General features: G+C 38.5%; 1 protein-coding gene across 1 annotated transcript; it reads right to left on the bottom strand.

Moving 5' to 3' along the window:
• Nucleotides 1-18,013: 18,013 nt before the first annotated feature.
• LOC136677909 (troponin T, fast skeletal muscle isoforms-like) lies at nucleotides 18,014-52,175 on the bottom strand. Its single transcript, XM_066655610.1, has 11 exons — nucleotides 52,156-52,175; nucleotides 49,519-49,529; nucleotides 43,234-43,252; nucleotides 42,815-42,860; nucleotides 42,456-42,572; nucleotides 41,766-41,843; nucleotides 39,728-39,841; nucleotides 23,763-23,872; nucleotides 21,060-21,150; nucleotides 19,446-19,486; nucleotides 18,014-18,344 (listed from the first exon to the last, which is right to left on the bottom strand). Exons 1-11 carry the CDS (start codon nucleotides 52,173-52,175, stop codon nucleotides 18,308-18,310), a joined length of 684 nt encoding a protein of 227 aa, XP_066511707.1. The 3' UTR covers nucleotides 18,014-18,307.
• Nucleotides 52,176-72,089: the final 19,914 nt, after the last annotated feature.

The following is a 72,089-nucleotide window of genomic DNA, read 5'->3' as shown; positions in this document are numbered from 1 at the left end:
CATGGTTTACTCAAATGTGTTTACATTTCATATTCTACTTTCAGACATGATTCTGAGGTAGCTTGTCAAAGGAGAAGCCAATATTCATATAGGGGGCGCTGTAAATGCTTCAAGTTTATATCTCAGCATCCGTAAGGCGGATCGGACCGCCGCTTGGCATGCTGCTTCTATGGGCAAGGCTGTAGAGGGAAAATTAAGGACAACTCGATTCGAGCAAAATTGTGATTGTCATCGACCAATCAGCTGTCATCAGCTGTTTGACAACCTTAACAAGGTCCAATCATCATGGGATTTGACTAGTATGTCCCTGGGAGGCCTCCCTAAGAGCAGAAAAATTGTCATAACGATAGCCACTAGGGGGCGCTATATCAAGAAAATATTATATATCTCTGTGAAAATTAAGCATATTGACACGCAGTTTGCTTCGTTTTATACTCTGCAGAGGGCCTAACAACTTTGTAATTGCAAGTGTTGTCAAAAAATGCTTTGCTTTTTCTCAGCTTCCAAATGTTCAAAATTGAAGCTTTTCGAACTAGTCCGTGGAATTTTGTGATATTCCCAAACAGTTGACCTTGTTGGAATCTGCAGAGTCTGTAGGTAAATAATTATCAAAAAAAGTTCAACATTTGGACAAACTTTTGTTGTAATAAAACAATTAATTGAAGCGTGTGGAGCTTTAAACATTCTTTTAGCTATAACTCAAACAAATTAAGTCTAATCAAGACCAACCATGACAGACGTATGTATGGTCCTACCCTGAAGAAGTATGTACAATATGATCAAAATTTACCAAAAGGGGGCGCTACAATTGGACAAAAACTGATTTAATTGGCTTTTTTATGTTATAGCGCCATCTAGGAATGCAGTGGCACGCCAACTTAATTATGACATCTGCTCCTCAGTCTGATCAAGCATGTGAAGTTTTAAAATTTTTGGGGAAAGTGTTTTTGAGTTATAGGTGTATATTAGTGTACACATATTGCAAATATTTGACTTGTGGAATACATGCTAGATCTCTCTTATTGTGAGGGGCCTGTAAGCTACATAGTAATAAAAGTGCAACAATTTTTTCATTCATTCATTATCTGTAACCGCTTATCCAGTTCAGGGTCGCGGTGGGTCCAGAGCCTACCAGGAATCATTGGGCGCAAGGCAACAATTTTTTGATCAGTATTAAAGTTCGGATCCTTAGGATTCAGCTAATACCACATATGTCCATGTTAGGTAAATATCCACATAGGAGTACACGCTCAAATGTTTCTATATGTGCATTCATCCATCCATCCATCCATTATCTGTAACCGCTTATCCAACTTAGGGTCGCGGGGGGTCCAGAGCCTACCTGGAATCATCGGGCGCAAGGCGGGAATACACCCTGGAGGGGACGCCAGACCTTCACAGGGCAAATATGTGCATTCATGGCAGAGCTAAATATATGTGAAAGTAGTTATTTCTCACCAGCAGATGGCAGTCTAAAACTATACATTGTGCTGTTGAACTACAGTGGCTCTGAGACATTATGCAAAATGCAATGTGGAGCAAAGACCATAAGGTCCAGAAACACCTCCCTTGGCAGCAACATCCAGCAGGTGTGAAATGACTCAGCCAAGGAAAATGACACTCTTTGGCCAGATGGTGGCGCTATAGCAAAGGGAAAAGCATTGCGGTCTATATCTCCTACACCGTAAGGCCTATAGATGAAATCTTTTTTTTCCCTTATTCCTTGACTTTAGACAAACTAATTTGCTATTGGATCATTTAGCTCAGCCCACTTAGATTTTGAGCTAATTTGCATAATTTGCAAAATATACTTTTGTCAATAAGTCTTTGAATTTTTGACCAATTCCCTTGAGCTTGGTGCCAAAACGTTCACGAGTCTGACCCTAGGTAATTATAGAACGAATGTTGACATTCTGATTCAAGATGGCCGCCATATGCAAATGAACCTCTTCAGCTTATCACAGGTTTTACTTGAACATCTCTAACTCCTTCATACTTTGCTCAAATGGGTTCAAATTTCAGATTCTACTTATAGAAATGCTTTTAAAGGTAGCATGTCAGCGATGTAGGCCTATTGCTTCCAAACAGGCCTGTTAAGCGAGAACCCCGTTAATTGCCGCTTGCGGCTATATTTATTATTCTTTTTCTTTTTCTGCCATAAAACGAATCGCACAGCCCAAACCGTAAGGCCTAGAGACTTGAGACTTGGTCAATAGGTAGTAGTCGGTCTCGCTACTCAGGCGCAAAATATCAGCCCAATTGGCCTCAAGGTGGCGCTACAGCGAAGGAAAACGCTTTCATTAAAAGATTTTCCACCCCGTGTGGCGTAGAGACGAAATCTTTTTTTTCCCTGATTCCTTGGGTCCTGCCGAATCAAATAGGTACATACAACCACTAAGCTCCGCCTACTTAGTTTTTTTGCTATTTTGCATAATTTGCAAAACCTACTTTTGTGTACTCCTCCGTGGAGTTTTGTCCAATTTTCTTGAGCTTGGTGTCAAAATGTTCGCAGGAGTCTGTAGCTTAATAATTATCAATAAAAATGTGAAATTTCGATTCAAGATGGCCGCCATATGCAAATGAACCTTTTCGGCTTATTTTATGTTTTACTTAAAAATCTATAACAAATTCATGCTTTACTCAAATGTGTTTACATTTCATATTCCACTTTCAGACATGATTCTGAGGTAGCACGTCAAAGGAGAAGCCAATATTCATATAGGGGGCGCTGTAAATGCTTCAAGTTTATATCTCAGCATCCGTAAGGCGGATTGGACCGCCGCTTGGCACGCTGCTTCTATGGGCAAGGCTGTAGAGGAAAAATTAAGGACAACTCGATTCGGGCAAAATTGTGATCGTCATCGACCAATCAGCTGTCAGCAGCTGTTTGACAACCTTAATAAGGTCCAATTATCATGGGATTTGACTGGTATGTCCCTGGGAGGCCTCCCTAAGAGCAGAAAAATTGTCATAACGATAGCCACTAGGGGGCGCTATATCAATAAAATATTATATATCTCTGTGAAAATTAAGCATATTGACACGCAGTTTGCTTCTTTTTATACTCTGCAGAGGGCCTAACAACTTTGTAATTGCAAATGTTGTCAAAAAATGCTTCGTTTTTTCTCAATTTTAAATGTTCAAAATTGAAGCTTTTCGAACTAGTCCGTGGAATTTTGCGATATTCCCAAACAATTGGCCTTGTTGGAATCTGCAGAGTCTGTAGGTAAATAATTATGAAAAAAAGTTCAACATTTGGACAAACTTTTGTTGTAATAAAACAATTAATTGAAGCGTGTGGAGCTTTAAACATTCTTTTAGCTATAACTCAAACAAATTAAGTCTAATCAAGACCAACCGTGACAGACGTATGTATGGTCCTACCCTGAAGACGTATGTACAATATGATCAAAATTTACCAAAAGGGGGCGCTACAATTGGACAAAAACTGATTTAATTGGCTTTTTTATGTTATAGCGCCATCTAGGAATGCAGTGGCACACCAACTTAATTATGACATCTGCTCCTCAGTCTGATCAAGCATGTGAAGTTTTAAAATTTTTTGGGAAAGCGTTTTTGAGTTATAGGTGTATATTAGTGTACAAATATAGCATATATTTGACTTGTGGAATACATGCTATATCTCTCTTATTGTGAGGGGCCTGTAAGCTACATAGTAATAAAAGTGCAACAATTTTTTCATTCATTCATTCATTCATTATCTGTAGCCCTTATCCAGTTCAGGGTCGCAGTGGGTCCAGAGCCTACCTGGAATCATTGGGCGCAAGGCAACAATTTTTGATCAGTATTAAAGTTCGGATCCTTGGGATTCAGCTAATACCACATATGTCCATGTTAGGTAAATATCCACATAGGAGTACACACTCAAATGTTTCTATATGTGCATTCATGGCAGAGCTAAATATATGTGAAAGTAGTTATTTCTCACCAGCAGATGGCAGTCTAAAACTATACGTTGTGCTGTTGAACTACAGTGGCTCTGTAGTGCCACTATGAATGCTATGTGGAGCAAAGACCATAAGGCCCAGAAACACCTCCCTTGGCAGCAACATCCAGCAGGTGTGAAATGACTCAGCCAAGGAAAATGACACTCTTTGGCCAGATGGTGGCGCTATAGCAAAGGGAAAAGCATTGCGGTCTATATCTCCTACACCATAAGGCCTATAGATTAAATCTTTTTTTCCCCTTATTCCTTGGCTTTAGACAAACTAATTTGCTATTGGATCATTTAGCTCAGCCCACTTAGATGTTGAGCTAATTTGCATAATTTGCAAAATATACTTTTGTCAATAAGTCTTTGAATTTTTGACCAATTCCCTTGAGCTTGGTGCCAAAACGTTCACATGAGTCTGACCCTAGGTAATTATAGAACGATTGTTGACATTTTGATTCAAGATGGCTGCCATATGCAAATGAACCTCTTCAGCTTATCACAGGTTTTACTTGAACATCTCTAACTCCTTCATACTTTACTCAAATGGGTTCAAATTTCAGATTCTACTTATAGAAATGCTTTTAAAGGTAGCATGTCAGCGATGTAGGCCTATTGCTTCCAAACAGGCCTGTTAAGCGAGAACCCCGTTAATTGCCGCTTGCGGCTATATTTTTAAAATATACTTGGTTACCTTTTTAATCTTTGTAGTTATTGTATATATTGATGTTTGTTTGTTTGGGTGTTGTTTTTTATTTTATTTTATTTTATTTTTTTTGCTTCTGAGTTCTGAAAACATTTCACGCGTGGGAGGGTCTTAGAGGAAGGCGTTCACCTTGAATCTCCATTTGTCCATGATTTGGTGCTCTGAAACCTCCTCTGGGACCTAGCCACGCCCACCCTGCCAGCTTTCAAGCCTTTTCTAACATGGCGGAATGAATTTTCTCACAGGAATTAAAGATCTCTGTTGCTTCGGTGGATTTCTGTCACAGCCGTTACTTGCTCAGTTATGTCAGGCTGGGGACGGCTGCTGAGTTTATCTGTTTTAGTGTGTTTATAATCGTGCACATATCTGAATAATAGAGGAGCGGACATTTGTGACACCTGCTAGCAGAAAATAGAATTACATCTTTGAAATGCAGAGGAAATCACACGGATGAGTTCATGATTGATGAGAATGGTTTAAAAAATGTAATTTATAAAAATGACAGTTCTGAGGAAAAGTCAGAGGGAGGGTTTCTAGAACTCTATCTATCGCAAACAGCTGTTTTCTTTGGGTAGCTGCATGACTGGTGCTTGGGGCTTCTAGTCAGACATCACAGCCTCTACTCATTCTCCACTTGCCTGGGTTTATAATAAGATGAAATTAAAATATGCACTGAAAATGTATGTACAAAGTTGATTGTCAAGCCACTGTTCAAAAGCATATTATTCCCATAAAACAGTACACAAGTATTTTAATAAAGTGTATGTTAAGGCCTTTTTACAACTAGAGGGGTGCTTTGGTAAACTGAATTGTAGCATTAAAAAGTTGATACAAACATAACTGCTAAAGAGTAGCATTGCAGATGTTCATATTATTTCCCTACATCTGTGCTGTCTCTCCATTAAATTGACTTAGAAGTCTAAAAATCTCATGTTAATGAAGCATGTTAAATATTCGCGGTCATGCATAAGTGCTGGTCTCAGAAAATGTGAATACTGTGAAAAGGTTCAATATTGAAGACATTTGGTGCTACACTCTAATCAGCTAATTAACTCAAAACACCTGCAAAGACCTTTAAATGGTCTTTCAGTCTAGTTATGTAGGCTACACAATCATGGGGAAGACTGCTAACTTGACAGTTGTCCAAAAGAAAACCATTGACATCTTAAACAAGCAGGGCAAGACACAAAAGGTTATTGTAAAGAGGCTGGCTGTTCACAGACTTCTGTGTCCAAGCACATTAATAGAGAGGCGAAGGGAAAAAATGTGGTAGAAAAAAATTGTACAATCAATAGTGATAGCCATACCCTGGAAAGGGTTGTGAAACAAAACCTATGCAAAAATGTCAGGGAGATTCACAAAAACTGGACTGCAGCTGGAGTCAGTGCTTCAAGAACCACCACACAAGACATGGGTTTCATCTGTGGCATTCCTTGTATCAGTGTCTCGCCTGGGCTAAAGACAAAAAAGGACTGGACTGCTGCTGAGTTGTCCAAAGTTATGTTCTCTGATAAAAGTAAATTTTGCATTTCCTTGGAAAGTCAGAGGAGGAGAGGCACATAATCCACGTTGCTTGAGTTCCAGGGTAATCTTTCCACAATCAGTGATGGTTTGGGGTGCCATGTCATCTGCTGTGTTTTCTGAAGCTTTCATGTTCATACTCTTCAGTTGGCCAGCATTTATAAAAATCCTTTTTATATTGTTCTTAAGCAATATTCAAATTTTCTGAGATACAGAGTTGTCATTAGTTGTCAGTAATAATCATCAAATTAAAAGAAATAAACAATTGAAATATATCAGTCTGTGTGTAATGAAAGAGTATAATATACAAGTTTTACTTTTTGAATGAAATTAATTTTTTCATGATATTCTAATTTTTCTGATCAGCACCTGTAGAAGCTTTTTGTCCAGAATATTATTTTAACTAGCCAAAACATAGATAAAAATATATATTCACACACTTCTCCCCACCACATTTACATCATACATTTGGAAACAGTCAAATAATATTTTTTAATTGCACTGTTTTACATGACCATTCTAGTGAACTGGATGGAGAGAAATAGCTAATGAAGAAATAAGCATCAGCAATATCTACACATTTAGCAATTAATTATATAATTTGTATGAACTTTTTAATGCAAAAATTCAGTTTACTGGCTGCTGTGTATTGAGAAAAGTTCATTCTGCTGTGTTTGAAAATGCTTGAAAGCTGTTGGGATGGGTGTGGCTAGGCCCCAGTGGCTTGATTTTATTAATCCCACAGCCTTAGCAAAGGCAAAAACAAGTATAATTCTAAGAGCAACCCTGCCAAAACCTATTTCTATCAACAATCATTTAATTCCACTATCAAGAGGAGACTTCAAGTTATTAGTGGGACTGTGTGTTTAGTTTAGACTAATAAAACATAAATACAAACTATTATATATAATTACTGTAAGTTTAGTCCATATCTGAACACTTGTTGTCACCAAAATCCAACAGCTTCCAAAGTCCAAAAGAAAATGATCAAAAATTGTTTCTGAATTTAAAGCCAATACAAATCAGATTTTTTTTGGCACCAGAGTAAAACAATCAGACAATCTACTTACATTTTAAATTACTGAATTATCCAAACTGGTGGATTTTGCTGAATTTTGTCCATATCTGTACATATTTCAATCAGTTAAAAACCTTAATAAATAAAAGACACTTATGGGAAAACAAGGTCAATGGATGTGGGTTAAATGTAACTATAAAGCAATTCCTGTTTTGAGATACTGCTAAAGTACCTAAATTGGCTTCATGAGTATTTTTAATGTAACGTGTTTTAAGAGCAGAAGAGTTACTTGTATGTTGTGACTAAGATTGTAATCAGTTACAATGACTCAAAAGACTGAGAAAAGAGGGGTTGCTTGTGCTTGAAAAGTCACAAACGATTGTTTGATTTTGTAATATTCAACGTAATAAATACCATTACTAATTTAATTTTGGTCATCAGTCTCCACTTCCATTTTCACGTTCTCTGCTGTGTCTGACACCAGATGCCATCCATGTCTTATAGGCAATCCCTTGGGTTGCATTTTTTTCAATAGTGGTAATAAACAAATGATCATAGTACAATAAACATCACTTTCTATGGTATATTACAGTGTGAAAATAGGTACGTGTATTGCTGCAAGCCTAGGGTTGGAACTGGGGTCAATTTAGTTAGTTAAAAACTAATAGTAACTTACACATAATAAAAAAGACTTTTCTTAATAGGTACAACAATTTTTATGTAAAATCGTGTATTTTGTTTGAGGCGCTCTTAAATGTGGGGACACGCAGTTCTAAGCTCCGCATTTTTTAAGGTGGATCGGTGTGAGGGGGAAAAACGACAGTTGTTTGTATGTGTAAGTTTAACTTGTCTGTAAGTTTTTAATTTGCTGGTTGAATTACCAGAGAAACTCATTTGTAACTCGAGATGTTTAGTTTGGTAGCACTTTCAGTAATGCAGTTAGACGTCTCCAGAGTTTGGAGGCATTTCCATCTTAAGTGATCCGAAACAGCAAAACCGTGGAGCAGGACCCAGACAGCGAGCATATATCGGTCCACTGGCTGGAACACCACTGACTGTAGACCACAGCTGGTCCACCATCGGACCACTCAGATTACTGTCCTGTGTACAGGATATAACTAATTTTTAATCTCCTCAAACAGATTTTAAATTCAGAGAAATTCTGGAAAACAAACTAATATTACCAAAAAGTATGAAAGATATAATAATGAGTATGCCTGATATAAAATGATTATGCTAAAAATGTTGACACTGTGCTGAATTAAAATTATTTACTAAACTTATTTATAAAGTATAACAAAAGAACCTAATGAAGGAAAAAATGTAAATTGGACTGTGAATGGAAAAGTGCTAAAGTGCGGCATTTTGTCTAAAATTCTTTTTAATCACCAGCAGTCCGCCCAGATATATATCTGGGGCCATAAAAAAAAAATATATATATAAATATATATATATATATATATATATATATATATATATATATATATATCTCCCACAGCGCAACATGAGGCAGCAAATTGACTGCCAGTGTATTCATGAAAGACACAGAGTAGTAAGGATTGGCTTCCCCAGTCAGGTCAAGTGATGCCTTCTGGATAAATGCTTCCAAATGTTCATCAAATAGTGCAAATAGTGATCCACCAAGGTCAACCTAGCATTTAATTTTTTTTTTTGCTGTTGCATACAAGTAAATAATTAAAAACACCCAAACAAAACAAAAAAAAACCCATAGTGTTTAGTTCATGTTTATTTGCATGCATATGTGCCTGTACTATTTTTAGTATATACTGGATTAAACTTTTTACCTCAGCCTCAGATTTGATTTGGGCATCCACAAAAGTTGATTCACCGAGGAGTGCCAAGCATTGTCTGTATATTCTGGAAATGTTTTTCCACATTTTGGCCACTACATGGACTGGAGATGACAACAGTGATGCTTGTGATGATATCCTCAAGTTCTTGCAGGTTGTGTGCTGATGTAAACAGGCCAATCACATGCATACCAAAGCAATAATGCTTTGGGAGACTTATAAATATCAAAAGGTATGTTAAAATATTGAAAGCTAATTGAAATATTTAGCACTACAATTTGGCTTTGTTTCCAAGAAAAATAAGAAGGCTACACTTGACTAAATTTTAGTTTTAAATGATAATCACTCTTCGTTATACTTTGGGAACCAAAACTAGGCCTAATTCTTATCTTGGATATTAACCATACATAACAAAAATACCTAATGTTTTTTGCATAGCGATTTTGCATTTTTCATTAGGTGACTCAGGCAGCGAAGAAGAATGGTCACTGAGCAATCTTGCATAGTGGCTTTTCCTGTGACAATTCTATAGTATGTCGATAAAATGTTGTTAAGATTGCAGTTGAAAAATGTGTGTGCTATGGCTTGTAAAAGCACCACAGATCCATCACAGACCATCATTTGGGGATGCAGGGATTTTCCATAAATTTTCCTACAGCTCCATGATAGAGTTTTCAGAACAGACGGTCTTGGACACTCATCTCGGTTTCCAGACTCAATGATTTAACTGCTCAGTTTTCTAAGGTTCTCCAAGTAAAGAACTCTTGGGAGCTTGGTCTCTAAATCTTTATTTTTTTCCTTTCATCTGCTCCAATGAATCTTTGTCGCAATTCCTTTCTGCAGTGTCGAGCAACCCCACTATAAAATTGCATTGTAGCCTTCAAACAACTTTCATTTGGCACAACCACCTTACAAGTTATTGTGCAGTTACTGAATGTACAGTAACCTACACACGTGAGCAATGGTGCTTTCCTTTGTGAATTTTGTCTTTTCACACTGTGACGTATGAAACCAAAGCTGCAATGTGGGTAGACTCAATGAATGCCATTACCGATCATGTTTGTCCACTCCAGGCTTTTAAAGCTACTTCTGTTAGCGAAACAACCCCCTGTAGGCAGGACTATGACTCCATTGGCTGCCGCAATAAATGATAGACAGATAACTCTGGCTGCAGTTTGGCTACAAAATAGCATGTTTTTTTATTGAAGGATTGGCAATAAGTCGAAAATATATGTCATATTCGAAATGAACAACTTAAAACTGAATGTAAAGAGGAATTTTTACAGCAGATGAATTTCCACTTACTTAAAAAATATATTAGTATTAGTATAAAAAATACCCATATTAGATAATACATAAATGATATGACAACTTCTAAATAGCTTACTTGTTCAAGTGAATTTGTGCTTTCTGAAGATTATGACTGCTTTCTGGTACTCTAAACATTAATCACAACAATTTTAATAACAACAAATTGGCAAACATATATTTTCAACTAGATGCTTTATTCATTTGACACTTGACTATTTGAAAGTTATCACTCACAAGTGGAACTGGAGATACTGTTAGTCTTTGTTCCTCCACGGGGCTCTATGTATTGTCCAAAATGAAAGATAAAAAGATAAGTAGATGCAATAGCTAACTGGAAAACACCAAAAATGGACAGCAATTGAATATGTCACTAACTGTTTTAGGGGAACTGTCACTTATATGGACAAATTCTTGTATTTGCTCCTTATCAATCTCTGGTTGTTCTTCTTGAACCATATGCAGATGCATGGATAGATAGAGACAATTCACTATATTAGTCCCTGAGGGAAAGTTATTTATAAAATGGCACAAAAACATAGGAAAAAATATTATTTTACATTACATTATTACTAAGATGTGTATGAGAAAAAGGGTGGCATGGTGGCACAGCAGGTAGTGTCGCAGTCACACAGCTCCAGGGACCTAGAGATTGTGGGTTCGACAGTGACTGTCTGTGAGGAGTTTAGTGTGTTCTCCCTGTGTCTGCGTGGGTTTCCTCTGGGTGCTCTTGTTTCCTCCCACGGTCCAAAAGCAACCAAGTTGGTAGGTGGATTGGTGACTCAAAAGTGAATGTGTGTGTGTTGCCCTGTGAAGGACTGGCGCCCTCTCCAATGTGTGTTCCTGTCTTGTGCCCAATGATTCCAGGTAGGCTCTGGACCCACCTCGACCCTGAACTGGATAAGTGGTTACAGATAATGAATGAATATGAGAGAATGGGTTTTTAAATACATATATTACCGTATTATATCATTTTAAATAATATTATGCCAACATATTATGGTATGTAATTCTCAATGAGAAACCGTAAATCGCAAAAATCTGTGTGTATTTTCTTTAACTATCATCCATTGTGTGACAAAAAATATATTGAGTTATCAGTGCACATTAATAAACATTTAACATATCATTCATGATCTTGAATAATGTATAAAATACACAAAGTTTTGGGATACTGTGCTACCAAATATAAATGTACATGTCTGATTTACCTCCTTGATGGCAAATATGTCTGTGTTGTCTGTATCCTGCTCTCCAAATGCAAACTCAGAAATCGGTGTCTATATTAAGCACAGTGTTTAACATCAAATGTAAATATTTAATGATAATGATGGATTTTATCTGTAGTTACAGTCATTTAATACACATTCTCTAAATATGCCAGAGCTGGCCAAAAAGGTAAAAACTTTTTAATTAATTAAACAATTTCCTCTGTTGTCCCTGACTACATTTTAAAAGGCAGCCATAACTGTCTTCTAACTCTTAGAGCCTGTATATCCAACCTGGAATGTATATATTTTTCATAAAAACTATGCAGTCTTCTATGGCATAATATGACCATTGACACTTTAAATCATAAAAAACACACTTTACATGTACCTTTAAATAATGAACATGTGCATTTTTCAGTCATTTGCAATTATGCACAGTGTTTTTGGAACAGCCAGCTCCTTACACAGATTTGACCAGAAGCCATACTGGTAATAAGGATGCTGTTCAGGGCCCTCTGGGTCTGACTTTTGTAGGACTGTGATACTCTGTGTAATGTTTTCTGTAGTAATTTTAATTTGAGAAAAATATACACAGAATTGCAGAGAGCCAAATGCAATCACCCGAAAATGTTAATTTAATTCAGTTAACCTACTGTAAATGGCTTCAGGCTACATTAGGAATTGCTCACCTTGCCAAATGATTTGAACATGTAAATCCTAAAGTAAAACAAATATAAATATTAGTCACTGTCTTGTCTGTTACATACTTTTCAGTTATTGGTATCTTTCTGCCTCCCTGCCAATTTTAGTACAACACCACAAAGAATCAAGGGGAACACTTTTTCTTTTCCATAAGCCAACAAATTTACCTGAAAGAGATCTGTGTGTGGGTGAAGCCCACTTGATCTAACTCTTTTTAATATAAGCTACTGTACACATTAAATTATATTAATATCTTTAGGTTATACCAAACATGTAAAAATGTATTATTCTTATTTCAAAATTAAATTAATTTGACAAATTAGTATATGACTTACATTTTATATAACTCTACATCCAACCAAACCACCCTCCAGTGTTTCAAGTGCTTTAGTCCAGGAGACAATGTGTGTGTGTGTGTGTGTGTCTGTGTTGCCCTGTGAAGGACCGACGCCCCCTCCAGGGTGTATTCTCGCCTTGTGCCCAATGATTCCAGGTAGGCTCTGGACCCACAGCGACCCTGAACTGGATAAGCGGTTACAGATAATGAATGAACGAATGAAAGTCCTGAATTTAAAGTCACACGAGTTTTCCGTGTCGTGCATTTATTCATTTCCTCTAACGGGTTTTTGGATTTTGGGACTTTCCTTTCGCATTTCACCCGATCAAAATACAAATGCAGCCTGATCCACAAATGTGGCCAGCAGTCGAACAAGCCACCGCTAGGTGGCACTGTTGTTTTCCCCAGTGTTTCAGAACTGACATGTTCCTGTCACGAAACAACCCCCTGTAGGCGGGACTATGACTCCATTGGCTGCCGCAGTAAATGATAGACAGATAACTCTGGCTGCAGTTTGGCTAAATAACAGTGATGACCAATGAGAAGCGCATATTCTCTTTAGGAGCCGTGGGGTAACCCCCCTCCGTCTGAGGGTGTCTGTCTGAAATAAATCACCCGTTTTAACAGTCCAGTTGCAAAAATACGAAACACATCGCTTTCCGTATCATTCCAATACGCAACACCGTTTTTAGTGTCCAAATACGGAATGATTTTAAAGTATTTTATTTGAAAACCCTATTCTGCAGCGCAATTAGGGAAGTTCCGCTGAACTTTAACGTCGTTAAATTTAGGGCACCTTCAAGTGATCCCTCACTCTGTCTGTGATATGAAGCTGAATTCAGTGGCTTGGGCGGCATTTTGTTCGAACTTCCACTTTAAATATTGCACAAATGCGGCTCCATTTAAGTTGTCCCCACATGTCCTAAAACAACAGTGCCACCTAGCGGTGGCTTGTTAGCCTGCTGGCCACATTTGTGGATCAGGCTGCATTTTTTATTTGGATCGGGTGAAATGCAAAAGGAAAGTCTCAAAATCCAAAAACCCGCGAGAGGAAATGAACAAATGCACGTCATGGAAAACTCGTGAGTGACTCAATTCACAAATGTAGATTCGACAATTTACAAATACATTTTAAATTTGAGACTTCAACTTTACAAATATTTGCAATGTAAATGTATACAAATGTATTTATATTTGCATAAAAAAAATGATATTTCTATGAAAATCAAAAATATGTATTTATGAATGTAACTGTCTTTGTACAAATTGCAGATTGTGAGACACAGATTGGGATGTATTCATTTGTGACTTGTGTTTCATTTGTGGATTAAGATTTACGCATTTGTAAAGTATTTTGAGTTCTCTCCATAAGGGTCGGGGGTAATTTTCAGGGTTGATGGGGCTAAATTTAGTGCTTGAGCTAAACACACCTATGGTTAGGTCTACATCAGCAGCTTATGCCTGAATCAAAAGACATTCAATTTTAAATTAATTATTTAAAGCCTACATTTTCAGTGTGAAGCTTAATCTGCTTTAGATATATTGAAAGCTGTAAATGTGCTAATTAATGCTTCTCCCTACTTTTGAATTTGAATGTAATTTCTGTTCATTCTGGTTTTTTTTTTTTTTTTTTAATGATTTAAACACCAGGTAACATATTATTTATATGTAAAACATTCTAAAAAGTTAAATTGTATTTGACAAGTGTGAAATATAGGTTCTGTCAAAAATAATTAAATAAATGGGCTCATTCGAGTCAAGCATATGTTAAAAATATATGATAATCACCATGAGACTTTAAATGTGACATTCTAGTTGTTTTGGAAAAAAAAAAGAAATATAGCCGCAAGTGGCTATTTACATTTGTTTCACTGCAAGATGCCTAATGCATCAGCATATGACCTAAAGCCACACTTTAGGGTACATGCTGTAGTGTTTTTGTAAGTGGTCCTTGGTGTTCTGTTGTCTTTGTGGAGATGGAGTGTGAGAGGGAGGGGTTGATTTGGGCCTCTGTAAGACAGAGTGTGTGTGTGTGTGTGTGTGTTCCTGCCTTGCACCCATTAAATCCGGTTAGGCTCTGGACTGGACCCACCGTGACCCTGAATTGGTCAGTTTCAGACAATGAATGAATGAATGAATGATAGCCCTTCTACAAATTCACATGCACAATCCAGGTAAGAAGAAAGGGAGGCTTTCTGACAGTCTAAGCTAGTGTTATCCAATTCTGATCCTATTCTACCTGTTCAAACAAACTTGATTCAACTAATATTGTGAGTAGGGTGTTCCAGGACCTGGTTCTGATGACAAATCAAAGCATATGTGATCATCTGAACAAAAAGAGTACTACATAATACTCTACAACAAGGACATACTTCTATAAAGAATCATTTAAAACCATGCAAAAGAACTAGATGAAGTACAGTGAACTTCTATGTCTATTTATAGTCTTAGTTTTAAGTTGAGCCAAATTTCCTGAAAGGTTGCACCACTATCTTGGAATACATTATACCATAACTACATTATAGTGAATTTCCATCTTATTAAGTTCGCCTAACTTGTAGCTACATGCACTGACTATATTGTCATATACACCCACTATGACTGAGTGGTCATGGTAGGTTTGCTGAATATTATGATTACTTGCAAATTATTAGCACCATTTCTCCCATGTCCATTAATGGAAAGGAGCTGCTTTAAATATTTATTTGAATAATAGGCCATTTTTTATAATTTTACTTAAGGATTTACACATTTAAACTGATTATGATCCAATACTCTGCTGAGTAAAAAACAAATAATACAGTCCTATAATTCTCTAATCAAATTAAAATAATGTTTGTAGACATGAGAGACCTAATGGATTTCATAAGTTTGCAGTTCACCCCATAATCAGTTTACCAAATATATATAATTAAAATATCAGAAGTGCTATGTATTTTGTTTTTCACTGAAACCTAATATTTTAAGCTATATAACTTGTAGAGTGTATCTAGTTCTGTTGAAGAGAAACTATGCCCTTTTTTTCAAATCACAAAGGCCCACTTCCCACTTGCTGGTTTCCGCCCACTTGCTGTGTACACCCCTCCTACTGGCCTCCGGCCTGCAGAGATATGTAGTTGTGGCAGATGTCCACAATGGAATATATGCCAATGTCTCAAAAACAAATGACTTTGACATATGCCATTATCACAAAAGCAAAAAAATGTAGTGCCATTGGCATATGCCACTGTCAGCCGTAAGATGCTGATGCCATTTCATGTTATTACTGCCTCTCAAACACTGGCTGATGTCTATGAATTTGCAAGAGGGCTCTTCCTGTTCTGTTTCAGTGGAACAACTACACTGTCCCAGTATCAAGACCAAGCGTTTGGCAAAGAAGAAAACGACCACCTGATGAACCTCTGGATAATGAGGAGCCAGTACAAGGGAATCAACTTGCTGACCAGGATTATTGAACCTTCCCCTATACCACTGCACTCAATCTAGCGCTCCAGCAGGCTGATGAGCTGTGTGAAGTGGTGGAGTCCCTGCAGACTCAAATGGAAGATTTATCAGTGAGACAGCGCTTCTGTTTCAGGAGACTTGCAGCTTCTGACGAAGTCATACACTTCTTCACAAGGTAAGTTAATCATGTTGTAATAGTCTTTTTATATATAGTCAGCTGGGACATCTCTGAGATTTAAAAATTGAGCTAATGATGTGGCAGAAATAAAATGCATATGGTCAACTAAAGAGGTATTATATCCAGGTCAATCTCAATAAATTAGAATAACATGGAAAAGTTATTAACAATAATAATAATAATAATAATAATACATTCTGTTTATAAAGCACTCTTTAAGGACCCAAAGTGCAACTAATACACAATAATAATAATAAAGCAGAGCAGTAGAAAGAGGTACAAAACCGCTCACACAAAAAAGTATAACAACGGTACCGAGGCCAGTGAGCAGCACAAATTTGGTCCCAATTTTGACAGTCATTGAAAACTGTATCAATTTTAGCCAAGTGGACCTACGATTACCTGTCTGTAAAATCTCTATTTAAATTATGGCTTTTTAACAATTACATGAGTGCTTGACTTTTTCTCAGAAATTACTATCAGTAATTTACTACAGTAATTTACTACAGTAACATAGTAGATGATGAAATATACAGGTTCTTTGCTATTTTATGTTGAGAAATATAATTCTTGTTTAACTATTTCCCTGTTCAGTCTTTGTGAACCCCTTCCCATCTTTATTCAGAAAGATTTAGCCACTTGGAGATGCTCTTTTTTAAACTTAGTCATGTCACTGACCTGTTGCTAATTAACCTAATTAATTTTTTGTTGCATTACACAACTTTACCAGTCTTTAGTTGTATTTCCCCAGATTTTTAATAATGTGTTCCTTGCATCAAATAAGAATGGGTGTCCCGCCCTGGTCCTGTCATGTCTGTTTTCTAGGCCATGTGCTCTTGCACATGATTCTGTTTATTTTTGGTTCATGTCTCTGCCCTAGTCCCGCCTTTGCTTCGCCCCCTCGTTATCTGTTCCAGGTGTCCCTTGTCTGTGTTGTGTACTTAAGTTTCTTTGTCCCAGACCTTCTTTGTTGGACATTCGTTTCGCTCTCTCTCCAGTCTATCTGTCTGTCTCGTCTATTGCTCCTTCCCGCTTCACTTTGTCTTGTCTGTCACTCGTTCCCTTGCCTTGCTTCTTTAGTCTCCTGTTTAGCTCTCCCCATATGGTCTCTCTGTTCAAGTCTCTATCTTGGTCTCCTTTTGTCCAGGTATCCTGTCAAGTCATCCATGTCTGTCTATGTCTGTTTTGTTATCCGTTGTTCAATAGAAACAACACAACACGTTATAGCATGTGCATCCGCCTACGTCAGTCCATCCAGTCCTGACAATGAGCATATATTTGTTCAGAAAAGAATCTTTCAGCATTTAAAATCTTAATTTCAGGATGTCTTTTTATTATTATAAATTAAGTATAATAATTTTAATATAGGATTATCATAGACCTATGGATCAAATATATTTTAAAAATACTGCATTGCAAATCTGCTTGCACAGAGCACTATATAGAAAGCAAGGAGCACATTGAGATAAAGTTAAATAATTAGTATTAATAATAACATGCACAATATCTAGCCTTTCTAGATTGGGTTCATGTGAGGACTTACATAAATATTTATTTCTATTCAGCCTCTGTATTCTATATTGAATCATTGTCTTGTTACAATATAAATTTTGTTTATATTGTAACAAGACATTTTAACTGAGAAACCTGTAGTTCACCTGTTCAGCATTCTAAAAAATGTAATAAAGTTTTACTACTTTAACTATTTGCTCTGTCAGAATCTGTCAGAAATGTTTTATTGGTTCACATTTGCATTCAATTCCTTGGAGAATGTTTTTTTTGTTGTGCCTGTGGTAGAGGTATTTCTATGAATGCTAGAAGTTAGATGTAACAAATGTAAGAACATGTTTTATTTGATCATGACACCATACAGGAACACACAAAACTGTCCAGCCAGAATTTTATTTACAAACAAACAGAATAAGAACCTAACAGTGATCAGCTGTAAGAGTGTTGTCTTACAGCAAATACTGGGCAGAATTTTTTGTCAAAATGGTGTCTTTGTCTAGTTCTGAAGACCAGGAGCAGAACTCAAACAAGCCAAGAGAACACAGCCCTGGTACAGGAAAGTGAACCAAGGCATGGCTTGACAAATGGTATGGACTTTTCCACAACCTGTTTACTTTCTACGGCGAGTGGCAGCACCCTTTTTGGAGCTATAAGAACCAAAGACAAAACACAAAAATTTGGAAGATCATATTATGGAAAAAGTATTTTAATTAATTAATTTACATTTTTTAAGTAATTTAATTTGTGAAGTCCCTGAACAGTATATTACTGCATTTTAAGTAATTTAGAACTACGTTATACCTTTAAGAATTTTTTTTACATTTGTGAATTTTTTTCATTGTTAGCAAAAATTTACTACATTGTACAAATAATACTTACTCCAAATGTAGCAAGAACATTTATGCATCAGATCGTTAAATCGGTTTAACAAACTTTATGTTCTAAATACATTTTGATACGTATTGACATGAACCAAAATATTTAAAGTATGATAGTGTTGATGTTCCTAAAAACCTTGTATCTCCTAAGTCCTTATGTTAAATGAGAAGGAATAATATTCCTAACTATCAGTAAAACAGATTTGATTCGATTGTATAAATTTGCACCATTTTCTATTGATTCAAATAAAAATATTTTTTTAAACATTAACAAAAGGCAAAAAGTTTTTGTTCTCAGTCATATTGTTTTCAAAAATAAAATTTTATAATTAACAAGGATTTTTAATATATATGTCTTTTGAAAACTGAATATGTCTGATATTAAAATATGATGAAAAAGTTAATTAAAATTTTTCTTGACTTTGTCTAACTGTGGTAAGTGCTATATTTGTGTAAAATTATATATGTGCTTACTCCTTGTCAAGAAGGAAGCAACAATTAGATGCCACTAAAAATGGCAAATGAAAAAAAAAATAAAAAGGATTTTTTTTTTTGGTATATTTGTTATAATACCTAAATATGATAGCTCTTTAGTGTTACAACATATTTTAAAAGCACAGGACATGTAAATGCTGAGGCATCAAGGACCAACAATTATTTTAAAGATCAGATGTCAGACATTTTTTAAACCAAAATGTTACCATTCATCACATTTAGGTTTGTATTTATTTTAATGCCATATTAAATTTCAACCAAAGACAATTTTGCAAAGTAATATCCCAGTCAATTGGGATTTGTACTCAGCATACTGTGTGCAGAAACAGTGTGTGTGTATGTGTGTCTATGTATTTTTGAGGTACAGCTACTTACTGTTTCTGCAGCTCATCAATACGGTTGCGGAGTGAGATAACCTGAAAACAACATAAGCCAATTTAATCGGAATGTTATCTTTATCTGTGTGACCTCACTCACATGGGATTCTGCTCTTCTTTTGGAAGACTCAAATATTGTTACACTCACAATACCTCTGACTTTCTGACTAGAGTTACAACAGCACAGTCAACTTTTTGTGTGCTGCCTGTGAAGGGAACTGGACTAGCAGTGTGACACTCAGCAAGGCTGTGTGAAGCACAAATATATACACACATACTTACCAGATATCTATCTATCTATCTGGTTGTATTATGAACTGGAAAGAGTTTATTTGTTAGCAGGATTTGAGTGAATATGTGACTTTTTGTACGGTAAATTTGTCTCACATCAGTTCATTTAGAATTTAGGTTAGAAAAACTATGGAATTTACCTCCCTTAGGTGGCTATATAACTAAATTTGTTTTGCTATTATAATTGTCATCTGTTGGATCTTAAGCAGGTGACTGGTTTGGTCTCATGCACTCATACTATGCTTTGCTGCCAAATCTTGCTGCTAGATGTTGCTTTCTAGACTGTCACTAGATGTGACCTTCATTACTCACAATTTACTGAGCTCCTCCACTCCCTGACATAGGGTATTAATCTGGGGAGAATCAGAGTAGAGCTGCATTTATATCTTCACTAAACTGCCACACAAAACACTGCAAATGTACACGTGTCAGCAGCAGTAATAAAAATTAATACATTTTACACAAGTAAGAAAGTCCAAAGGAAACATCCATTTTATAAAGGACTCTTTGAATTTTTGTGTTGATATAATGACAAATAAAGCATTTCTTAATGTATTTTTTCTTAAATAGTATGTTCTGGGAAACAATTACACTATTTTAGGTGTGTAGAATTGATTTGCTTATTAACTGAACAGTAGTCATAACTAAATGCTCTTATACCCTGAAATATAATTAATTTAAAATAATTTATTTTCAATAAACAGCTGTAGTATATAAATACTGTTTAATACAGTATCAAACATATATTTTAATTTTGATATAGTCTCTTCATAAAAACTAAACCAAATATATATTTTCTATGATGTCACTAGAAAATGTAATTAATTTATATTCACAATGCCGCCACTCACAAGCATAGCACAGCTATGCTATGACAGGAACAACACCAAACTCTTTAATTCTGAAGAATTAAAAGATAATGGAAAATTATTACTTAAAAATATTTACCAAACCATTGTGGTGCACATTTTAAAGATATAGCACTTAAAGATATGGTTTCTCTTTTCTTCTGTTGGCTTTGATAAATATGGCAAAGTTGTATAATATGGTTTTATGATTACTAACAATTTTTGTTGTTATCCAAATTCAAAGCATAATAACTTAAACATCATGAGCGTATATGAACACAAATATTCATGACTAACTTATTGAGCCATGATTAAGAAATAATTTGTATGACATTTAAAACATCACAATTTTGTTTCCATTAGCAATAACAGGGTTTCATGGACTAAGATTTTAGAATGTAAAATAATCAGATACCAGCCTGAGTTCAAAGCTTTTATAGATGATAATCAGAAAAACATTACACAACCCTCACCTCATATTTCTGCCTCTTCAGCTTCTCAATATGGTCAAACCTCTCAGACTCAAGAGTGTACATCCAGTCCCACAACTCCTTGGCCTTCTCCCTTTAAACAATAAGGTTTATGTGAGTAAAATCCTCCCTTAAAAAACAAGATAACACAATGCACATAAAAAGTATTGAATGCACATAAAAAGTATTCGCCAAGCTCATGTTAAATGGTCCTAAATACAGTGGAAACTTGGGCTGTGTTCAGATGACACCAAGTTTCAGTTTGCTTTCAGGATAACCAGATAAGGATAACCGAGTAAGAAAAACCAAGTAAGGATGCTTCACTGCCCACTGCATGCATGTGTGTGGATGTGGATCTTTATTAGGATTTTAGACCTTACTGCCATTAATGTAACATCTTTACCTGGGAAGTTCAGGGTTATTTCAGGCAGAGAAAGGCTAGGCCTCATGCTGCACTTGTGAAGATTCCATTGACATGAAGGCATAATATAATAGGATTTTAGAGACATATATATATATATATATATGTGTGTGTGTGTGTATTTTTTTACATATATGTATTTTATCCTCTTCTTCCAAACCATTTTAAAGTGTAAATACAGCCGCAACTGGCAATTTACAAGTTCCACGCAGTCTAAGTGTAAATTTTGCTTACATTTGCTACTATGAGACCTTGTACGCCATTGCAGTGTTGTTGGGTATTATTATAAATGCAGCATTTTTATATCTATTTTAATTATTATTTTTATTTACTACTGTTGTGGTATTTGGTAAGTATTTGCTGCTTTAATTTTTCCTTTATATTTTTGGTCATATGTAACTTGGGTGTAATGCAATTTGTACAAAGTGTGTGTGTCTGTGTTGCCCTGTGAAGGACTGGCGCCCCCTCCAGGGTGTATTCCCGCCTTGCGCCCAATGATTCCAGGTAGGCTCTGGACCCACCCCGACCCTGAATTGGATAAGCGGTTACAGATAATGAATGAATAAACCCACCGCGACCCAGAATTGGATAAGGGGTTACAGATAATGAATGAATGAATGAATGAATCTATCATATGGGCTTCAGAAAAGATCATTACATTTTGTTGATACTGCATCCTTAGGTGGTCCTATAATAAATTAAATTTTTCTAATTGTAGCACCCCCTGTATGTGCATTTTGATTATATTTTGCACACTTTGTCAGAGTAATGCCATGCGCATGTGTAACCATTTCGATATTATTTGGGTCAAGTTTGAATGAGTAATAGCTCAAAGAGTGCATTGAGCTCTGCCCACTAATTTTTGTTGAAACATTGCAGCAACAGCGTGTCCAAATTTCTAAATTTTTGATAATTATTTACCCACAGGCAATACAGATTGCAATGAGACCAACTGTTTGTTGACAGGATGAAAATCCAAGGGACTTGTTAGAAATGCCCCCTTGAGGAAAAACTATACTTTTTTTAAAAAAAATAGTTGCAATTGCAATGTTGTGAGACAATAGAGAGAGTATATTATAAATCTAATATCATGTTGCTATGTTCGATTTTCACTGAGATATTTCAAATTTTCAGGTTAAAAACATGAATTGTGCCCCCTTGTGGCTATCAATGCGAAATATGTACAAAGTGTTTCCATGGACATACCATTAAAATTTCATGATGATTGGGCACTGTTAAAGCCTGTCTAAAACCTGTCAAACACCTACTGAAATTTGATTGGCCAATAACATAAATAATTTTTCCCATATCAAGCTGTCCTTAATTCCCCAACTGTAGACTTGCTCACAGGACAAGCAGGCCAAACATCAATTTAATACGCTTAGTAGATGTTGAGATATTGCCAAAAAGACATATTTAGCTATTAGAGTGCCCCTTATATTTCATGCACCAGCATATGCATGTTACCTCAGAATCATATATTAAAGCAACGTCTGAAAGTTCATTTGATTTGAGTAAAGTATACAGGAATTACAGGGGTTAAAGTAAAACATGCCATTCACGGTACAGGCTTATTTGCACATCTCGGCCATCTTATTTCTAAATTTCACGATTTTTTCAACAATTATTGACTGGCATACTCCTGCGAACGTTTTGACACCAAGATCATGGGGATCAGATTAAAATCCAGGGACTAGTTTGCAAAAATAAGTTTTTTTGAAATAGGCAAATTAGCAAGAAATCTAAAGGGGCTGAGCTTAGTGGTTGTATCAACCTTTTTGATTCATTTGGACCCAAGGATTATGTAGGAAAAAAAATTAATCTCTACACCACACGGGGTGGAAAATACTTTAATGAATGTATTTTCTTTTGCTGCAGCACCCCCTTGAAGCCGATTAGGCTAATTTTTTGTGCCTGGGTAGCTGGAGTGCTTAGTATCTGTTGACCAAGTGTCAAGCCTGTAGGCCTTACGGTTGGGCTGTGTGATTTGTTTTAAGGCAGAGTTTTTTGCGGAAGAATAATAATACAAATCTGAACAATTACAATAGGTTTCCTTCCACTGTAGTGCTCAGAACCCTAATTAAAATAAAGGTGATATAGCACACTTCTGTCCCAGTGTTTCTTTATATTTACAAACTTGTTTCAAATTGGTGAGCAATACTATTGCAAATAAAATTTCCATAGCATTAACCAACCACAGATTTTTATTTTTATTACATTTTACAAATAATTCTGACTGTCCTGGTGTCAGAGTTGTAATAAATTGAAAATAAAATTCCACAGACCTTAGCTTGTCCTCATTCAGATGGTCAATGTTCAAAGGCTTGCGTCTTTCAGCCAAGGCCTTCCTTTTCTTTTCTCTCTCTGTCATCTTCTTTCCTTTTTTCTGATCAGCCTTTATAACACAATACACTGTTAAAATACACTATGACTGAGAAGGTATTTTAACCATTGAAGTGGAAAAAATGCTTCTTAAATCTAATAGAACTATTACTCATTATGAAACTAAAGGACATTACAAAAAATATTCAAACTATTTCTGTAGAGATTTAATTATTTTAAAAGATTTCATGTGAGAAAGTCTCTCACTTGATTGTGAGATAATTTATCTGCATTACATGTTGAAACTTAAAGCAAACAAAGTGTACAAAAAGGGGGAATAAAAAAGCTTAAAATGAGAAGTACGTGATGATGGCTACACTGAGGCAGATTTTTCTTGATAAGCTATAATTACTTGCAGTATAACTGTCATGCTTTGTGACTTCTGCCTAATGAGCACATGGCTGTTTTGTTGTTACAGTCTTCTCACTTGTCTAGCCTTAAAGCCTGTTTGAGCCAATAACTATTTTGGTGCATGAATTATTTATTTATATTATTTATTTATTGTGTACAGGTGTACAGTGAAATAAATGATGATTTAAAAGATAAAGCTCTAATTGAGGTTAGTAACTTGTAGATGTTTTTATCAATTGTTATGCTGCTTCCGCCATGGCTTCCCTTTACTGAATACCTGCAATTATTGTCACCATCTGTAGAGGGCATACCGGTCACTTACTCGAGGGTGGAACAACATGTAATGGCTGACAAAACCTAATGGCAGTTTGGGTATCAGCATAGGGAAGCAGGGTAGGAGCAGTACAGCTTTGCAACCGCCCATTTTTGGTTAGCTTTGGTTGTGTTTTTTAGACAGGCATTGTAACTGGAAAGACTGTTTTCTTGGAGCCTGAAAGTACGGAGCCCTGGAGGGGACATGGGTAAAATAAAAAATAATTTGAGTGAACGATTTACAATTCGTTCACACGTTTTAGCTAATTCGAGTGAATGAATTGCAATTTGTGCGCACGATTTAGCAAATTCGAGTGAACGAAATAGTTATTCATGTGCACGATTTAGCTAATTCGTGTGAACAAATTAGTTATTCGTACGCACGATTTAGCTACTTTGAGTGAACGAAATAGTAATTCGTGCGCACGTTTTAGCTAATTCGAGTGAACAAATTAGTTATTTGTGCGCACGAATAAGGAATTGATTCTCTGGGGGCTCTGTAGAAGCCAGCTGCCTTTTGCCAAAACTCTTATAATGTGCGAGCCGTGGTACTGATGACTGCAGTCACTGCACATGAAGTAAAATGACCTTATTTAGTCCGTAAATACAAAAGATATGAGTTAAGTGTTGATCACACTGTGTACATATGGATTATTAAGCAAGTGTACAGAAGTGTTCAATTAAACGTCGTGCATCATCTTTTCAGCTGAGCACTAGAAGCTCATAGCTGTCATTTAAACACAAGACACCAAAATTGATTAATTATTTGCACTGGATCGAATTCCAGAGTTTTACATTTCACACAATTGTCCTGTTTATAACTTAGGAGCCATAGATATTTTACATAATTCCGGACTCTAAAATTTGCGTTGTGTTTTGGATCGATACGTGACGCGTTTTATCCCGTATTTTTGAGGTTAAGATGGATGATTTGAGACGGACAGCTCAGCGGCGCTTCCTCAGACAAAGGAGCAGATCACATTAGATAATTTAATATAAGATTAACAATAACAGTAACTAGTTATTCTCAGAGTGTAATATATATATATATATATATATATATATATATATATATATATATATATATATATATATATATATATATATATCCATCCATCCATCCATTATCTGTAACCGCTTATCCAATTTAGGGTCGCGGGGGGGTCCAGAGCCTACCTGGAATCATCGGGCGCAAGGCGGGAGTACACCCTGGAGGGGACGCCAGTCCTTCACAGGGCAACACAGACACACACACATTCACTCACACACTCATACCTACGGACACTTTCGAGTCGCCAATCCACCTGCAACGTGTGTTTTTGGACTGTGGGAGGAAACCGGAGCACCCGGAGGAAACCCACGCGGAGTAATATATATATAGGAGTCCTGAATAAGCAGACTATTTTTAAACAAATGATTTATTTCGTTCCTATATGTATATATTGTTCTTAATTTATTAATTTAGTTACATTCATATTTGTTTTTATTTATTTTTATTTTAAATGTTTTAATGTATTTTAAGTTTATTTTATTAATTTAGTTCCATACATGTAATATTCCTTGTTTATTTAAACATTTATTTCTTAATTGGTTAATTTGTTGTTTATTTGAAGGTTGTTTCAGTTTTTGTGTTTAAATGACAGCTATGAGCTTCTAGTGCTCATCTGAAAAGAGGATGCACGCCGTTTACTTCAACACTTCCGTACACTGGCTTAATAATCCATATGTACACAGTGTGATCAACACTGAACTGATATCTTTGTCTTTACGGACTAAATAAGGTCATTTTACTTCATGTGCAGTGACTGCAGTCATCAGTACCTTATTCGTGCTCACGAATAACTAATTCGTTCACTCGAATTAACTAAATCGTGTGCACAAATAACTAATTTGTTCACTCGAATTAGCTAATTCGTGCGCACAAATTGCAATTCGTTCACTCGAATTAACTAAAATGTGTGAACGAATTGTAAATCGTTCACTCAAATAAATTTTTTTTTTACCCATGTCCCCTCCATATGAATGAACAATAAACATGGAATATAATTTTTTTGAAGCCTCAAAAACTTTATTGCATGTGTTGGAAATGCTTTCCTGCCCTGCACCTTGCAGTATTGCAAAAAGGCTGCAACAAGGCCTTTTTACACTGAGTACAATTTTTCACATATATAAAAACGGATGCGATTTTTAATGCAGCGGAACCTTCACACTGCGTCGGATGCAGTTTTTTCCTCAGCACTCTGAAATCACAGGGAGACGATGGAAGAGGAAGAAAAAATTGATTTATTGAATAGGAATAATGATGAAATTGTCATTTTACTGTAAACACTGCCACTAAACACAACACTGAATCTGGGGAGTTCACCAGTGTTTCTACTGGTTACTGGGGTATGGCAAGTTGTTTTAGCCTACAATGACGCCAGCAATAGTCCATTTTTACTGGTAAGAAATCTAATTCAAGATTTCTCAAATGTAGTTTTTACTACAACTACAACATTTTTACTAGAAAGAATACAGCCCTACATATCAATAATGAAAATCTGACTAGTCACATTGCCAGAAGGACGTATCTTTAATGCAATTCTGACTCGTCATAATTCTCCATTCACTTACATTAAATTTCTCCCTCTCATATCCAAAATTAAATTTTTACTAATAAAAACTCCAATTAGAGATATCTGCATTTATATTTTTACTAGTACGAATGTAATTTCAGATATCTACAATGCAATTCTGAATAATAAGTCCTGGTCCACATGTACATAATTGAAATATAGCCGCAAGCGGCAATGGCATGGTCCTAACACGAATGGGCCTAATTGGGACCTTTGGCCAGTCTGAGAGGTCAATGAGGCCTTAGGACACATGAACCATTTAGGCCAAACAAGGTAAAAATGAATGTATGATTTTGTTATATGTTCAACTAGCAGCTATCATTTTGAAATGTCTCATGTACTTAGGAAGTGCCCCTGTAAATATTTCTTTATGATTGGGCCTTGTATAGCTGCTGAAACCTCAGTGGCCAATGGCAGCCATTGTGTATAGTAAATATCAACAACAACATAGAATCTGATTAAGTACATCACTCACTAACTGCATGTCACGTGTCCATGAGGTGTCCATTAAAGCAAGGATCTGCACAATGAGGCCTTAGTGTTGGTGTAAGGAGCATCAGTACAGAGAGACCATAAGCAGTTTTGGGCAGTGAGGCTTCACGAGTGCTAATGAACCATTTGTTTTAGTTTAGCAAAGGACATGATATGACTGGTGAGCACTGTTTTTAATATTATGATAAATATTTTTGTTCATATGTTATGACCTTTGACCTGTACAGAGAAATAAGTTCTTGAATGTAGATGAACAAAGCAATATTTGGTCTTAGAGTGCCACCTGCTGGTGAAACAATTTACTACTGTCCCATAGAGGAGCTGAGCTGTTACAAATGCACAAACAGATTATTTGAACATCTACTGCTCTGTGAATATTTCACTCACATGGACATATATGGTATCAGAGGAATCCTAAGGACCTGAACTTTAATTATTGATAATAAAATGTGGAACTTTCATCACTATGTGGCTTACAGGCCCCTCCCAATTACAGAAATCCAGCATGAACACAGAAACTGCACATAACATGTAATTGTCTAATTGTAGCTCTCCCTTTTGATGGATTTGTGTCATATTGTACAGGCTCCTTCAGGGTAAGACTCTACATATGTATGTAAATTGTGGTCTTGATTGGGCTTCATTTGTTTGAGGAATATACCAGTCAAGTCTCATGATGATTGGACCTTGTTAAGGTAGTCAAACAGCTGCTGAAATCTAATTGGCCGATGACGATCACAATTTTGCCCGAATCGCGTTGTCCTTAATTTTCCACTTATAGCTTTGCCAATAGAAGCAGCATGCCAAAGGACAGTTCAAACTGCCTTGCGGATGCTGAGATATACACTTGTAGCATTTACAGCGCCCCCTATATGAATATTGGCTCCTCCTTTGACTTGGTACCTCAGAATCATGCGAGTAAGTTGAATATGCAATTTGAACACATTTGAGTAAAATATACAATTGTTATGAATTTTTAAGTAAAACAGACGAAGAGCCGAAGAGGTTCATTTGCATATGGCGGCCATCTTGAATCCAAATTCTAACATTTTTTGGATAATTATTAACCTCCAGACTCTTACGAACAATTTGGCACCATGCTCAAGAGAATTGACCAAAAATCCACGGACTAGTTCGCAAAAGTAGGTTTTGCAAATTATGCAAATTAGCTAAAAATCTAAGTAGGCGGAACTAAATGGTCCAAATTGCAAAATAGTTTGTCTGAGTCGAAGGAATCAGGGAAAAAAAATTTTTGTCTCTACGCCTCACGGTTTAGGAGATATTGACCTAAACGCGTTTTGTTGCTCTATAGCGCCACCATGAGGCCAAGAAGTGTCATTTTTATTGGCTGAGTCATTTAACGGGTTCCCTATCAGTCTGCCAAGTGAGGTGTTTCTAGGCCTTACGGTTTATGCTCCACGTTGCGTTTTAGCCGAGAAAAAGAATAATAATAATAATAAATATAGCCGCAAGCGGCAATTAACGGGGTTCTCGCTTAACAGGCCTGTTTGGAAGCAATAGGCCTACATCGCTGCCATGCTACCTTTAAAAGCATTTCTATAAGTAGAATCTTAAATTTGAACCCATTTGAGCAAAGTATGGAGTTAGAGATGTTCAAGTAAAACCTGTGATAAGCTGAAGAGGTTCATTTGCCATCATGAATCAAAATGTCAATTCATTCTATAATTACCTAGGGTCAGACTCATGTGAACGTTTTGGCACCAAGCTCAAGGGACTTGGTGAAAAATTCATAGACTTATTGACAAAAGTATGTTTTGCAAATTATGCAAATTAGCTCAAAATCTAAGTGGGCTGAGCTTTATGATCCAACAGCAAATTAGTTTGTCAAGTTTTGCCAAGGAATAAGGGACAAAAAGATTTCATCTCTAGGCCTTACGGTGTAGGAGATATAGACCTCAATGCTTTTCCCTTTGCTATAGCGCCACCATCTGGCCAAAGAATGTCATTTTCCTTGGCTGAGTCATTTTACACCTGCTGGACCTTGCTGCCAAGGGAGGTGTTTCTGGGCCTTATGGTCTTTGCTCCACATTGCATTTTGCATAATGTCTCAGAGCCACTGTAGTTCAACAGCACAATGTATAGTCTTAGACTGCCATCTGCTGGTGAGAAATGACTACTTTCCCATATTTTTAGATCAGCCATGAAAGCACATACAGAAAGATTTAAGCATGTACTCCTATGTGGATATTTACCTAACATGGGCATGTACGGTATCAGCTGAATCCTAAGGATCTGAACTTTAACAAAAAATTGTTGCACTTTTATTACTATGTAGCTTACAGGCCACTCCCAATAACACAGATCTAGCATGTATTCCTCAAGTCAAATATAAGCTATATGTGTACACTAATATACACCTATAACTCAAAAATGCTTTCCCCAAAAATTTTAAAACGTCACATACTTGATCAGACTGAGGACCAGATGTCATAATTAAGTTGGGGTGCCACTGCGTTCCTAGATGGCGCTATAACATAAAAAAGCCCATTTAATCAGTTTTTGTCCAATTGTAGCGCCCCCTTTTGGTAAATTTTGATCATATTGTACATACGTCTTCAGGACAAGACCATACATACTTCTGTCACGTTTGGTCTTGATTGGACTTAATTTGTTTGAGTTATAGCTAAAAGAATGTTTAAAGCTCCCCACACTTCAATTAATTGTTTTATTACAACAAAAGTTTGTCCAAATGTTGAACTTTTTTTGATAATTATTTACCTACAGACTCTGCAGATTCCAACAAGGTCAACTGTTTGTGAATATCGCAAAATTCCACAGACTAGTTCGAAAAGCTTCAATTTTGAACATTTGGAAACTGAGAAAAAGCAAAGCATTTTTTGACAACACTTGCAATTACAAAGTTGTTAGGCCCTCTGCAGAGTATAAAAAGAAGCAAACTGCGTGTCAATATGCTTAATTTTCACAGAGATATATAATATTTTATTGATATAGCGCCCCCTAGTGGCTATCGTTATGACAATTTTTCTGCTCTTAGGGAGGCCTCCCAGGGACATACCAGTCAAATCCCATGATGATTGGACCTTGTTAAGGTTGTCAAACAGCTGATGACAGCTGATTGGTCGATGACAATCACAATTTTGCTCGAATCGAGTTGTCCTTAATTTTCCCTCTACAGCCTTGCCCATAGAAGCAGCATGCCAAGCGGCGGTCCGATCCGCCTTACGGATGCTGAGATATAAACTTGAAGCATTTACAGCGCCCCCTATATGAATATTGGCTTCTCCTTTGACAAGCTACCTCAGAATCATGTCTGAAAGTAGAATATGAAATGTAAACACATTTGAGTAAACCATGAGTTTGTTATAGATTTTTAAGTAAAACATAAAATAAGCCGAAGAGGTTCATTTGCATATGGCGGCCATCTTGAATCGAAATTTCAACGTTTTTTTGATAATTATTAAACTACAGGCTCCTGCGAACATTTTGACACCAAGCTCAAGAAAATTGGACAAAAATCCACGGAGGAGTACACAAAAGTAGGTTTTGCAAATTATGCAAAATAGCAAAAAATCTAAGTAGGCGGAGCTTAGTGGTTGTATGTACCTTTTTGATTCGGCAGGACCCAAGGAATCAGGGAAAAAAAAGATTTCGTCTCTACGCCACACGGGGTGGAAAATCTTTTAATGAAAGCGTTTTCCTTCGCTGTAGCGCCCCCTTGAGGCCAATTGGGCTGATATTTTGCGCCTGAGTAGCGAGACCGACTACTACCTATTGACCAAGTCTCAAGTGTCTAGGCCTTACGGTTTGGGCTGTGCGATTCGTTTTATGGCAGAAAAAGAAATAGAATAATAATAATAACAAATTAAAATCAGAACAAACACAATAGGGTTTCAAGCACTTCGTGCTCGAACCCCTAATTAAAATCAGAACAAACACAATAGGGTTTCAAGCACTTCGTGCTCGAACCCCTAAAAATCAGAACAAAAACAATAGGCTTCCTTTGCACGTTGTGCTCGGAAGCCTAATAATAATAATAATAATAATAAAAATCAGAACAAAAACAATAGGCTTCCTTTGCACTTTGTGCTCGGAAGCCTAATAATAACAAATTAAAATCAGAACAAACACAATAGGGTTTCAAGCACTTCGTGCTCAAACCCCTAATTAAAATCAGAACAAACACAATAGGGTTTCAAGCACTTCGTGCTCGAACCCCTAATAAGAAGAAAAATCTGAGCAATTACAATATGGTCCTACACTACGTGTTAGGACCATAATTATGACTAGTAAAAATGCTAATTAGAGGTCTCTCTAATTAAAGCTTTGAAATAGATAGAAAAATCTAGGTACCATGTTCAACTTGACCACATTGTAATCATGTTTAATCTAAAAATTTGAATTTCACACTACTAATTTTAAAAGGGGTTGAACCGAAAGATATATTCCTGGCAACTTGGTTAATTGGCATCAGCTCGCTTTTGGAGAAATTTATTTTGCAACCAGACAGCTTCCTGAATTTACCAAATAAATCTAATAATCTAGGAATGCATGACAGAGGTTTTGTTATGTACAATAATAATTAATCTACATATAGTGATAATTTATGTTCCTGGCCCCCTCGCTCAATTCCTTTTATACGAGTGTCATGACGTAGGGCTAAAGCTAATAATTCAGTGGCTATAGCGAGCAAAAGAGCAGAGTAAGGACAGCCCTGGAGTGTATCTTGCTGTAATTTAAAGTAAGTAGACAGGTTATTATTTGTCCGTACAGTGGCCATAGGGGAGGAGTATAAAGTATTCATGTAGAATATAAATTTAGGTATGCACAGACGAGTGGTTTTAGTAGTAAAGTGATTAGGTTTATGCGTGAGAGGGAATGTATTTGAGAGTGTGCACAGGCTATAAATATTAGTAGATGGGGTGAAGAATTGGAAATTGCTGGTGGATGCAGGTAAAAACTGCAGGTCCCAGAGTGCATTGCGTCAACTACACTAAGGCCAGATACGGTGCTGTACTCTGAAAGTAAATGGATAGTTTACAGTTAGAGTTAACAGTTCCATTTTTTGGATGCAGTAGACGAAGAATCTGAAAGGAATGAGCTGAAGTATGCGGACTTGGCGGCTGAGGTGAAGGAACGTGGGTGGCAGGCACATGTAAGACAGATGGAGACAGGTGTTAGCGGATTTGTAGCCAAGTCTGCCAAATCCCAGCTTTTGCAGTTTGGCATCAGGGGCCGGAAACTAAGGGCAGCAGTGAAGGAGTGACTTGAATCTCCATGCACAGTATTTGGGTATAGGCCCGGGAATGTGCACCTTCATTGTCAGGGGACTAGGATCAGAGATTACTATGGGCTGATATTCACAGTCAGTTACCATGGGATTATCGAAAATGCAATTCATTTGATACACTGTACATCACAAGAAAAAAATTGATTGATTTAACTGATTTTGACAATCTAAGCTTGATGAGATAATACAATTTATATTCATACAAGGTAATGCATGTCCATATTTGCAGCCAGGAAAAAAAAAAACTTAGTGAATAATGTGTGGTCATCAATATTTTAGCCATAGACATTATATAAAATAATTGGAAATTCATATAGTTGTCCTACTACAATAACATATCACCCTCTGGAGTCAAGATTTTATGTTTGATTATTACAAGTGGTACATTCGTACTGATTAGAATAGCCACTTCTCTTGCCTTAGAGCCATAATTGGAATGGTAGGCTTGTCCTCTCCATCCTCCCCTTAACACAGATTGATCGCCATTACGAAGGTGAGTCTCTTGAAGGAAGACACTATCAGCTTTGAGATTTTTAAGGTGCGTGAGCACCTTTTTGCATTTCACCGGGCGGTTTAAGGATTTAACATTCCAGCTTATAAAGTTAAATGACCAGCCTATATATCTTCATCTCTCCCATAAGACAGTCAGAAGTAGCCCTATACATTTGACCCAAGAGATCTAAATCCAAATCTTACTGTCAACATTCTCAGTTGAGAGAAAAATACAGCAACATTTTTGCCAGGTCTGGATCTCATATGGATCAGGTTTTTGTGAGCCATGGCCTTTTGCATATCCAAACACTATTCCGTAGCCAATGTCTCACTGGCCTCTGAGAAGGTTCCAGATGTTGTTGAAGGCTGCATAGGCCACACTCACAGTGTAATCCGGGAAGACAGCAATCGGTTCTCCGATACCAGAGCGGTCTGCTCTCATGGGCTCTGCACTGCACACCAACACACTCCTGGTAGTAGTGTAGCTTTGCGATAATAACAGGATTTTCCATTGGGCCTTCTTAGAGTGAGACCTCTGTGTTTAGTGACAAATATCTTTCTCCGGTCGTAACACTTCCTTCAGAAGTTTACAGATGGCTGCAGTGGAGCTTGAGATAGGCTCTTCCACAATGCCCACAATTCTAATGCTACATCACCGCATCCTCCCCTCCATATCCTCACACCACTCTTTCAGCTTTGCCATTTCAGTTTTCACAGTTGTCTACAGTGTAGTCACCTCTCCTGATTGACAGGCCTTCTTCTACACCTCTAACTGTATAGCTCATGGCCTCAATCTCAGTGTGAATAGTAGCTTGTGCTATTTGCAATTTCGTCTTTCATTTACTTTGGTTTGTTTTTTTTAGCTCTGATTAAATCACCGCAAATTCGAATAAATACACCGCCTCTTTTTTTGTTTTAATTATATAAAATACAAACTTATCTAGAATTGTGCATACTATTGTAAATTATTAGAAAACTACAACCTGAATGCATTTTTATTACTTATTATACAGTAAGCAACAATTATTGACTAATGTTTTATACTCAAAAATGTAATCTCATTTACCATTACTAAAGCAGTACACATACTGTTAACCAACCTTTTAGAAACTGTACCACATGAAAAAAAGTATATTATTAAACCGTTATATATATATATATATATATATATATATATATATATATATATATATATATATATATATATATGTATATATATATATATATTGTAGTGAGCCTGCAATATTTTTCTGTGTTGGACTGTGTGAAATGCAGAGGTATGTGAGTTACGGTACGCATGTGACCGGTGGATAAGAGAAGGGGCATAGTATGTGCTCATGGGAGAGGAGTGAGAGAGGAGACAAGCCAAAATACTCAGGTAGGTCGGGTGGGGAGGCTTTACATGCCCAATCTGAACTGCTTGCATGGGCTGTGGGCTGGGCAAAGGATGGTAAAGCATTGCAGCTGGCCCTATGCCTCACTAATGCAGCCCTTACATGCTTGCTACTGCTAAGCCCGGCCAAAAGGGATTGCTATGGGGCTTTATTGGTCATGGTCAGGACTGATCATGCAGCTCTCCAGTGGTTGATATCCTTCAAAGAGCTGGAGAGGCAGATCGCACGCTGGCTGGAAGAACTGGTATTGTTTTACTTCCAGGTGGAGTACCAAGCAGGGACTCATCATGCCAATGCAGATGCCATGTCCAGATGTCCCTGTGCCTCTGACGACTGCCACTATTGTGAAAAAATTGAGGCCTGAGAGAACAAGCTCAGCTCAGAAGAGCAGAGTGGCCCCACTCATGGTGGAGATGCACTGATTTGTGCAGTGACACTTGTGGTTGACCCTGTGGTTGGAGTGGAGAGTAAGCCACATACTCAGCTCTATTGCTCATTCCACAAATGCATGCACCATTTAAAAGGGAAATTAACAGGCTTTCAATAGTATAAGATTTATTGCCAAGAAGCATTCTCATAACAAAAAAATAATCTACCAAACAAATTACTTACTTATTTTTGTGCTATGTTTACATATAAATTACAAGTAAATAAGGAGGAGCTGGTGGAAGTTGTGGGGCAGGGTCACCAATCTTATCCACAAAGGGCTGGTGTGGCTGCAGGTTTTCAATCCAGTAAAGGAGAAGCAGACCTGATTCAATTTTTTTTTTTTTTTTAAAGAATACTGTGTAAGATTTAGGCTTTTTGCTCCTAGGTCTCCCCCCAAGAGTAGCAATAACAGAGGCCTTATTCTTCTTAATAAAGGTCAATGGAGTATTACAATGATTTTTTTTTTTTTTTTTTTTTTTTTTTTTATTACAAGAAAAGATGACAATAAATAAAACAGACAGACAATATTCCTTTGCATTACTGACAAGGTAGCTTAACTTGCAGTCCATCCATCCATCCATCCATTATCTGTAACCGCTTAGGGTTCAGGGTCACGGTGGGTCCAGGGCCTACCTGGAATCATTGGGCGCAAGGGAATACACCTTGGAGGGGGCGCCAGTCCTTCACAGGGCATCACATACACTCACACGTTCACTCACACACACACACACCTACGGTCACTTTTGAGTCGCCAATCAACCTACCAATGTGTGTTTTTGGACTGTGGGAGGAAACCGGTGCACCCGGAGGAAACCCACGCGGACACGGGGAGAACACACCAACTCCTCACACACAGTCACCCGGAGCTGTGGTCCCTGGAGCTGTGTGACTGCAACACTACCTGCTGCGCCATCGTGCCACCCTAACTTGCAGTACAATTTTTTGTAAAATAAAACATTATATTATGTCACTGTACACTAGTCTTATACTTAATAAATTAGCTTCAAAAACGTATGGTTTAAACTACAGATTGTACAACAACATTATATCGTTTTTTGTAGCCCTGGTAGGTGACACCACCACTGCATCTGCCTACTATAACTAGCAAACTGGTGATATGAGCTTTCTAACATGCAGGCCTACTAGCTGCCAAACTAAACTGCATCTATCAACCAGACATTGACTAGGGATATTAGCTAACATCAGTTTAAATTAACAATTTAGTAAAATAGACTTTCACATATACTGACGTTTTTAACTTTACTCTGTCCCTTTCACATGTTAAATAGCTAAACAGAAATCGTTAGCTAAAATTAGCTGCAATACCTGCTGTTGATGGGCCGCTCCTGAGTCTCAGCATGGACTTCACGCAGAGAGAGCATGGACTTCTCACTCGCAGAAAAGTATCTATTAAGTGCGGGTAAGGGTTATGCAGGAAAGATCCCGAAGCAAGTGATCTACTGGCAGCTGATGGATTTGCTCACAGTTGGCCTTTCAGCCAGCAAGCGTTACCCACCCTCTCCAAACCTCGGGGAATGTCTGGATGCTCCTCTACACAAACGTGTGTTTGCACCGTTCCTCTTTCATTCCTCCTCTGCGGCTCGAAGGCATAAGCCAACGGGTTTCTTAGAACTTAATCAAAATTCCTTCCAGACTCGTCTTCAGCCATCATATGGCCAAAACAACGAGCACGTTTCCCTCAACCGCGACTGTTGTCCGACGTCTAGTTCCAACTAACCAACCTCATGACGTAGTCACTGACGCAACAGCAATATGGCAGCGAGCCAGAGCAACATCAGAATCAAATATTAATGTATTATAATTTTTTAACATGTAATCGTTTTATTTGTAAAATATTCTCAAAATAAGTTCAAACATATTTAAGTATTTAGAAAACACATAAAATTGAAGGTGTTCCATGTCCACTTTAACATGAAAAAAGCTTAACGTGACTAAATGTTCTTTTAATAAATTAAGCCACATTAAGCTGTTTCCTTATATTTGGTTTAAATTTGATTTTTATTTGATTTTTCACTTTCTGTTTGAGTTACATGTTAATAGATTTAGCAGTGGAGAGCACTTATTATTATCAGTAGTAATTGGGGAAATTTTGGCGCTCCTAGGTTGTTTTTTTAGTACATTTAGCCACGTTAAGCTTTTTCATGTTAAATGTTTTAGATGCTCCCAACAAATGAGCATGATGGTGGTAGCTGAACAGCTTGTCTTGTTCATAGCAGGACACAAAAGCTTAAAACATAACCAGCACAGTGAGAACTTTTAATGAGGAGAGCAACACACAGGAGCAGAGCCTCAATCTCCCTGTGTTGTTCTGGAGACTGGGGGGATTCACTGTTTGTGTTTACTTGAGGAGTTTCAAGTAAAATGATAAATTCCTCATTGTTCCTACTCAATAAATCAATTTATTCTTCCTTTTCCAGTGTCTCTCTGTGATTTCAGAGCGCTGAGATATAAAAATCATGTCAGATGCGGCGTGAAAGTTCCACTACGTTAAAGAAAACTCATCTGTGTTTTACATGTGAAAAAATCATACTCGATGTGAAAAGCCCCCCCACCAGGTCATCAATTTTTCCACTTTTGTCTCATTAGTTTCCCTGACCTTTCCTTATTTCTCCCAGGTGTTCCTACTCTGTGCTTGTGTATTTATACCCCTTTGGTTTCAGTGCTCCCTTTATCCGGTCTTGTGTGTAGATCAGCGGCGATTGCTCTAAGACTGCAAGGGAAGCTCGGCTTCCCCTAAAATGTAAAAAAATAAGTGATCAAATATATACTGTTGTGTGTACGTGTCATTGAATAAATATGCACTACAACACGCTCAACTTTTGTTCAGAATCAGCTTCATATCACTGGTAAAGACGCGACTTTCCTCTCAATCATTCCCGTAGCTTCAGTGGATCAATGCTGGGCTTTGTCCCGCCCATCGGACGCTCAGTGTCTCTGGGGATCTATGGGGCAGTGGGCTGGCCTTGGCTGGCCCGGACGCTCAGCTTCTGCATGATGATTGGATGATCTGTCTGAGGCTGAATCCCTTTTTGATTGACAGCGAAATGAGCAAATCAGCTATCCTTTGGTGTAAAGATCCGTGGGAGCACAGGCGGACACACTTCACATGGGCCAAGGCCGTTTAAGCAGCCTAGCTCTGCTGGCCATTGAGAGGACACTAGTCAAGTCCCTGGAAAGACGCCTTGTTGGTAAGATAGGGTCAAAGATCATTTTCTTAAAAAGGAACGGAGGGTAGAATTTACGTATAAATAAACAGACACATTTTATTATGTAGGCCGAAATTGAGCTTCCCCTCCTTGAAAGACCAGTGTCCGCCACTGGTGTAAATGTATACTGAACAAAAAATATATACACTTTTGTTTTTGCTCCAATTTTTCATGAACTGAGCTCAAAGATCTAAGAAATTTTCTATGTACACAAAAGGCCTTTTCCTCTCAAATTTTGTTCTCAAATTTATTTCCGGGGACTATTTCCACCATTTGCCTCACGCAGTGCAACACATCTCCTTCACATAGAGTTGATCAGGTTGTCGATTGTGGCCTGTAGAATGTTGGTCCACTCCTCTACAATTGCTGTGCGAAGGTCATGCTGCAAAATGAGTCATGGATGGGTCATGGATGAATGGCATGGATGAATGGCACAACAATGGGCCTTAGGACATTGTCATGGTATCTCTGCATTCAAAATGCCATCGATAAAAAGCACCTGTGTTTGTTGTCCATAACATACGTCTGCCCATATCCATAACCCCACCGCCACCATGGGCCACTGGATTCACAACATTGATATCATCAAACTGCTCACCCACACCATACTGCTATCTGCCCTGTACAGTGTAAACTGGGATTCATCCATGAAGAGGACACCTCTGCAATGTGCCAAATGCCAAATGCCAGTGAGCATTTGCCCACTGAAATCGGCAAGGAAAAGTGCTCACTAACACAAATTAAGACAATTTTGTGAGCAATATTTGAGAGAAAAAGGCCTTTTGTGTACATGGAAAAAGTCTTAGATCTTAGAGATCAGCTCATGAAAAATGGGAGCAAAAACAAAAATGTTGCATTTATATTTTTGTTTAGTATATGTTGCTGTGTCTGAGTGTTTTATGTATGTCTACACCGGCTCACGGCTGTTTCCTGTTTGTTCCTGTCTTGTTTCTGTTCATCTAATTTCTAGTTTGTGTTTTTGCCTCCCTCTTTGTGTTTGTTTTCACTGTTTGTTGTGGTTTTTTTTGTTTTTGTAAATAAAAAATTTCCTTGTGTGTATGTCCGCCTCCACATCCTACCTCAGAGCCGTGACAGAATCTATATAAATATTAATGAGATTTGAGCTAAATATATTAAGGGTAACTGAGACCCCAACTTTAGTTGTGTGTCTGGGCTAATATCTATTGCTTTGATCAAAAGATTATATGAATTGAAAAGGTGAGATATAGACCTACCACGACACTGAAATAGATTACGCGAAAAAGAGGATGAGAGAGAGAGATAGACCTTCTGCAGATAGCTGCTGTAGTTGGAGCCCATGCTGGTCAGAACAGATTTTTTCTTTGCATCCTCCTCTGCTTTCTTCTTAGCATCCAGTTCTTCCTTCCTAAGCCTCTCCTCCTGTTGTATATAGATATGTACATATTGTTCACATATTAATACTTAACAAAATATTTTGATAAAATATTTTAATTAAAATGTAACCAATGCTAAAAAAAATCTGGTGAGAATGAGATAGACCACAACATGTACATGTAAATAGTAAACTGACCTGATAAAATTGACTGTAAATGTGGATACAATATTTGTATATTTTTAAATATCCAGTCAGTGTACATAAAATGTTTGTTTTGAGTCATTGTTTTCAGTTCTTTTTAAGCTCCAAGGAAAATAAACCATAACATATGTCACGCCCTCGTCCTGTCATGTCTGTTTTCCCCGCCATGTGGTCTCTCAGCACATGGCTCTGTTTGTTGTTGTCCATGTCTCCGCCTATGTCCCGCCTTTCTTCCTCCCCCTCGTTATCTGTCTCAGGTGCGTCTCGTATGTGTTTAGTATTTAAGTCCCCTTCTATCACTTCCTCTTCTCGGTCATTTGTTCTTGTTCTCGTTTCGTTCTGTTCCAATTCCCAGTCTTGTTTCGCTTCTATTGTCGCTCAGTCCGGTCTGTCTGTCTCTATCGTGTCATGTTGTCTGTAACTGTTCTGGGATGGTGTTATTAAAATGTTTGACAAATGTATGTGGAATCTATTACATTGAACTCATGTTGGGCTAAAAAGATTGAGTTTGTATAAAAAAGGGCAAAGTTAAACTAGTCACATGACAAGACTTTATTTAAGAGCTTGACGGTAGCATTGTGGGAAAAAGGCAAACAAAGATGCAGAGACAGGACTTAACGTCTCTAATAATTTAATCCTACATGTGGTCCAAGAGACGCACACGGTATAACTTTATAATTTGTGCATTTGTGTACTTTTACATGGACTAATTCTTACATTTATGTGATTATATTAGAGCTCTCTGCTGTTTGTGTGCTATCATGTCTGGATTTGCTCAGTAATGGACACTGGAACTGAGTGTTTTTTGTTTATATTTTTTTGTAGTTTTCGCGGTTTCCGATGAAGAATAAGAGCAGGAAAGAGTGAGAAATAAAGCTTCAAAAGACATCTGTATGATGCGTGGCCGTTATTTGTTGCACCAGTGTAGCTACATTGTCGTTTTGCTTTCTAGTCATGTTGTTTAACCCTCTAGTCTGTCTGTCCATATCTCTAATTTGTCTGTATTCCTCTTCAGTCTGTTTAGCTCTTTGTCCTGTTAGTTTGTTAGCTCTCTAGTCTCTGTCCCTTTAGCACTGTTTAGCACTCCATGTTTATATTTAGTCTGTTTAGCACTCCGTGTTTAGATTTTGTCTATTTTACTCTGTGTCCTAGTTTAGTTCGCTTAGCTCCTTTGTCCATGTCTCAGTTAGCCCTCTGTTTGTTGTCCTGTTATCGTAATCTCTCTGTTTTGTTATATTCTTTTGTAAATTAAAGTTCACTGTGTTTTAGCATGTGCGTTCGCCTCCTTCAGTCCGCCTCTCCGAAATCCTGACAACATATTAAATATTTCCCCATTCCAATGAAAAAATTGTATCTGCCAAAATAATAATTTTATCAGAGAAAAAAACCTTTTTAAGTTCAAAATATTTTATTCCAAGTAAAGAAGCATTTCTACTGATCTATTCATAGTGAAATCTTTACACAATATGAAGGACAGCAACAAATGATGTTGTAAACAAAACATCCACAAAAGTGGAGATACATATTTTTGGACAGCAATGATAAGTAGTGTGCCATTAAATTTGTAAAGTCTGCAGTGTGTTATAATTATCATATTAACTGTAAGTGTGCGTTAAATTCCATTTTTTGGTGCACAACCATGTTCATGAAGAATAATCATTGGAGAAAATGAGTGTTCCTTTACTTTCATGTAATGTTTCCTCAATCAACTTCATATATATCTGTGAAAGCACAGAGCATATATGAGTCTGTGCAGGTATAACTTACCTCACGCCTTGCTTGACGCTCTTTGTCTTTCTCAGCACGGATCCTCTGCTGCTCTGCTCGCTCAGCTCTGCGTTTCTCCTGTGGACAAATATTATTTTCAGGGTGTACCCCCAACATGTTACAAGACTCCTCAAGATTAAGTTTTCTTTACATCACTGCTATTCACTTACATCAGTGTTATTTCTGAATAGTTAGAATGTAACTATGAACACCAAAATCCACACCAAACTATTGTTTAAAACAATTTAATATATTTTGAATATTACAACAATAATAATAATAATAATTGAAATTGCACATTGTTAATAATAATAAATATGACTTTTTAAACAGTTAATTCAGTGGTATCAAAACCTGTTTAGCAATTAAGTTATTTATTCGAAAAAGAACATTTCTCATAATTACTTAGCATATCATGCTAATGATAAAACATCACATGAAATAAGAATTTGTCTTGAATTTAAAGTGTCCCGTAATAACGATTTAGCATCTCATAATTTTTCCATCCAAACAAAAAAGATTATCTCAATAATATGGGACAACAAGACAATTATGAGTTATACTTGTTATACTGTCCTATTACTATGACTTACTAAACAACCACACGATTTTCATTTATGACAGAAATGGTTTCCACATAAAAGAACCAGGATTTGGCAGTAATATTTGTTGATATTTAGAGATATTTACGATTCTTTCCTTCAGAGCAATAAGCTCTTCCTCTTCCTTTTGCCTGCACTCAAAGTGGGCATCAATTAGTGCTTGCAACTCAACGAGGTCCTTATTCTGTCGCTTCTTTTGGATGTCCTGTTACACACATTCACACACACACACACACACACACACACACACATATATATATATATATATATATATATGGAGTTGTTTTTCATAGCATAGCAACATTGTAGGGAAATATCTTAGATCATCCTACATTTGTTCATCCTCAGTCTACTGCAAATATAAATTATGAGAAGTTAAACCAAAGTTTCTGAATCAAATGTGTAAAGTCCTTCAAAAAGCAGAAGTGAATAAAATAATTTGCTTACATCAAAGTCCACTTTCTCTCCTTCAGGTATTTTTGGTGCACTGGGCCTGAACAGACAGGCAGACATATATTAGTGTGCATTAGTCATGTACACACACACACACACACACACACACACACACATATGCAAACATTTGTTTGTGTGCATAGTATGGATGTTATATAATTCCATGGATATATAGCTTATTTGTAACCATAACTGCTACTAGCATAACCTTAATCCTAACCTTACACTAACCATAATGCATATCTTCAAATTAGGGGAACAGCTATGTATTTATACTTTTTGCTATATATATATACTTTTTTTAGCTATATGTTGTTTTGTTTCTGCAGAAAACCAGATAAACAAATCTTCATTAATAAAAAAAAAAAAAGGAAAACATGTTGCAGTAAATTTTGAATGCCATTAACACTTACTTGAATTTTGGCTTCTCTTCTACACAGACAAACATAAAAAAGGGAAAGGTCCATGTTTGTTAGAGATACTACAAGCACTAGCTGATGCGTACTTTGTTGAACATTAAATATATCATTACTTTGTTGTAAATCTTAATTTAACCCAATCAGGTCCTTGCACTTACACATAACTTGCAAACTTATGAATTTACTATCTGATTTCAAGTCACAAATTCAATTTGTAGGAATATGTTTATTATAACCAAGACACTATCCTATGGACCCTATCCTATAATATTAGGGTCAAGTTTTTGTTAAAAAAATCTGAAATTGAAAGTTCAAATCTTGAGATTGAACTTTGAAAAATACAACAATGTATTCAACCTGAAAAAAAACATCCTACACTATTTTGCCAGTCTTTGCTTTAATATATTTTTTCCTCCATCTGGTCTTTTGCTTCAATCTTTTTTTTTTTTTTTTGCATCTGAGTTCTGAAAAAAAATTTACGTGTTGGAAAGTCTTATGGGAAGGCATTCTACTTGAATCTAGTCAATGATTTGGTGCTCTGAAAATGCCTCTGGGACCAAGCCACAACCAGCCCGCCAGCTTTCAAGCCTTTTCAAACATGGCGCAATGATATTTTCTCAGTACACAGCAGCAGGTAAACTGAATTTTCACATTAAAAAGTTGATACAAATGTTATAATTAATTGCTAAATTATGCAAAATGTATGATGTAAATGTGGGAGGGAAATTGTGTGTGTGTGTGTGTGTGTGTGTGTGTGTGTGTGTGTGTGTGTATGTGCATATACAGCCCACTCCATAATTTCTGGCACCCCTAATTAAAATGTGTTAAAAGCCTTAAAATAAATGAACTTTTTATTGCAGAAGCATAATTTCACTCAGAAAAAAATTTAGAAAAAAGCAACCTTCAACTCAAGTGAAAAAAATATATAAATAAAGAAAAAATCCTGACTAAGATAATTATTTCCCATAAAATTACCTGTTCCACAATTATTGGCACCCTTAACAATTTCTTGGAAATAAATGTATTTAAACCATTTATGTCATTTCTACTGTAGTGTATAAAGTGGATCAAAGTATCTAGGAATCTTTAATTAGTAATTCATCACTAATGAAATTCCTGTTTCCCTTGGGTATAAATATGGTGTTACACAGAGGCCTATTTCTCGTACTCACTCTTAAACATGGGAAACACAAGAGAACACACTATTCAAGTAAGGCAGATGTGTGTCGACCTTCATAAATCAGCCAATTTCTACAAGAAAATAGCCACTCACCTGCAGATGCCCTTATCTACAGTCAGAGCAATCATCAAAAAGTTCAAAACATCTGTAACTGTGACAAACAAGCCTGGAAGAGGATGCAAGTGTATCTTGCCACCACACACAGTGAGAAGGATGGTAAGAGAAGTAAAAATTTCTCCAAAACTCACTGTAAGAGAATTGAATCAAATGGTAGCATTTTGAGGTTACGAGGTCTCACAAACAACCATCAGGTGCTATCTAAATGCCAACAAGCTGTTTGGGAGGCATTCACGTAGAAAGCCTTTCTGAGTTATATTCATAAATGTAAACGGGTGGAGTTTGCCAAGCGATACTGGTATTTGGACTGGGACCGTGTGCTTAGGTCAGATGAGACCAAGATAGAGCTAAGATGGATAAGGAGGCGGAACAAAGGAGGGACAAGGGCGGAGACATGGACAATAACAAACAGAGCCATGTGCTGAGAGAGCACATGATGGGGAAAACAGAAATGACAGGACGAGGGCGTGACAACATGTGGCCAAATCTACTCAAAAATGGTTCACAACTCACAAAATCAAGCTCCTCTTATGGCCATCTCAGTCCCCAGACCTCAATCCAATAGAAAACCTGTGGGGTGAGCTGAAGAGGAGAATGCATAGGAGAAGACCAAGGACGATTAGAGAAGGTTGTGCAAAGAGGAAAGGTCGAAGATCCCTCTTCCTGTATTTTCCATCTTGTGAAGAGTTCTAGGAGAAGTGCTGTCTTGTTGGCAAAAGGAGGTTGTACAAAGTACTAACACTAGAGGTGCCAATAATTGTGGCACACATGATTTCATTCAAAAGATTTCTTAATGTGTGATTTTTTTCCCCAACAAATAAAGGCAAATATTTTTTTTTTGCATTGTTGTCATATATTATTTAAAAATATATATTGTGTGTTAATATATTATATTGTGTGTTTATAAATGTGTCCTTGTATACTTTTAACAACATAGAAAAAATGTAATTTTAGAATGTGTCTATATTAAATGTAAATACAGTCAGCAATACTGCATGTATGAACTTTTACTCCAATCAGAAATACATATGAACTATAAGAAAATGACCAACATACCTTCCTCTTCATAGGCCTCTGCATGCAGCAAGCATCATTGAAAGCAAGAGCAGAACATAAAACATTAGCTGGACCGTCCAGAGCTTTGAACAATGCAAAGCTAATGTCTATTGTCAGATACATTGCTTCACAGTCAGGAGGCCATAAATCTGTATTTATCTGTACAAACATATCTGTAAAACAAGGGTGTAGATTTGCTCTTGACATTGGTGGGGACCCCACCCCCTTTGCCTGTTTTTTTTTTCCTTTTTCTTTTTGCTCCATGATAAAACTATAAAAGACTGATCCAACATATGCTATCCTATGTGCTGTACAATGTGCAGGTAGTGTCGCTGTCCCACAGCTCCAGGATCATGGGGTTATGAGTTGAAGCCCCGCTCCAGGTGACTGTCTGTGAGGAGTTTGGTGTGTTCCCTCCATATCCGGTTTCCTCCGGGTGCTCCGGTTTCCTCCCACAGTCCAGAAACACATGTCGATAGGTGGATTGACAACTCAAAAAGTGTCCGTAGGTGTGAGTGTGTGTCACAGGACTGGCGTCCAAGGTGTGTTCCTGCTTTGCGCCCAGTGATTCTGTGTAGGCTCTGGACCCACCACGACCCTGAACTGGATAAGCAGTTACAGACAATGAATGAATGAATGCATGAATAATGAAAAAAGAAGTACTTTATACTTCTGTTTACTTCAGCCCTAGTGCATAGTGGACTTGTTTCTTTATCGAACTTGACTTTAAGTGACTTAAACCTTTCTTTGAAAAATAGCTGTTTATATTCACCTTTTTTACTGCCATCACTTGCTTTTGACACCCATGTGTCACCCATGTTGCACCTGAGTCTTGTACAGTCAGTCTCGCATATGACTGGAAAGTTTTCCTTCCAGTTTTGGTGCTGCTAACAACCAAGCGTAGCTACAGCATCTTACGTGACAGCAGGGAAAGGCACAGCCAATCACAATGATGATATGTGTTACTGGGAGGTACTACTCAAGTAGAGAATGTGATTTTACCCTTTCTGCACCTGTAGAGATTTAGGGCCATGGCATTGAAAATAAAATAATTATAAGATATAGAGTATATAGAGTAAGTTGTGAAAAGAGTAAGAGTAAGTTGTGAAAGAAGCAGTCAGTGAAATGAACAGAATTATTAATTAAATGCATCCACAGGACATGATGACTAACCCCATCAGTGCAGCCCCTGACTGCGATGCATAAAGCTTTAGTTTATTGTACATAAGTCTATAAGTCATAACACGATGGAGCCTCAAGTTCCACTCCCGCTGGACAGATAATTTTCATGATAATTTTCATTGGATGATGTGAAAGTACATGCCCGCTTCTGAATAAGGTTCTGGTCGTGATGTGCCAGAGAACTGAGGATTTATTCCAGAAACTACCATAGTATGACTGCAATACAATTACTATTACACTGTGGTTGTGTCTGCCCCATTATACCTAAAGCGACTTTATTCTCAGAATTATTGTGAAATTATTCTCTGAAGGTTTGTAGGGGATCAAATTATTGTCGAGGACATGTCACTTTTGCCCATGCTAATTCTACACACTTACTGTAAAGTATTACATTAAATACTGAAAAAAAGACAATTAGCAAATAGTCAGTCCTTACATAGTCCCACAGTACTTACAAACCTATCTTTATAGTTAAGCTCAATCAAAATGGTATTAAGGTAGGCATGCATAACATTTTCATGAGTTTTTGGAACTCATACGGGACAGAAAAGGCTCTGAAAAATGCCATGCAGATGGTTCCTTTGTAAATAATGGAAAATAAAACCCCATGGGTACATATATTACTACTAAAAACTACCTTTTCAGTTCTTGTGAAAAATTCCCTTTCATAAACTTGTATATGTGTATATTTATATCAGTACTTCAATGTTAAACAGCAAGAAGCAAACAGGTTTTGCATGAGTAGTTTCTTGAGATCATTGCTGCATGAGCATTGTGATGTAATGATTAATCCAAAGATGTCCTGGTTGCTCTAAGCATTCACAAACTATTCAGCTGTGCAAGCATTTAAAATGGAATTTGGCACCATGTTTGCTGAACTGCAGCTAATATTCGGCCATATAAAGATAACCTAAAATTGGAAAGTTAAACTTGTTTATAAAGGTGTCTGTTTTCCCAGTCCCTTTCAAGGGTTAATCAAAATCCTTGCTGACAGACTGTTGGGGCTTTGATTTCAGGCCTGTCACCAGCATCTACAGCTCCTTCATGGTGGGAACATATGAAGAGGAAGAACTTGACATTGAATATATGGGCTTAAATTTTGTACTATGGCACTTGAGGTGCAATGCCCAAATATTGTTCTTATTTGAGCAAGAATCAGTTATTAGATCATCATAAGATTGGTACTGAAAATGCAAAAATATGCATGTAGACAGGAAACTGCAAGTAAACAGTACCAGCCTTTTATTGGGCTAATTGTGCTAAATGTAATTAGCAGACACACCATAGGGAAATTTATTCAGGGCTGACTCGATGAAGCCCTACACATGACCATATTTTGAAGCTGACTCAACATTCTCTAAAAAGTGTTTCTATAAATTGGATGTGTGGTTGCCTTCAAAAGAGAAAACCCAAACTAAGGTCTAAAATTGTCATGTTTGCATTTAGTTATTAGTAAACAATACAAAAATTATATTGTTTGAATTTGTTGTTTCACTGTGATATGCAACACAGCATATTTCTGTAATGTAATCTCATCACAATTTTTCTTCTCCCTTCATATTTTCTAAGTTTAGTGTAATATATCATATAAACACACTACTTTCTGTATAATGGTATTTATACAGTTATTTGTGGTCACCTTAGTGAATGCTGTCAGAAAATCCATCCAAATTCATGCCAAAAATGTTTAGATTGCTGAATGTTAGCAACAACTGTGGTTTATATAGTGCCATATTGTTAGTGCTACTGTAAATTTCACCCTTTATAAATAGTGTTACTGGAAATTTCCCCCTTCTTCCCACTATGTAGAATGAGGGATTTTAATAATTAAACACGGAGTTAAATCATCCATTCTCAAATAAAATCTTTGCTAGCTTCTGATATCCACACCTCAAATGCTTGCACAAAATATACACTTCTCTAAAAGTCAGTTTTATTCATTTGCCAAAGCACCAGTTGTGAAAAGTAATGTAACTGATTTTATTTATCTATTTATTTATTTTGATTAGGTGAAATCAAGTTTTGGCAAGTTCTGATGAAATACAGAATTTAATATAAAATAAAATTAAATAAAAAAAAAAGTAAATTTATATTAAATTCTTCATTATTTAGAGAAGGCCGTCAAACATAAGGACGGAGATTTAGATAACTTAGTAATAACTTAGTATGGTGGAAGATCCGATTGTAATAGGTTTGTGTATATATATATATATATATATATATATATATATATATATATATATATATATATATATATATATATTCCACAGATAACCACCATCTGATAACCACAGATATTTTTGAAAGTCTTTGCAGCTTCAGAACAACACTGACCACAGAATACACCAGCAACATGAACCACATACTATTTGTCTTTGCTCCTTTGAGAATGTCCTTTACTCAGAATAAGCACAGACACATTATTGCCAAACACTAGGTGTCACTATGTAAACACCAAATGGAAATGGTTGAATGCAATCTGAGAGGTTTCAGAAAAGTTTGCCGATATACTTGCAGGATGGTGCTAGAGTTAAGCTCATATAGTGTAGTATTAACAAGTAACTACAATATAACACATACAAATAACTGGTTTTACATAACTGATTTTACATTAGAAATAACAAAATTAAATTAATCACAATACTGAAACATAAATTCATTATGCATTAAATATATCATACACATGAAAACACTGTAATAATAAAGTGTAATGGTAATGATAACAATAAAAATTATATACTCACCCTCAACCTCACTGTAAAAGAAAGGATCAGACAAGAGTTTGAACACATTATGTTTTCAACACAATGATGCAATATTATGAATAGTGATTAATTTCAAAATACTTGACAAATATGTAAATGTTAATCCACAAATTAAACAAAATCACATATATGTTTCACTATTCACAAATAAATATATCCCAGTCTGTGTCTCACTATCTGCAGTTTGTACAAATAGAGCATAAATTCATAAATATATGTTTTGGTTTTCAATGATATACAGGTGCATCACAAAAAACTGGAATGTCATAAAAAAGTAAATTTATTTCAGTAATTCAATCCAGGGTAGCACAGTGCAGCAGGTAATGTCACAGTCACAGAGCTCCAGGGACCTGGAAGTTGTGGGTTCCAATCCCACTCCTGGTGACTGTCTGTGAAGACTTTGGTGTATTCTCCCCATGTCAGCGTGTGTTTCCTCAGAGTGCTCGGGTTTCTTCCGAGTGCTCAAGTACCCTCCCACAGTCCAAAAACACACATTGGTAGGTGGATTGGTGACTCAAAACTGTCTGTAGGTGTGAATGTGTGTCACCCTGTGAAGGATTGGCGCCCCCTCCAGGGTGAGTTCCCTTGCGCCCAGTGATTTCGGGTAGGCTCTGGACTGGACCGGAATTTTCACATGTAAAATTTTTATTTTTGATATCAAGAATTGTATTTTTGCTAGTGAAAATATATTTTCTGATATCAAGTGCACAAGTTGGCGGCACGGTGGCGCAGCAGGTAGTGTCGCAGTCACACAGCTCCATGGACCTGGAGGTTGTGGGTTCGATTCCCGTTCTGGGTGATTGTCTGTGTGGAGTTTGGTGTGTTCTCCCTGTGTCTGCGTGGGTTTCCTCTGGGTGCTCCGGTTTCCCCCCACAGTCAAAAAAACACACATTGGTAGGTGGATTGGCAACTCAAAAAGTGTCTGTGAATGAGTGTGTGTGTTGGGCTTTGTCCCACTCATCGGACGCTCAGCGTCTCTGGGGGTCTATGGGGCAGTGGGCTGGCCTCGGCTGGCCCGGACGCTCAGCTTCTGCATGATGATTGGATTATCTGTCTGAGGCTGAATCCCTTTTTGATTGACAGTGAAATGAGCGAATCAGCAATCCTTTGGTGTAAAGATCCGTGGGAGCACAGGCGGACACACTTCACATAGGCCAAGGCCGTTTAAGCAGCCTGGCTCTGCTGGCCATTGAGAGGACACTAGTCAAGTCCCTGGAAAAGGGACATTCTTGTTGCTTTGACAGGGTCAAAGACAATTTTCTTAAAAAGGAATGGAGGGTAGAATTTACGTATAAATAAACTGACACATTTTATGATGTAGGCCAAAATTGAGGTTCCCCTCCTTGAAAGACCAGCATCCGCCACTGGTGTGTTGCCCTGTGAAGGACTGGCACCCCCTCCAGTGTGTATTCCTGCCTTGCGCCCAATGATTCCAGGTAGGCTCTGGACCCATTGTGACCCTGAACTGGATAAGGTTTACAGATAATGAATGAATGAAAAGTGAACAAGTCACCTCTAGCTAGGTGGCAGTGTTGTTTTAGGATGTTTGGGGCCAACTTTAACGGAGAACCAATTGCTCAACATTTAATGTGGACATTTTTAACAAAAATGCCAACAAATAATTTGCTGAATGCCGCTGAATTTTTTATTGTGTTAAAATAAAATTGTAATGATACATTTCATATGAAACAATGTTTTCAACATTGACCATACATTTCCAAAGATTTAGTGTTAATTTATGATTATTATTATCATTATTATTATTGCAGGGAAAACATCATTGTTTTGTTGAATAAAGAATAACTGGTCATGTTGCACTCTGTTAATCACACCATTTATATAAACATTTCTCAACAACCCATCCCCATCAGTTCCCAGACTCCCAATGAAAACAGTTCTATGACTGTTAAGACAGAGGACAGAGAACTGCTGAGCTCTCTAGGTCTAACACTAAATCTTTGGAAATATATGGTATTCAAACGAAAGGATTCAAACGAATCACAGGGTCGCGCTTCGCGTTCCTATCCACGCGGCTCATTGGTCCTCTGCTCACTGGGTTGCCAGTTAGTGGTGCGGGTGATTGGTCAGCGATGCGCGGTCCAACTGAATACGTAGATTTGGAACGAGCAACCGGTCAGTCCTTAAACATTGGGAAAAACATCATTGCCACCTAGCGGTAGCTTGTCAGCCTATTGGCCAAAATTTTGTGAATGAGGCTGCATTTGTGTGTGGATTGTGTCAAATGTGAAAGGAAAATTTCAAAATCCAAAAACCCGCGACAGGAAATGAACAAAAATACGTCACGTGAGTAATTTGATTCACAAACACAGATTCAACACTATAAAAACATGTAACTTTACAAATATATGCAATGTAAACTTAAGCAAACCTATATATTTTCACATAAAAAATAATGATTATATCTATGAAAATCAAAGACAAGTATTTATGAATTTGTACAAACTGCAGACCATGAGAGACATATTGGGAAATATTTGTCAAAAGTGAAACATATTTGTGACTTCTGTTTAATTTGTGGATTAACATTTACGCATTTGTCAAGCATTTTGAGACTCTCTCCCCATACAATATCAAAGCAAAAGCAGAAATACTCACATTTCCTCTGTGTCAGACATGATGCCTACAGAGTTGAGAGCTAAAGCAAAAAAAAAATAAAAAATAAAATAAATAAATAAAAAAACGGAAAAAATACATCTCAGTGAAAGTGGTATTATATTTGACACTGAAATTGCATTGCACTGTGTATTGTTCTTTTACAAAAAATGGGTTCTCAACTTGGGCATTCATTTACCTGCCAAAAGTGAGGCCCTTGGGCCAAAGTTGGGCTTTAAGTACGTTTGATATGTTCTGTCAGATTACTAGGTTACCCTGTCCACACTGAGAGAATAAGCCTATTTTTAAGATGCATTCACATTTAAGAAGACATTTATTGCATCAACGATATTGTGTGTCCCAGTTACACTGCATTATTTTACAAAAGTTTATTTAATTTACTTAAATTACTGTTACATTAGAGGGTACCAAGCATTTTTTTAAACATTGTTTTCTCATAACTTTTTACATATTCTATTACTCTCTAAAGTATTTCATTAATAAAATACAGTGGTACAATATACATTAAAAATTGGTCTAACGCCTGGATACCTTTTACAACACTTGGGCTCCCCTGCTTTACAATTTATGAAGCTAATTTATACTTTAAAAAATGTTCTCCACACTTGTACATGTCTTTTACAACAACTTTGAGCTTCTTCTTTTAAATGGCAGTGCTCCAAAAATCATTTTTAGTTCTTTTATATTTAAGAGTGTTATGTTTTTCTCCTGTCACACAGAGAGCAGCAGTGCCTGCTGCCCAAGCTCTTGGCAGGCATACAGACTCTTAATGACAGAAAGAAGTCTGACTTACAACCACTATTCAGATAACAGAATACAAACATATCATTGCAGAAAAAAGAGCAAGACCTGTTAAAATAAAAAGCATTTTATTGTGTCATATATTCACTATAACTGAATGCAGCCAGGGTTTCTTAAAACAGACCAGAGTATGTCAAAATATAAAATAAATCATGAAGAGCTTCCCTGCATGTGTAGGATTATGTGGACACCTCCAGGGACATTCCATGATGCTGAGCTTTAGCACAGCTGCAGAAATTTGGGGGATTATCAGAAGATCATATTTCTGAGCATCAAGCTTTCCTCAAGTGCTTATCCTCTCCTTATGTGGACATAAACCTCAGCAAATATAACACCTAACTAATCAGGAACTGAGGAATGGCTGATAGTCAAGTTACTTCATATTTCAACACAATTGACTCCCAGAATAGCCCATATGTGAAATATCATAAAGCAATATTTGTACTAATCAAAATCAATTTGGTGAACACTCAAAATTAAATTCTTTTTTGGATTGGTACTCAGTCACTGTTTAATTGGTGGGCAGTATGTTTCATCCTAATCTACATCTGTTGCATTTGTAGCATAAATGTGTTTAGCAAGAACAAGATAGATTTTAGAATATAATTAACATTGTGTATTCATGAAAACAAAGTTTATGTGTTTAAAGCCAATGGACAGTGTGCTGAACATCATTTAGTGGCTCCAAAGATATGTTTATGATACTTTATCATACTCTATGATTTATTTATTAACTAAAATAATCTGAAAATAATTCAGTAGTCTTTAATAAGCTGTAAAATAAACAAGAAGCATTCAGGCCACTAGGACCATTGTCACAACATGTATCCCTTGCAAAATCTGTTATTGCCAACAATGAGGCAACTGCCATAACAATACAGTGTAAATCCATTGTCAGATCCCACAGTACTTTGCATTAATCACAGGGGATTTACAGTGGGTTAACTAAAAAGTCTCCTGTCCTGAGAAATTAAAGGTCTACTTCATCACAATACTTTATAATTATATGAAACCTGGTGTGTCCCATTAGATTGCTATTTATTAACATTAGCAAATGTAACACATTACAAGATTTTCATAAATAAATCCCTCTAGCTATTATAAAACATCAGTTCATATTGGCCATGAGCCACTACCAAAACATCAGACTATATATTCACTATTGTTGAATCTTGGACTATCATTTGAAAAGCAAGCCAGGGTTAATTTAAAAAGAATGCTTCTAAAAACCAAAAAATGATCTTCTCTCAGAAATTGTTTAGAACTTCTACTACTCATATAGCCAAACAGGAAATCAAACGTACCTCAGAGAAGCAGAAATTGCCCAGGAGACTGGCTGAAAGGATCTGCACAGTTCCACACTTATTTGGTCCCACTTTGTACTGATACATAATCTTTGAATGCTTATTGGTTGAGGAGGTGATCCAGGCAGTTAGGGTGGAACTGCATTCTCCGGACCACTCCTACACTTTCTCTCTCTCTCTCTCTCTCTCTCTCTCTCTCTCTCTCTCTCTCTCACACACACACACACACACACACACAAATGCACACACAAAGCCCCTCACAGCTCAATAAGGAGATCAAGTGTATGAGCTAGATGGAAGGACACAAGCTGGAACAACGTCTCATTGCTATATTTGTCCTAATACAAGGCGGGCAAAAATAAGGGCAAGCTGATGGGGTGAGAAAGTCTGTGCTGCTTACACATGAGCCTGGCATGCAGAAAATGTCTCTGTGTGTTTTAAGGGCATACAAGAAAACACCCTTGGCCTGTAAAGAGGATTTATAGATTTATAGAAAAAATGTTCTAATGAGTGAATTCAACTAATTTATAGTGCACCTATGACATATTGAACAGACTCCATAGAAAAACAGTAACCATGATGCTAATGAGCTTAAGGTCATCATTCCCTTGCCAGAATTATCAGTGAGTAGGTGCCTAAAAATTTTGGCCATTGAACGTATGAGTTCTACTGCATGACCTCAATATTTTCATGAAAACTCTGACCTTCAATAAACCTGTTACTACAGAGCAACAAATTCCTTTCAAGGTCATCTTGTTACTGTCTCCTTGCTGTACAATATGTGAGCATTTACAAGCATGACATGACAACTGACAAATAATACTGTGCCACCATCTTTAATTTTTAAATCATATGAGTAGTGTTTTATCTTAATTAGGATATGCTACTCAAGGAAGAGAAATTGTCATATACTATGCCAAACATCTTACCTTAAGTATGAATATATACACCAATCAGCCACTGCAATAATGTCACCTCCTTATACACAATTTTTCCACTTTATAAGTTTCACTGACAAATAGAGGTGCATAGAGTTCTACTGATAGTCCATCAGTTCTTCTGCATGCTTTTTTCAGCCCCTGTTACCCTGTTCTTCAGTGGTCAGGCCCCCAGATTATTTGGGTGATGGATCTTTCTTAGTGTGTTCCATGATAATTAATTATTGTTTAATTAATAATTAATTGCTTAATTAATTTTGTGAAGCCCCATGGTTGTGAGCCATTAAATAATATGTAGTGTATTTACCTGTCCAATTTCAGTTTGGACAAGGAGGCTGGGTTACATTACATATAATATATCAGAATTATTCATTCATTCATTATCTGTAACCGCTTATCCAATTCAGGGTCGCGGTGGGTCCAGAGCCTACCTGGAATCATTGGGCACAAGGCGGGAACACACCCTGGAGGGGGCGCCAGTCCTTCACAGGGCAACACAGACACACACACACATTCGGACACTTTTGAGTCGTCAATCCACCTACCAACGTGTGTTTTTGGGCTGTGGGAGGAAACCGGATCACCCGGAGGAAACCCACACGGACACACCAACTCCTCACAGACAGTCACCCAGAGCGGGAATCGAACCCGCAACCTCCAGGTCCCTGGAGCTGTGTGACTGTAACACTACCTACTGCGCCACCGTGCCGCCCATAGCAGAATTAGCTAGAATGAATTATTATAAATTATCATGCTTATTGACCAGCTGAAGGATTCTTTGCTCCGAAATTGAATCTGACCAGAAAGTAATAAATCCTTACAAGAAAGGTGCACACACAACTAATAACCAAGGACTGGTTTTATCACACAACGGGTTTATTAAATGTAATATCAAATAATGAATATTGGTTATACATTCATGTAATGAAATGGATTACAGCGATACATGAGGGAGGAGGGAGATTAATATATGAGGGAATTTCTCTATGAAAACCACACTACATTCTAAAAAGACTATAGTTTATCTCAGCAAAGCATTCAGCACCAGTCTCCTGAACTATGAAAGAAATGAGACAGTGACGTTACATGTCAATTGAGGGACGATGCCAGCAGAAGGCTTCAAAGACCCCAGGCTTTCTGGAGCTTCTCACAAACAAGGGCCATGTAGCATTGCAGCAGCGGCAGTCCGCCACTCTTTGTTCCCTGGGTTTTGCATAGAGCCTTAGCCTTAGCAGGAACAATTCTGAGAGAGAAGGGGGCTTTCTGCATAGCTGATCTGTTTCATTGTGCGAGCCATGTCCATGCCTTTCTACACATTGTGTCCTAGAGCTCTGAGGTCTCTTTCATGCTCTGGGCATGTCGTCAAGCTTTGCTGGATTAAACTATAGCTTTCTAAATTTGCTAATAGAAATAAAAATTAAAAATTTAAATAAAATGGCTGTAAACGTAACTGAAGTATATTCTCCTCTCTCACTTCATTTCTGCAGTGCTGAACTTCCAAATTTGGAGTTCAAGTTTCCCATTTCTGTCCTCTTGCTTCTCTGTTCTGTTCTCAGCTCAGCATTGCTTAGAATCCCTCCAAATTCACTCTCTGACTCTGTCCGTCTTTTCTTCATGACTAACTAAGACTTAATAATTTACTTATTCTTTCTTTTGTCTGCCTAAAACTGAACAACTTCTTTTTGACATTTTTTCTTCCTGAAACATGACTTTCCTGACTGAAACTCTGACTGAAGAGTTCCAGCGCCACTGGTTTTAAAACCTTGCTTCAGGGCCCCACCTTGAAGACCTGATTCTGAGACCCTGCTCAGCGAAGCACCCGCTGAGGAGCCTGTTAAGAGTGCTCTGGTTATAGGAGACTCTATTGTTCGACACGTGAAATTAGCTACTCCTTTAGGGGCGCCGGCAGTAACAGTTAGCTGTTTATCGGGAGCCAGAGCGCCGGATATTAGTGGCAACCTTAGACTGTTAGCTAATAGGAGATATTCGAAGGTAGTCATTCATGTAGGGGCCAATGATATTCGTCTGCGGCAGTCTGAGGTAACTAAGGGTAATATTACAGAGGTGATTAAACTGGCCCAGACGATGTCCGATGCCGTAATCTGCTGTGGCCCCATACCAATGCGGCGTGGCGACGAAGCTTACAGCAGACTTTGAGCGTTAAACTGCTGGATGTCCAAGTGGTGTTCCGAAAATCAAGTGGGCTTTATAGACAATTGGTTACGTTTTGAGGGCAAGCCTGGTCTTATAGGTAGGGATGGTATCCACCCCACACGGGAGGGTGCTGCCTTACTTTCTTGCAGCATAGCACATAGACTTTTAGTTAGTCAGCAGAGTAGTATAGGTAGCTGCTGACAATCCAGAGCCGGGACCAGGCCGCAGACAGACAGGCTAAACCGACCGTCTGCGAACTGTCTTGAGGCGTCACCCAGGTTCAACTGTATTGAGACTGTGTCTTTCCCCCGAACTAAATGTAAAAGTAGAAAAACAAAATCAGCCTGTTTCAGCAACCTAATCAATATTAAATCATACACAACACCTAGCAGCAACACCTCAGAACTAAAATTTGGGTTACTCAACATAAGATCACTAAACTCAAAAGCACTCATCGTAAATTATATTATAAGTGATCATAAATTCAATGTTTTCTGTCTCACGGAAATGTGGGTTAGGCCAAATGAATATTTAGCACTAAATGAAGCCACCCCCCTAGGCTATAATTATGCACATAGCCTAAGAATATCAGGCAAATGTCACGCCTTCGTCCTGTCAGTCTGTTGTCCCCGCCATGTGCTTTATTTGCACATGGCTCTGTTTTGTTTATGTTCTAGTCTCCGCCTTTGTTCCGCCTCCTCGTCCATGTCATGTGTTACCCGTCCTCGTTATCTGTCCAGGTGTGTCTCGTTTGTGTGAGTATTTAAGCCCTATTGTGTCACGTCCTGTTGTTCGTACATTCCTCATTTCTCATTTCTCCTTTCACATCTCTGATGTCTAGTCGGTCGTGTTTTCGAGTCTGTCCGTCTGTCTCCACAGTTTCTCCGTGTTTGTTTCCCTAGTCGTTGTTTCGTGTCGTAGTTTCTTTTCCTCTCTCGTTCCCTCGTTTACTCTTTAGTCTGTCAGTCCGGTTTGCCCTGTTTAGTTTCCCTTGTTTAATTTAGCCTGCCTTGTTTCCCTGTATGTTTTCGTGCTTTGTTTGGTTACCTCCCTTTATTAAAGAACTGTGTTTTAGCGAGTGCGTCCGCCCTCCTTATATCCGCCCCTCGTTCCTGACAGAATGTACGAACCCCAGGACGCAGCTAGCACGGACTATTACCTTAAGGGGTGTGCCGTTCGCCGGACTCCATTCCGCACAGGCCCCAAAGATCCTGTGGGGGAGGCTTTGAAAGCGGCTTCGGAATGGAGTCGCCGGCTCCAGCTCCTGCCTGGCGCTGTTCCGGATCCTTTAGCGGAGGAGTCGACTCGGGAATCGAGTAGTTGCGCCAGCAGGAGTCGAAAGAGTCGGCGGAAGAACCGTGCTGGAGTTCCCCCCTCGCTGGAGGATTACCCCCTCAGGTCCGGGGAAATTTTTGGGGGGGCGTTAAGGGTAGGGGCTGTTAGCCTCACCTCCGGAGCTATGAGGTCTGAGGCTAACATGGGCGCACCTCGAGGTGATCTAATGGGTGCGCCTGTGAAACCCCCTAAACCCTTTACAGCTCCAGCGCGAGCCCGGCGAGCAGCACAGACTCCTGTCCTTGTAAAAGCAGCGCCAACGGCCGCGCCTGTGAAACCCCCTAAACCCTTTACAGCTCCAGCGCGAGCCCGGCGAGCAGCACAGACTCCTGTCCTTGTAAAAGCAGCGCCAACGGCCGCGCCTGTCTTCATTAACGCGGCGCCTCCAGCCGCGCCTGTCCTCGAGAGCGCGGCGCGCGCCTCTCCTGTCTCCTTGGACGTCGTCGCAGGTTCCCCTGCCCCCGTGGACGACGTCGCAGGTTCCCCTGCCCCCGTGGACGTTGCTGCGGGGCTTCCTGTGTCCGTGATGGCGGCACCCGCCGCTCCAGTGTCCGTGATGGCAGCACCCGCCGCTCCAGTGTCCGTGATGGCGGCACCCGCCGCTCCAGTGTCCGTGATGGCGGCACCCGCCGCTCCAGTCCCCGTGATGGCGGCGCCCGCCGCTCCAGTCCCCGTGATGGCGGCGCCCGCCGCTCCAGTCCCCGTGATGGCGGCGCCCGCCGCTCCAGTCCCCGTGATGGCGGCGCCCGCCGCTCCAGTCCCCGTGATGGCGGCGCCCGCCGCTCCAGTCCCCGTGATGGCGGCGCCCGCCGCTCCAGTCCCCGTGATGGCGGCGCCCGCCGCTCCAGTCCCCGTGATGGCGGCGCCCGCCGCTCCAGTCCCCGTGATGGCGGCGGCGCCCGCCGCTCCTGTGTCCGTGACGGCGGCGGCGCCCGCCGCTCCTGTGTCCGTGACGGCGGCGGCGCCCGCCGCTCCTGTGTCCGTGACTGCGGCGGCGCCCGCCGCTCCTGTCACCGTGACTGTGGCTACGGCCTCTCCTGTCCCCGTGACTGTGGCTACGGCCTCTCCTGTCCCCGTGACTGTGGCTACGGCCTCTCCTGTCCATGTCCGTAGGTCGGCCCGAAGGACTTCAGGGCCGATCCCCAGAACTGTGCCCAGGCTGGTTCCTCGGACTGCCACACAGACATTAGCCAGTCCTGGGCACCGCCCTGTTATTTTGGTTCCCTTGTCTGTCCCTGTCATGGTTCCCGTCTCTGTCCTTGTCCCAGTACCCGTGTCAGCCTTTGTCTCTGTCCCTGTACCTGTTACTGTATTCATGTCTGTCCCCGTAAACGTCTTGGTCCCTGTTCCCCTACCTAGTCCAGTCCAGTCTCCTGTCCTGCCTCATGTCCAGTCCCCTGTCAGCCCGGTCCAGTCTCTGTTTCAAATCCCTGTCCAGTCTCAAGTCCCGTCTCCGGTCCAGTCTCTGTTTCAACCCTCTGTCTTGTCTCCTGTCCAGTCCCCTGTTAGTCCTGTCCAGTCCCCGTTTCAACCCTCTGTCTTGTCTCACGTCCAGTTCCCGTATCCGTCCAATGTCCAGTCACCTGTCTTGTCTCCGGTCCAGTTTCCCTTTCAATCCCCTGTCCAGTCTCCAGTCCCGTCTCCGTTTCAGTCTAGTGTCATGTCACCTGTCCTGCCTTCGGTCCAGTCACATACCCCTGTCCAGTCTAACGTTCCTATCCTGTCCAGTGTCTTGTCACCAGTCTCTGCTCCCGTCCAGTCCCAGCACCAAGTCCTGTCACCTGTCCCGTCTTCTGTCCAGTCCCTGTTTCCATCCAGTGTCATGTCCAATGTCAAAAACCCTGTCAAGTCCCATGTGTCCACTCCTGTCCTGTCCAGTCCGTTCTCGTCTCTTGTGGCTCCCCTTTGTCAGTCTCCTGTCATGTCCCATGTCCCGTCTCGTATATTCGGTCCTGTCGTGTCCCCAGCTCCTGTGTCTGTTCCCGTCCTGTCCTGAGTCCTGTCTCACTTGGTTCCTTGTCTTGTCTTAGTCTGTCTTGTTTTCCGTGCCCTCTCCTGTGCCAGCTCCTGGGGGGTTTAGGAGTACGCGCCCGGGAGTTGCGCGTTCTTGGGGGGGGCATCTGTCACGCCTTCGTCCTGTCAGTCTGTTGTCCCCGCCATGTGCTTTATTTGCACATGGCTCTGTTTTGTTTATGTTCTAGTCTCCGCCTTTGTTCCGCCTCCTCGTCCATGTCATGTGTTACCCGTCCTCGTTATCTGTCCAGGTGTGTCTCGTTTGTGTGAGTATTTAAGCCCTATTGTGTCACGTCCTGTTGTTCGTACATTCCTCATTTCTCATTTCTCCTTTCACATCTCTGATGTCTAGTCGGTCGTGTTTTCGAGTCTGTCCGTCTGTCTCCACAGTTTCTCCGTGTTTGTTTCCCTAGTCGTTGTTTCGTGTCGTAGTTTCTTTTCCTCTCTCGTTCCCTCGTTTACTCTTTAGTCTGTCAGTCCGGTTTGCCCTGTTTAGTTTCCCTTGTTTAATTTAGCCTGCCTTGTTTCCCTGTATGTTTTCGTGCTTTGTTTGGTTACCTCCCTTTATTAAAGAACTGTGTTTTAGCGAGTGCGTCCGCCCTCCTTATATCCGCCCCTCGTTCCTGACAGCAAAGGAGGTGGAGTATGTGTAATTTACCAAAATACCCTAGAAATTAGTCTTAAACAATGTGACACCTTCTCTTCTTTTGAGGTACTCTCCACTATTATTACAAATCCGGTCACAAAAAAGGACGCATTTTTATTATGCAACATTTATAGACCACCAGGGCCTTACTTAGAATTTCTGAAAGAATTCAGCGATTTTGCTACAAACCTAGCGGTGTGCAATCATAAAGTTATAATTGTAGGAGATTTCAATATCCATTTTGAGAAGGAAAGTGACCCACTAAAAAAGGCATTTACCTCAATCTTAGACTCTATTGGTATTTCTCAAAATGTAACAGGGCCTACACACTACTGCAGCCACACTTTAGACTTAGTTCTGACACTAGGTCTTAACATTGACAAAATTAATATCTTACCGCAATCCTCAGCAATCTCCGATCATTACTTAATTTCATATGAGCTACGTTTTAGCCATAATATATGTAAGAACCCTCGCTATTCTACAAGGCGTATAATAAAACCATCTACCGCCCTGAAATTTATAGAAAACCTACCAGAACTATCGACCCCAGTTCCAACTCCATCAGACCCAATGGACCTAGATGTACTAACTGATTACCTAGAAAATACCTGTCGATCTACTTTAGAAAAGGTAGCACCACTTAAACATAAAAGTATAAGACAGAAAAAGCTCGCACCATGGTATAATGATAAGACCCGTACTTTAAAACAAACATTACGAAAACAAGAGCGGAAATGGCGATCAACCAAGCTTGAAGTGTTCCATTCTGCCTGGAAGGACAGCCTTATAGAGTATAGAAATGCCCTCACTAAAGCTCGCTCAGCATATCTGGCCTCGCTGATCTCCAATAATAAAAATAATCCGAGAGCACTGTTTAGTGTGTTTTCTAGAATTACAAAAAATCAAGCAGGTTCTGAACAACTAATTCCAGCAACTCTCACCAGTAAAGATTTTATGGACTTTTTTAATAATAAAATTAAGAATATTAGACAACAAACTCAAGCCACAGGATCAAATCCATCCTGGCTGCCACCCGATGTGAATGATATAAAACATAATATAACTGTAAAAGAAAAACTTGAAACCTTTTACCCACTCCCACAATTAGAACTAGAGAAGATTATCACCTCCGCAAACTGTACAACTTGCACACTTGATGCAATTCCCACAAAGTTGCTCAAAGAAGTACTACCAGCTATTATCGATCCTCTTTTAACTATAGTAAACTCATCCCTTAGTCTGGGCCATGTACCCAAAGCTTTTAAACTAGCAGTTATTAAACCTATGATCAAGAAACCAAATCTTGATGCTAGTACACTGTCTAATTACAGGCCTATTTCTAATTTGCCATTTCTGTCCAAGATCTTAGAAAGAGCTGTGGCCCAACAACTTAGTTCATATCTACATAAGAATCATATATATGAAAAATTCCAATCTGGATTCAGGCAACATCATAGTACAGAGACAGCTCTAGTCAAGATAACAAATGATCTTCTTCTTGCCTCTAATCAAGGCCACGTATCCCTGTTGGTGCTTCTTGACCTAAGCGCAGCCTTCGATAAAATAGACCACAATATTCTCATAGAAAGGTTAGAAAACATGGTTGGAATCACAGGGACAGCCCTATTATGGTTCAAATCTTACTTAACGGAACGTTATCAATTCGTAAAAGTAAACAATCTAAATTCAAATTATTCTAAAGTAAGATTTGGAATTCCACAAGGCTCTATTTTAGGACCATTATTATTTACACTATACATGTTACTGCTAGGCACAGTTATAAGAAACCATGACATTAACTTTCACTGTTACGCAGACGACACACAGTTGTATATTTCAGCCAAGCCCGATGACAAACACAGATTAAAGAAAATAGAGGACTGTGTAAAAGACATGAAAGGCTGGATGTTGCGTAACTTCCTCCTTCTAAACAGCAACAAAACAGAGGTCCTGCTTTTGGGTCCAAAAGTGGCAAGAAATAAATTATCAGATTTAATTTTAAATCTAGCTGACTTTCCAGTTAAACCTGGTTCAGCAGCAAAACATCTTGGTGTCATAATTGACCCGGATTTATCATTTGATCAACACATAGGTAGTATCACTAGGACAGCTTTTTTACATCTTCGCAATATTGCTAAGATTAGAAATGCCTTATCCCTTCAGGATGCAGAAACATTAGTACATGCCTTTATTACTTCAAGGCTTGACTACTGTAACGCACTACTGTCAGGATGCACCAGCAGCAATTTAAGAAAACTTCAACTAGTTCAAAATGCTGCAGCTAGGGTCCTCACTAAAACTAGAAAATTTGAACATATCAGCCCAGCTTTATCATCACTTCATTGGCTGCCTGTTAAATTCCGCATTGACTACAAAATTTTGTTATTAACATATAAAGCTCTACATGGGCTTGCTCCTGAATATCTTCAAGATACAATTTCCTATTATGAGCCTCCACGTTCACTCAGATCACAGAATACTGGATTTTTAATTGTTCCCAGAATTCAGAAGGCCTCAGCTGGGGGAAGAGCCTTTTCTTATAAAGCCCCCAGACAATGGAATGATCTTCCAGAAAATGTTCGGGACTCAGACACAGTCGCAATCTTCAAATCTAGGCTAAAAACACATTTGTTTAGTTTATCTTTTGGTAGCTAATGCTCCCCCATAGATAAAGGCGGCAGATCCGGGGGGTCCATGGACACAGGGAATTATAGTAAACTGAGACGCTGGTGCTGTCGTCCCGCCGCTTCTCGCGATCACTCAGGTTTGTTGACGGTGGAGCGGAGGGATGCCAGTGTTTCAGGATGCTCCCGTGTCTGTGTGTCCTCCTGGTTCTCTCCTTTTAGTTAAAGCTGTCATAGTCAGATCTGCCGGAGTCATTAGCCACACTCTGGAAATTTTCATATTTTCTACTTTATAAACACAAAACAGTTCAAAACTAATTCCATCCCTTTACATCTTTCCGAGTAAACAACTGCCCACCTGTCTGTCTGGACACTGATGGATGACTGTCGAGACCCTCCTCCACGCTTCAGACCAGCTGCCCACACTCCAACAACCACCAAGTGCCTTGAAGCTGTCCCTACACTGAAGTTCTCATGGACTACTAACTATCATCACCTGTAGATTGACCAGAGGAGGATGGGTCACCCCTTGTGAGCCTTGGTTCCTCCCAAGGTTTCTTCCTCAGCTGGGGGAGTTTTTCCTTGCCACTGTCGCCCCTGGCTTGCTCACTTGAGGGTTTTACATTTGTTTTTACATTTCATGTCAAATCTTTGTCTTACTGGAATTCTGTGAAGCTGCTTTGTGACAACATCAGTTGTGAAAAGCGCTATATAAATAAATTTGATTTGATTTGATTTGATTCATCCTCAGGGATTGAGGAAGGTAAATCTCTTGCCTTATTCTAATTCTGATTGGATGTTCTTTAGACTAGAACATCCCTTATATAATGACATCACATATGATATAAGACATTTCACAAAACAAAGACTTCAATAGTGAATGGCCAAAATTGTTACCTCCTGAATCATGCTTTTGCAATTATTATCAAACAGTATTGCTTACACCATTTGTTACCTGCGTTATCACATGAGCACTGTTGTTTCAAGATAGCCTAGAGTAAGTTGATAACATTTGGGAGATCAATTAATTAGGATGTAATATAAAAGATTATATGTGAATATGTTGGTGATTCATAATTCAAATGATTCATAATTAAAATGTCATTTTGAAAATATCATTATAATATAATTCCCTTTTGATTGTCCAACTGGAATTTATTTTACACAATCGCATCCCATATTATGCTGGCATGAGTGGAATTATATTATTGAAAGGTCAGTTAAACCTATAAAACTTAACACAGCTGTATATAGAGAGAGTTGCTTCAACCCGGTTCCTTCAATGGACCATATTCTTACAGCAATGGCTGATCATGGAGCCTCTCAGTAGTTCCCAGAAGTTAATCATAGGCATCTGGAGCACCGTAGATTTACAGCAGAACAGATGCGAGTGTGATGCACAGTTAAAATTTAAGGCATTTTATTTTATATTATCAGCACATCTATATCCAAGTAACAAGTGTGTTATAGCATGTTAGCAGATTTCCCCAGTAAATTTGTATATTTGGAGTGATACCGATGGAGGAGAAACACATGGTTTTGTGAGCTCCACTGGTCGGCCATATTATATATGCTAATTATCTTACTTTAATTTTTCTTAATCTGTAATGTTTCCCTACTATATTAACATCTGAGGACCCTCTTGGTGTTTAATGGCAGAGTACAGTTTGCGCCATATGAGGCAAACTCTAAAGAAAACAGCTCCTAAGTTTACTGCTAGAGCTTAAGCCAAAGCGGCTAATGTTAGTGATTCACTAAATATGGCAGATGGAGGAAGTTTCTCTTAAAGTACTCTGGAAAGCTGTACAAGACTCCAAGGAAGATATTATTAAGAAGATTGACAAGATGAGAGGAGACATTCAGACAAAACTAGTGATATAGTCATCTTTGTCCACTTAAGCTGAGCAAGTACTTAAGGTTGAAAACTGAGTTTGTGCAACTGAATATAGCATAACAGATGCCATTGTGCATATAGAGCAAATGAAAAAGGAGCTGAAGTATCTGTGGGGGCACAATCACAGTAGAAGGCCTAATATCTGTGTGGTGGGTGTCCCAGAGAAATCTGAAGGCAGGATCCCAGAGGCCCTCTGGCATGACCAAAAAAAAAAGGTGCTGTATAGAAAATTTCATGTAAATACATCTATTTTAAAAAAGTGTATATTTGTGGAACGTTAACTGTTAATTAAGCTATAGGACTTAATTAAATGCTTATATTAAAGTATAAGCATAACAACGAACGGCCTGGAATTACTTTCTCATAGTGTCATTTCATGATTTATTCCATTGGGGAATTAGAGAAATAATATTCTAGCGTGATGTTTGTCTGGGTGAGTATTTTTCAAATGTAACTGGGTGAATAATGTAGAGTTGTGAGTGAAAAAGATGAAACGAGGATTTATTTTTTAATACAATCTAAGCTACAGTTACATTACTGTAAAGAACAGAATAATATTCGTGATCATGTAGAATAGGATGTAATGCCTAAGACTTTTAAAGAGTATAGAAAGAATGCATTCATCCTTCCCCTCAAGTCTTTTTTTCTTTTTTAATAAAGCAAATAAGCTTTCCAATGGTGTTTTTTGCATGAAATGTGCAGGTGTTTGAAAATTACTTCACATGCGTTATTTGTAGTTTTAATCTTTAGCAAAGCAACAGCTCTTCATTCTACTCAACTGAACCTGCCATTATTTCTGAACCAAAACCAGAAAAACACACAAATGTGGGAGCATCCTGAAACACTGGCATCCCTCCGCTCCACCATTGACAAACCTGAGTGATCGCATGCAAGCTGCAGGTTTACTGTATATAGAATATAGTTTACTATATTCCCTGTGTCCATAGACCCCTGGATCTGCCACCTTATCTAAGGGGGAACATTAAATACTAAAAGCTAAATTGAACAAATGTGTTTCAGCCTAGATTTGAAGATTGTGATTGTGTCTGGGTCCCGAACATTTTCTGGAAGATCCTTCCAGAGTTGGAGGGCAGAGTTGGAGCTCTTCCCAGAACAAAGCCCTACTGAATTCTCGGAACTATTAAAAAGCCAGTACTCAGTAGTGATCACACACACAAGTACTCAGTAGTGATCTGAGTACTTGTGGTGGCTCATAATAAGAAATAATATCTTGAAGGTATTCAGGAGCAAACCTATGTAGAGCTTTACATGTCAATAATAGAATTTTGTAATTGATACAGAATTTAACAGGCAGCCAATGAAGTTATGATAGAACTGGGCTGATATGTTCAGATTTTCTAGAAGATCACTCAACAACAAAAGCTTAATAATCAATGAATTCATAACGGATTCTCAACTGGACCTACTCTGTTTGACTGAAACATGGCATAAACCCCAGGACTATTTCATCCTCAACCAAGTCACCCCTTCTGGATTTTCATATTTGGACAAACCACACTCTGTGGGATGTGGGGGAGGTATTGCTACTATTCACGGGCAATCCCTCAAACCCCAGCCCATACCAATTTCTGCTGTTCCCTCTTTTGAACACTTATCCTTCAAACTGCCTGCCTCCACTCCTTTGATTATTTCTATCATTTATCACCTTCCCAAACCCAATCCATCTTTCCTTTCAGACCTTACAGAATTTATTACACAACTCTGCTCCTTGTCCACATTCGTATTACTCACTGGCGAATTCAATATCCACATCAACTCTCCTACGGATATACTTTGTGCTGATTTCTTGGACATTTTAACTAGTTTCAATTTCACCCAGTATGTCAACTTTCCTACTCATTCTTGAGGACATATCTTGGACTTAGTCTGCTCCACTGGCATCCACATTGACACCCTCTCACACATGGACCTCACTATCTCAGATCACCTGGCCATAACCTATACCTTAGGTAGCGCCATCCCAATTTATGTCAGTCCTCAAGATAGAGAATTAGCATACATCATTAACCTTCCCATAATGGCACATGAAAACATCTACCATTTGAAAGATGTCATTAACGTTGGTTTCTGGCAAGATTCTGCCTATGTTCGTGTAAAGACAACACCTCTTGTAGCATACCAAGATGATAACCCTGATCTATACTTGGTGCCTAACTTGCTTATGTGCACACTCACCAAAGACATCCACTACTTGTGCCCTAGCAAACCTTTTATTCGTGACGGCGCAAATGGGATTTGTGGCCTTAAGCCTATGATGAGTAATACTCAGTGCCCGGTGGTCGTCACACCTCGACGTTTGGTAACCAGTACCCAAGCTGAGATTGTTGGAAACCATTGGTTGGTTAACACCCCTTTTAGAGAGGCTCTACTAACCTATGATCAACATGACATCTCAGAAAGGGTACCCCTTCCTAGCCAGACTTTCTGGGTAGACGTCCCCGTAAACGCATCCTACATGTAGGAGACCTGGCCCTGTATCACCTGAACCCTGACCAATAGGAGAGCGACATAGAAGTTTCAGATTTCTTCTCCAAGCACACCATTGAACTAGATACTAAAACACTAACTCGCCTAGAATATGAGGGAACCCAAGTCATTGGGTCACCTAACCTCTATTGATAACACTCTTAAAGAACTGTCGTCTCAACCCCTCTGGCCAGTACAGCCTGTCACATATGCATGGTCCACTCCAGACACCTTACTAGTTACACTGGTAGGATTAAGATATCTTTTGACCTTTGGTATAGCTTGGTTCTATTTCAAACGCACTCGAGCCCTACAGAGCAGGTTAGAAACTTGGTCTAATGAAATGGTTAAGTTTGTTAGACATAAGAGAGCCCAGAGAGGTGAACCCCCAGGTTTTAGATATGAGGCCGAAGGCAATGTCGAAGAACCATGTCACGCACTCGTCCTGTCATGTCTGTTTTCCCCACCATGTGTTCTCTCAGCACATGGCTCTGTTTGTTGTTGTCCATGTCTCCGCCCTTGTCCCGCCTTTGTTCTGCCTCCTTGTCCGCCGTCCTCGTTATCTGTTTCAGGTCTGTCTCGTCTATTCATGTATTTAAGCTCCCTTGTGTCACTTCCGTGTATCGGTCATTCATTTCGTTTACTTTCCAAGTCATGTCGTGTTGTTTCTTTCCTACTCCAAGTCAAGTCGTTGTCTTTCCCAGTCAAGTCGTTTCGTTTTGTTTCCAAGTCATGTTGTTTTGTTTCTTTCCCACTCCAAGCCTAGTCATTTTGTTTCCTAGTTATGTCATTTTGTGTCTTTCTCTTTTCAAGTCATGTCGTGTTGATTCTCTCCCACTCCAAGTCAAGTCGTTTTGTTTCCTAGTTGTTTCGTTTTGTTTCCTATTCATGTCGTGTTGTTTCTTTGTTTTGTTATATTAAAGTGTATATGTTTTAGCAAGTGCATCCGCCCCACCAATTGTGACAGAATGACCGATCAAAAGGACGCAGCTAACTTGGACATACCACCGGATAAAGCCATGAAAATGGCAGAAGAGTAGTATATATCCTACACCTTCTGTCAAACACCTCTGTGAATGATTTATGACCCCTTGATTTATGACCCCTGGTTTATGACCTAGGTGACAGGTCAGTACAGGATGTCCTTATACGGGCTTCCCCTCACACCTACACCCACCCTAAAACCCTCACAAACCCCAACATGTGGGGGTGTGTTGTGCTTGCATGTGGTATATAAAATGACCCTGGTGGATTTCTATGGCTAAACACTTTTTAAAATGTGTACAGTGTGTGTAAATCAGTCTCTTTTAAGAGAATCTACAGTTACACCAACTATTAGTTCTGAAACCAACTTTGCTTTTGCGCCAAGGAAGAAACGGCATGGTAAAGCATTTGGTAGCAGCCCTCGCGAATATTTTAGGGGTGTTAAAATTAACCTGTTTGATTCTCGGGCTTATGACGTTTGTGGGATGGTCAAAAGTGGATCAACGCCTTCCAGTGATGTCTGTTAAAAGAAACATAAGCCGGCACTGAAACCACACGAAGTCAAGACACGAACAACACGCAAGCCATCATGTTTGAGGACATTCTTCCAGCAGACCATCCTGACACCCAAGGACCTATGTGGTGTGGAAATTATCGACTGTCGGACATTGAATATACGCCGATTGACACAGGTCGTGGGTTTGTAAACTACAGCTATGGTGAATCGACGGTGGTTGCCAAAGCGGTATCAGACAACAGTTTGTTGGGTCAATATGGTGGTGATCTCAGTTGTGTGGACATTGCGAACCCGCATGTTTTTCGACAAGACCCGGTGGATGATTTGGCAACGTTGATGGCTAGACAACTGACAATAGCTGAAGCTCCTGAAGACAATGCTATATCTGCTCCGATTGATGTGGTGGACGGGCAAGTAAGCTGTACTGCGCTAAAACTGATAAAGTCCACTGTCGTTGTAATCCTACAACACATCATAAACAACAAGCTGAAGGAAACATGTCTTGGTTGTGAAGTGGATCACCCTAGTCAACTTCGACATTTGTGTTTGTTTGAACCTGATATCTTCTTTTTTGAAAAATACTATAAAGATATAACAAGGACATTGTTCACACCCACCTTAAAACACGCCATAGCTGGGCTTCTAAAGTGTTTTGGAATAGAACTACCCCTTCTAAAAATTCAAGGATGTGTTGAAACAGTCGTCTGTGAATTACAATGCGAGCTGTACATTGTGGAAAAGCTGCAGGAACTAAGAGAAAGCCTGATTGATCAAACGTCTGAACAGTTTGTCAGCGACGCCGTTGACTGCTGGGAAGGTGATTCAAAGACTTGCAGAGCTGTTTAAGTGAAAATGGGGATAGTTTGCGGACATTTTGAATAAAACAGTCAAACAAACAAATCTGGGGTCATTATTTTCAACAATGTCATCTATCGACACATCAAATCTTATGAGAACGGTATATTACACGCCGTCTAATTCTGGTTCATTAGGCGGTAAAAATAGTTTGAAATGGGGTGTTTTAGAGAATACAGGATTGTGTCTGTCTGATCAACAGGTTTCAGACTGGTTAGCTGGAGAGGATGCATACACACTCCACAAACCCATACGACATAATTACAAAAGATACCGGGTTATAGTATATGGCATTGACACTCAATTCCAAGCTGATCTTGTTGATATGAGTGCGTATTCTAGGGAAAATGACGGATATAAATATATGTTGACATGTATTGACGTGTTCAGCAAATATGCGTGGGCTCGACTGTTAAAAAATAAGTTGGGTATAGAAGTCTCAAAGGCATTTGCGAACATATTAGAAGAAGGCAGAGTTCCTCAAAAGTTACAGACTGACAGGGGTAAAGAGTTTTTCAACAAACATTTTCAAAATTTAGTATCGAAAAACAAAATCAAACATTTTGCTACAGGTAGTGAGCTAAAAGCCAGTGTCATAGAGCGGTTTAATAGAACGCTAAAAAGTCATATGTGGCGTTATCTAACAGCTGTAAACTCCAAAAGGTACATTGATGTTTTACAAGATATTATGAGCGGTTACAACAATAGTTACCACCGTAGTATCAAAACCAAGCCAGCTGATGTGACGAAAGAAAACGAATCTAGCGTGTTTAAAACGCTGTATGGTGTGAGAAACAAATTAGACAAGAAAACCATATTTAAGTACAAGATTGGTGACGTTGTGCGTATTTCTAAAGTCAGGGGCCCGTTTACAAAGGGATATGAGGAGAACTATACACAGGAGTTTTTCACTATATCAGACTGTATCCGACGACAACCACCCGATTATAAATTGAAAGATTATGACGGTGACATTCTACACAGCCGTTTCTTTGAAGAAGAGTTGCAAAAAATCCGCATGTCTACAGAAAAAGCATTCAAAGTTGAAAATATTTTGGATAAAAAAAAACAATGGTTTTAGTGAAATGGTTAGGTTGGCCGTCAAAATTTAACAGCTGGGTTCCTGAAAATTATGTTGTGGACATACAAAGGCCTTAAAAGGTGTTGTACTTTGTGAACTAGTTCATTTACATCAAAGGGCAAATATGGGGGACAATGGTTTTTGCGTCACACTGCTGAGCAATTCATCTATGTTGGTGTACCCCGATAATCAAATTTCTAATTATAGAACAAAACTAGCGAAACCAATCGATCTAAAAGGTGACTGGGAAGTAGGGGTGATAGAGTTTCAATACCCACGA

The sequence above is a fragment of the Hoplias malabaricus genome, chromosome Y, assembly GCF_029633855.1.
Source record: "Hoplias malabaricus isolate fHopMal1 chromosome Y, fHopMal1.hap1, whole genome shotgun sequence".
NCBI lineage: Eukaryota > Metazoa > Chordata > Actinopteri > Characiformes > Erythrinidae > Hoplias > Hoplias malabaricus.
The sequence above is the reverse complement of the archived record's forward strand: the minus strand, read 5'-3'. Positions and strand labels throughout refer to the sequence as shown.

What these genes read in the sequence shown, in the direction of transcription:
- LOC136677909 (XM_066655610.1), bottom strand. Translation starts at nt 52,175, where the DNA reads ATGTCTGACACAGAGGAAAT. An exon ending in TTGCTCTGAAGGAAAGAATC is followed by an intron (nt 41,844 to 42,455) that starts GTAAATATCTCT and finishes ATTTGTCCACAG; the next exon opens with GAGAAACGCAGAGCTGAGCG. An exon ending in AGCGTCAAGCAAGGCGTGAG is followed by an intron (nt 39,842 to 41,765) that starts GTAAGTTATACC and finishes TATATACAACAG; the next exon opens with GAGGAGAGGCTTAGGAAGGA.